The sequence below is a fragment of the Astatotilapia calliptera genome, chromosome 4 (assembly GCF_964374335.1).
Source record: "Astatotilapia calliptera chromosome 4, fAstCal68.1, whole genome shotgun sequence".
In the NCBI taxonomy this organism is placed as follows: Eukaryota; Metazoa; Chordata; class Actinopteri; order Cichliformes; family Cichlidae; genus Astatotilapia; species Astatotilapia calliptera.
Window position 1 is genome coordinate 25,674,856 of NC_137425.1, and position 71,385 is coordinate 25,746,240.

Consider the following 71,385-nt stretch of genomic DNA (forward strand, 5'->3'; position numbering starts at 1 on the left):
TTGGTACACCCGTTTACTCTTTGACTTTATTAAAACAGACGGTGTATTTGAGTCTGAATTTCAGTAATTGTATGTTGATATGGTAATTTAGTTTATGTTAGGTGAAGGAGATGTCCATCTCTGCGTCTTGCAGGATTGAAAGTGAGCACGTTGAAGGTTGTGATGTGAATGCTGTGAGTACTCGATTTGAATGATTCTGTGTGATTTGAACAAAATAATAAATAACTAATAATAATAACTCATAGGCGAGTGTGTGAACAGAGGAAGTCTGCAGAGTGTGTGTGCGTGAAATAAGGGTGTATTGTTTTTACATCAAGATTTAGTAGAACCAAAGTAGAACGTTACAAACAAACAAAAGAAGGTAAAATGAAGAGAGAAAATAACTGACAATTACATTAATGAATAGAAAACACACATACACAAAGTGTCATATGTGAAATTATTCGAGGAAAGAATCAGAAGTGAGATAGTTTAATATAAGATGCAATGAAGGAAGCAGCTTATACTCCTTTAATTTCCAGAGCCAGTGTGTTCCCTTCCCTGCCCACTTGGCCCCCGTATCAGGCGAGTATGGAAGGCTGGATAGCCCATGACGGGTAAGATCCCACCTCGAAACCCTGGGACAACCTAAGGCAGGCACAGTCACGATTACTCGGCCTCAGTAAGAAGATGGGACCTCAAGGGTAAAGCCGCTGGGCCAAGGCGGAGGGGGTAAGTGGCAAGTGGAGCCCTAACTTCTGGCTGAGGACAAGGAATGCTGTTATTTAAGGGGAAATCAAAATGAGGGTTAGTAAATTTGGGAAAGAAACTGACGGCTTAAGTGGAGAATTATGAAGGAGTCTGACACACTGCAAAAGCAACATATGCAAATTCACATACACAAACAGAAAATGCATTAACCTTATAAAGACAAGACAAGCCCATGATGATTCATGTATAGACACTGATTAAACCTGGCTTAGAACACAAAGATACGCAATGAAGATCAGCTTGCTACTTGTATGAGTGGTGGAATGGTGTGAATGGTTAATAAAATACATTTGAGTTTGTGATTGAGGAATAGAAGAAGCCATATGACAAAGGGAGTTATGAAAAAAGTGATTAAAGTAGTTTTAAAAGAGTGACTTAGGAGTGCTCTCTCGTACTGAGTGATCAAAACCAGTGATAACTGTAGAAAGAAATAAAATAATTTAAAAAGGTGGTAATGTTTATACATATGTTTCTGTTGTTACAGCAACTCATTGAGAGATGACTCAGTATGCAAATTAGCTGGAGTGAGTGGTGACGAAGGAACTTCCTGTGTGTGTGTGTGTGACTGAGGAAGTGGCTTTCAGAAGAGGAAGCATAGCAGAGAGAAGAGAAGTGCAGATTGGGGTAGGAAATTTATAGTTTAGTGATATGTTGTTGTAAGGGGGGTTGTGTTTTATGTTGAATCCAAGTATGTTGAAGTGCATAAAGGGGGTGATTTTTATGTGCAAATTGTGTGGTTTTAATGAGACTTTCGGTGTATTGAGGAGGTGAAATTATGTGGTGGCAAAACTTGTGTGCTTAAGGTTGTTGATGTTGTTGGGGTGATGGGTTGATTCTGTCAGTTAGGTTAGGGTTGTTGTTGTTTTTGTTTTTAATAGAGGGAGTTTTAGGAAACATGGACATGTCTAAGAATTGGCCCATTATTTGTAACAGTGCACTTAAAGAAAACCGGTCAAGTGATTTTGTTTTGTGTTTTGTGAGCTAATAATCAGCTCTATTTTTTCTCATTTCTGTTCTAAGCAGGCCTGCAACAGCGCTGAAAATTCTCGGGGAGAGCAAATGTAAGGGGGGCTTTCCAGATTACAACTGGCTGAGGAGAAAGCTACCTGTGGGGACTAATCAGGTCGTAAGTCCCTGTAAAAAGGATTGTAGCGATTCAATCCAGTCCAAAAGCATAAAGAAATATTTTCCTATGGAAAATAAAAAATGAGCTCATTTTGCTGAGGGTGGAGAATCTGATCTGAAGCTCCACTATTAGCAAATATATGGTGTGACTGAATGTGAATGTGTGTGACTGGATGAAGGTGGGGGAATGAATAAATGTGGACAAACAATTGGCTTCTACCAGAGAAAATTTCTGTTTTGTTGACTGGGGTTAGATTATGGGATTATAGTATATTGTTGGGAGAATGCCAAATGTTAAAGGGGAAACATTTTCGGTTATGACTCAGTTACCATTAATTGGAGGAACACATGACTGATAATTGTTCTGTTTTAAGTTTATTTTTATGACATAGATTGGATCATGAGTGGGGAAAACTGAGCATTTTAAGTTTTGTATAGTATTGTGGATGTATAGTATTTTTGACACATGAAATGTGTCAAAAAATAAAAGGGGGAATTTAGGGTTTAATAATTTAGGATTATTTCAGGAACTTTTGGGGTTTTTGGTCATTTGGGTATGGTAAAACTGAAACTGTTATTTTTATGTTAAGGTTAAAGGATTAAAGAACTGAATCCTGTTTAGAAGATACAATGCCGGTTTTTCAAAGCTGTGAATAAATCTTAGGGGAAAATTAGTGAGGGTTGAAGGAGGAGAACAGGTTTGATTTCTTTTTTGATCTTTAGAAGAAGTGGTTATAATGTAGGCTTACACATACAGATATTACATAGAAGGTATTGTTAAATTAAAAGGAGCAAATGAAATAAAAAGGCTATACCAAAAACGGGTTATAACATAGGAAATGTGAGGTTAAAATGAAGTTAACACATAGGAGTTGTTTTTAGGCAGCATTTAGCTATGATGAAATGTATACAGGAGTAATTGCTTATATGCTTAAACTTAATTGATTAAAGTGGTTGTTTTCTTTTGGATCTTTTAGTAGAATAGGCGCTTACGATGATTTTCTTGTTAAAAAGGTGACTTAAGATTAGAGTAGAGGAACTTGCAGCAGCGACAATTTGTGCACAGGATGTTGATGATCAGATAAGGGAAAAATAGAGCGAGCAACCGGACGTGAAACCAGCGCTTAAAGGGTTTCAAAGTGATGAGTAACGTTGAAGAATATATAAATACAAGTCAATAAGTTAAGAAGATAATTAGGATCAGGCTTTTGATTAAAGAGTCCCAGATAGGATAAGTTAGGGAGGTGCAGGAAAAGGTGTTTTGTTTCCTTTGCAGAAGATCTCGACGACCACAGGGAGGTCCGAGACCACCAGAGAGGGACCGAGAAAACCTAAGCTTACACATGGAGTGTTCTCGAATGGGAGCGGGTGTTTATTACTGGACCAATTAGATGACATGAGGTTGTCTGATTTGCTGAGCGAGGACACAATGTATTGCGACCTCTGGTGTTCCAGAGGTCGAGAGAGGGAGTGTGGAGCAGGGAAATTATTTTACTGCTATTGTTAAATAATCATCATTATTACCATTGCATTAATAATATAATCTGTAGTTTAGGCCAGACGAGGCCATTTGAATTACTAGGTTATTCAAATTGATCATTGCTTTAACAATGTAACAGATAGCTTTAAGATGGCCTTAAGATGTTTATGATAATGTTAACTTTGTATTCCAGGTGCAGTTCTAACTATTTTATACACAATGCATATCTGTGCTTATTTGAGTTGATGTTCAGGTTCATTAATGGTCTAAAGCTTCACTAGTGAGAGTGTCTAGATGATCCATGCTGAGGGAAAACTAGAACATAGAAGGAATTGCAATACATGCTTACACAACAGTTCATTTTAATATCTTTTATATGTTCATATTCTTGTATTAAGCTTTTAGTAGGGGTTCTTGATTAAAACATTTATTTAGTAGATGACATATCTAAAGTTTCAGTTCGGTTATTACATATCTGAGGGTGGCTTCTGTCTCTCTGTCTGGTTAGGGGTCAGGAGCTAGTCGGCGAGGTGAAACAGGGTGCAATTGTGGTTAGCACACAGACACACACACACTTAGTTAGAGAGAATCATTTATAGGTGAAAGTTTAATTATGTTTTGCTTGGGGTTGCAAAAAGAGCAGTTTGTAGCAGAACTGCTGCTGAGGTGTCAAGATGACAAGCGAGCATCCGGCAGTGACAGGAAGCACCTGTTATGAAGATAGAAGACAATTGTTCTTTTAAATTGTGTCAAAAGTCGTTGTGGTTTTGATATTGACGTATGTGTATATATCCTGTCTGTGACGCATGAAGGGGGCGTCAGTAAATCAAACCCTGACGGTATAAAATATCTGTTTATGCTTTGATTAAGTCGAAGACCAATTCCTGTTCTTCCCAGACGTGTGTAGTCATTAAAATCATTGTTTGACCAAGAGCTTCTGGACCATGGTGGTTTGTACTCTCCTTCCTCAATTTTTGAACCTTAACACTAGTTTCTTGATGACTTCATCTAAAAAACTACAGATCCATGTTAGAGGCACATGACCTCCATCACCATCCATCAGCTCCACTGGGTGTCCTGAAATCATCAGATCTGCAGCCAACTTTGGATATTTAGACCAGGAAGTCAGTTTATTCTGTGTTTGTACTGCTCTATGGGCTTCATAGATCTGTCCCATTTCTCTGAAGATGTGCTCCAGGCAAAAGGTTGCAGACTGCAGTGTTTTGGAGATTTGTTCAAGCTCTGTTTGTTTGCTTGCTAACAGATCAGATTTGTGGGGTTCCTTTTTCAGAGTCAAGACCTCAGTCCACTTTTCATCATAGCTTTGGAGAATTGAAGAGAGATCATCTGTGGACAAGGCTGGACTGGGACAAAAAATCGGCCCGGGCATTTTGACTAGAGACCGGCCCACCAGGATAAAGATTGAAAATGTGATGTCATTCAGGGGTAAAACCGCAAAGGATTCTGGGAACTTGTGGCAAGCGGTACTAGCGCACGCAGGCTTTCAATTGAACTCAGTTACACAGCGATAAAAAGAAACCCAAAAAATGGCAACAAGCTGTTGTATTATTAACTGCAATAGTCGGTCGCATGACAGCCACGGGAAGCCGACGGGTAAAGAGATCTTTTTTTTTTTATCGGATTACGTCGTTGAAGAGAAATTTTTTAAGCCATGTTTCCGAAGTAAGAGCCGACGGATGGTCTGGATATACCAAATATAACGTCTCAGAACACTCCAGCTCACATGTTAGTCTGCTCCAAGCATTCCCACAAAGGTCAGAGTTTTGTAGTAGTTAATACGTCATTTTTCTTAACATAATTGGTGATATAGGTTACAAGCAAGTCTGGCGCTGAACAGAAATTGTTGCGCTATGCTCCTTTGTTTATTGTGCATAAATAGTGAATTGTCCTGACACAATATTGTGTTTCGCTTCTGTTATTACCATGGTACATTTACAAAAACATATACTTTTATTCACAGGATAAAACAGTTGTTTTGTATCACTAATTGTCCAGTGTGATTACAACATACAATATTATTGTCACTGCTACATTTCTGTAATGCTACCAGAGATTATTTCCACTACTAATTAATTACCGTTGAGCTCAAAGGTCCTATTAATAAACGGTTAGCGAATGTGTATTTATGACGACGATTTGTGAGACTGGTAAACTTACCTTTGTTCGTACGATGGTCTTTCACGGTGCATTTCAAGGTCCTGTACCCATCATCGGTAAACTGTACCTGGGCTTGTTGCAGTGACCTGAAGTTACTAAACTTCATGAGTGTATGCACTCACTCCAAGAACCGTATAATTATAAATCTGAGCGTGGTGAAAGTTGGGCAGCACGCTAACGTCTTTTGTCCACTCTGTGTGCTCGTAAGGGTCTGACCCTTTCACTCCTTTGATTTTTCCTCGTATCTTTTCTTTGTCTTTTCGTCGAGTCTGTCTTTGTACGGACCGGCATTGTTCTCCTTTTGTTTTGTACATTCCTTTTTTGTGCGGCAAAGAAAAAACAAGAAGGTATTGGAACCGGAGAGTGAACGTTTTGCGGTGCTGCAAATGCTTGCATTTGATGCGCTACTTGGATTGTTTTGCCACGAGTTCCCGGCATGCAATGCGCGAAAATCACGAGATTGCTAAACAAGGGGGAGGGTGCATCCGGCCTGTAATTGGTCCAGCCCAGAGTCGATCATGACCAATTGGCCAATCCAACACCTTTCATTATATATACCCTTCCTAAAAAAAAAAAAAATCCATCGGCCCATAAAAACATACCAGGCATTTGCCCGGTATGCGCGATGGCCAGTCCAGCTATGTCTGTGGATAGGGCATCTATTAAGATCTGAGTCCATTTCAGGAAGTACTCCTTCTGTTTTGATGGCAAAGACAAGAGGCTTTCTGTGAATGACTTCATCAGTTCACTACATGAAGCTTTGCATTGATTTTGTCTTATTTTATTCAGTTGCTGTTGCTTATGACTTTTTTCCTTCTCAATGTTTCCTTTAAGGTGATACAGCTCTTTATTTATTTTACACCACTCATGCCACAGATCGCCTTGACAAGGTAGAAATGTATCTTTGTTCTTTGAAATTCCCATCCCTTGAAGCATTTTAACTGTTTTCAGTGCAGCAGACTTCCCTTTTTGACAGACTTCATCATCTTCATCCACTGTGACTCCAGGGACTTTGGCCATGAATTCAAGCTGGAAGGATGTATGAGGTTCATATAAAATCTTTCTGATAATTCCTTTCATGTCATGATCTGGCTGTGTGCCGGCAGGAATTGGAACCAAACGCAAACTCACTGGAGACAGGACTGAACTCAAAATGGCAGCTTTTATTGCTGAACACAAAAACTCTACAAAATCTAAACTGGGAAGACTCTAACAAAACACACAGGGAGCTACAGGTAGAAACACACAGCATGAGGGAGAACGCGACACAGAACTGAGGGAGACGCAGACATAAATACACAGAGGGTTAACGAGGGAAGTGGGAGCACACGGGGAACACAGGTGACACTAATAATCATAACAAGACACGGCAGGAGTGAACGCAACACTGACGGGAGACGGGCAAAGTAAAACAGGAAGTACAGAGGTTCAGACAGGAGGAGAGAGAGCACGGGGAGAACACAGACATAACGGGCTGGGGAAAACATGGAATAAAACACAAGGAGAGACGAGGGCTCACAGATACACAGAGGGGCACACAAGGGGTAAGAGTCACAAGGGGAAAACACTTAGGGAACAACGTAACAGGGCAGCCCAGGAAGCATGGCCTAAATAAGGAACAAAATACAAAAATACATGAAACTAAGAATACTGGGCCAACATGGCCCAGGATCATGACATAACCCCCCCCCCCCCCCCCCCCCTCAAGGGCTGGCTCCCGACAGCCCAAACCCAAGAACCAAAACACAAGAAAAGCATAAAACAACCCACCCAGGGCGGGAGGCGGGGGACCAGGACGGAGAGAACGAAACCAAACAAAAGACAAGGAGCATGAGACCAAAACTGAGTCCACAAATACACAAAAACAGGTCAAAACATGGAAGCAATGTTCAAAGAGGTCGGAAGGTTAACCTGGGGGCGACAGCACAAAAGTTCAGTCCAGCTGTTCCGGGGGCCGGCCACGCGAAAAGTGGCAGTGGCAGCAGAGCGGGTCCGGAGGCCGGCTGTGTGGAAGACGGCGGCGGCAGCAGAGAGTCGGGCGTACTGGTTGAGGCTTGGTGGGCACAGGACCAGACGGCGGCGTGGCAGCCACAGGCGACGGAGCTGGAACGGATGCGGGGGCCGGACCAGGCGAAGCCGAAGCGGGGGCCAGACCAGGCGAAGCTGAAGCCAAAGCGGTGGCCGGACCAGGCGAAGCTGAAGGCGAAGCTGAGGCCGAGGCCGACGCTGGACCAGGCGACGTTGAAGGCGACGTTGAAGGCAATGCAGAGGCCGGACCGGGCGTGGGTGCAGCTGATGCAGAGGCCGGACCGGGCGTGGGTGCAGCTGATGCAGAGGCTGGACCAGGCAACGGCTGAACGGGCCCCTCGGACCCTCCAGCGGAGACGAGGAGGTGCTGGCCGGGCTGACCAGAGCCGCCAGCGGAGACGAGGAGAGGCTGGCCGGGCTGACCAGAGCCGCCAGCGGAGACGAGGAGAGGCTGGAGAGGTTCCCCTGAACCCCCAGCGGAGACGAGGAGAGGCTGGAGAGGTTCCCCTGAACCCCCAGCGAGAACAGATGCAGAGCCAGCGGGTGCAGAGACTTCTGGCTGAGGGGATGCTAACTGTAGCTGCACAGGGCACGCAGTTGGCTTGGGATGCAACGGCTGGGGCTGTGCAGGGCAAACAGTCTGTCCAAAGTTTGTCAGCACCACGCAGTCCTCAGCTGGCGGAGAAAGCTCACAAAGGCTTCCAGCTGAGGTTGGCAGTGTCTGAACGGGTTGCTGAGCTATTAACTCGGCTGGTGACTGAGCTAACTGAACTAGAGACTGAGCTGGTGACCAAACAGGGAACTGGGCTGATAACTGAGCTAATGACTGTGCTATGGACAGAAATGCAAGTTGTAGTGGTGGTTGCAGTGATGGCGGGTCAGCAGGTAGTTGAACTTGTGATTGAGCAGGTGACTGACTCTTGGCTGCTCTCCTCCTGGGAACAGGAACAGGTGCTAGGCCTGGCCGAACACCAGCCATCCCCACCCGAGGAACAGATATGGGTGCAGGGACGAGCTGGGCTCTGGCTGCCTTTACCCTGGGGGCCGGTGTAGGTGCAGGAGCTAGCGGGACCTCTGCCGCTCCCACCCGAGGAACTGAGACGGGTGCAGGAGTCGGCAGGGTCACGGCTGACCTCACCCGGGGAACCGGAACAGGTGCAGGCAATGGCTGGGTGTCCATCAACCCCACCCGAGGAGCAGGTACGGGTGCCGGGATGAACGGAGCCTCTGCCAGGCTGGGGACAGAAGCAGGGACCAGCTGGACCTCAGCCACCCTCACCCGAGGAGCTGATACGGGTGCAAGGGAAAGCTGGGCCCGTGCTGCCCTGAGTAGAGGAACTGGAGGTGGAGAGCGAAGCACAGGAACAGTAACAGTCACTGGGTGAACTAAGTTATTGGTGCCAAACTCAGTTTTAGGAGACCTAGGCTTAAAGCAAGCAGGTCCTAGGAAATCCACTGCTATTAAACTCTCCAGGTTAGTGCTAGCGGTCCTGGAGGAGGTTAGCTCAGGGACAGTCACTGAAGCAGTTTCAAAACAGACATCAACAACAGTCTCTTGAGGAACGGTGTGCTGTCTAACACAGGTCAGAGAAGGAAGAACGCCAGAAACAGGTCTTTTCAGAATCGAGGCTGGAAGGACAATCACAGGTTGGGAAACAAAGTCAATTTTCATACAGTCCATAGGTGAACCGACTCGGCTGGCTGACTCAGATCTAACTGGATGGGGAGCCACACAGTCCAGGGACGAAGTAACACCCACAACAGTTTTCACAGCAACAGGTTCAGAGGAGTAGCGAACAGCTTTGGCTAGCTTAACAAAGGAAGCGACCATCTTGTTACCGCTCACTCGAGAAACTGAATGATTAATCACTGGTTGTGGAGCTGACTGGGCCCCACTGGACATGTCAAAAGACAGAACGGGTTGGCACATGAAACAGTCACTAGAAGGAGCATCAGTTACAGAACACTCAGTCTCAGATGGTTTGTGCCCTCAGCATGCACTGTTATATCTAGGGCTGATGATGGTGGTGGTGTGTGGCTGAGCTCAGACTGGAAAACCTCAGAGTGTACAAGCTGATTACAACAGTTCTGCGGGGCTGCAATTCTGGTAGCAGTATGTGGGTGAGTCTGGTGTAGGATAGCAGTCTTAGAAGGAGTGAGTTTAGGAGCAGTCACAGGTACTGGAGAACTCACACAAGCAGCGTCTGTATAACCTGGATGTGAAACAACACTACACACAGTCGTACAGGATGTAGCCCGAGACGTAGTACACACAGAGTCCATGAAACTTGGCCAAAAAGCATGGCGCACAGAGTTAAACTGACATGACCGGGGAACAGAAAAGTAAACCTGTGCAACCAGCTCTGCTGTGCTCAAACTAAAATCCTTTGCCAGTCTATGTATAGCAGATGAAACCTTGCAGCTCTTAACCTTAGCAGGCATTGAATACACAGTTTCAAGGAGTCTGTGGTGTTTCGACAGAAGAACGGAGACGGCTTGGTTTGTAATGGAACGTATATATTCAGCAGTAGTTCGCCATTTTACATCTCCCCATACACTTCACTTCTTCTCTCCTTCCATCATTCTTAGTCACAGAGCCCCCTACTGGTAACTGAGTATATGTTCATATTCAGTCCCCTCTTGTAAAGCAACCCTTCACCATCTTAGCAGTGTATGTAAACATAACATCTCTCCTCGTTCTCACAGAATTCTACTACCTCAGTATTACTATTTAGCATGGTAACATTACTATTTGCACAGAACATTATCAGTAGTAAACTTTGCAACCAGACAGCATTTTCAATACCTATTTCACTTATAACATTACTGGGTGTTTGAACTATACCTGTGATCTTAACATACCCATCTTGTTATGGTGCCTAAATCGTCCTTTATAATGAATACTTGTACAGTTAAGGTTACTGTAGTAACTTAACAACCTTAAGCCACAACACTTCACAAATAAATCACAGTAAACCACAGTAAATCAATCATCTATTATACTTGGACCTCAGAACTAGTAGTATGGAACCTAACATTAGCATCCAACAGCTCAAGCGTGTTATTTTCCCACTTTTTTCTAAACTCATTTCATTACATAATCCTTGGTTCAAGCTGGTAACTGTCTCGGTCTGTTAGGAACAGAAGGTCTTTTAGGAGTTTCTCTTGTGTTATTTTCAACCTCGTCACCAGCCTGCAACGGCTCAGCATTCTCTGCGCGGCAGAGTGAGAGACGGGCTGCATTCCATCTCTTTCCATCACTCAAGATGAAGGTGCTCAGTCCAGTCTGTTGCTGCACTGACAGTGGATCAGTGAACTGTCTCTCTCCCTTCCCCACTCGGAAAGGTTTACGTATCCGCACCCTGTCACCGACCACAAGCTGGGGAGGTTTTGCCCCCCTCTTAGCATCAGTGTAGCGTTTACTCTTACGTTGCTGGTGAGAGACTCTGGCCCTGCATTGGTCATACTGTCCTGTGTCTTTGGGAAACGGCAGGACATTTAGCTTTGTTCTCATGGGTCTCCCTCTGAGAAGCTGGAACGGAGCTGCTCCAGTTGTTGCATGAGCTGTAGCACGGTAATTCTGTAGCATCTCTGTCACGGCGGGCTTCCACAGCTTCTGGGACACCTGTGCAGCCTGAACACAGTCCTTCAGCACTCTGTTGAATCTTTCAACACACCCGTTCGCTTGAGGGTGATACACACTTGTTCTGATGTGCTTGACGCCCCTTTCCTTCAGGAAATCAGCAAAGGCAGATGAAGTGAATTGTGGTCCATTATCTGTGGTAAGCTCACAAGGGTTTCCCTCCCGTGCAAAAACTGAAGACAAGAACCTAATCACAGTGTCTGTAGTAACTGATGAAGTAAAGGCTACTTCTGGCCATTTGCTGAAGTAATCGACCAGTGTGATGGCAAACCTGCAGTCCTGCGACCCGCGGTCAAAAGGTCCAACAATGTCAACGGCCACATGCTGAAAGGGACCATCTGGAAACTGAACCGGCTGTAAGGGAGTAGGAGCAGTTTTGGCCGTTTTGTCACACAATTGACAGACTGAGCACGATGACAGAATCGCATGGACTTGAGTATCCATGCATGGCCACCAGTAAAGCTCTCTGAGTCGCTGCTTTGTGCGAACTATGCCCTGGTGACCTTCGTGTGCGAGGCATATCACCTTTTCCCGCAGGGACCTTGGGACCACCAGACGTGTCCCCCGGAAAACCAACGGTGATTTCACAGCAAGTTCATGTCGCACCAGGAAATACGGCTGTATCTCAGGTGGGAGAGACCTTTTCACCTTAGGCCAGCCTGAGCGGATAACCTGTCGCAGCAGAGAAAGGTCAGGGCAGTCCTCACATTCAGCTTTAAAATCCGTCAACGGTGTCGCTGTCAAGAGAGGAGAAACTTCAGCTATCTCCAAGAGAAGGTCTTTTTCAGCATCAATGTCAGTGCTGGAGTACGTCAGGGGAACCCGTGAGAGGCAGTCTGCGATGACATTCTGAACACCAGGACGGTACTGCACATCATACTGAAAACACATCAGCCTTGCAGACCATCGTGCGATTCTCATGCCCGCTCTGTTCATACCTTTGGTGCTGAGAAGGGTAGTAAGAGCTTGGTGGTCAGTACGAAGCGTGAATCTGCGGCCCCATACATATGTACACCATCTTTCCACCGCCCAGACACAGGCTAACGCCTCCTTTTCTGTGGTGGAGTACTTTCTTTCAGCAGGAGACAGTGTTCGGGAGGCGAACGCCACAACCCGCTCCACTTGATCTGGATGTAACTGTGTCAACACAGCGCGTAGCCCATAGTCTGATGCGTCTGTGGTGATAAAAGCAGGTAAGTCAGGGTCATAGACGGCAAGTGCGGGACTTTCCAGAAGGAGTTTTTTCAGGTTACTGAAGCTCTCATGCGCTGCCTCGTTCCACTGGAGTTCAACTTTCATGTCTGTTTTCAGCAACTGTCACAGTGGTTCCACCAGTGTAGCATAATCTGGAATAAATTTACTGAACCAGGATGACAAACCCAGGAACGAGCGCAATGCAGCCATATCCTTTGGAGCAGGAGCCTCGGCAATAGCAGTAAGGTGATGTTGGCTTGGACGTAGGCCTTCCTTTGAGATTACATGGCCCAGGAATGTGATGTGTGACTGGCAGAAGGAACTTTTCCCAGCATTAATCTGCAGGCCGACATCTCTGAGATGTTGGAGAACAGCTTGCAGGCGTGTATCATGCACCTCCTTTGATGTTCCGTAGACGATGATGTCATCCAAGTAGTTGCGAACACCAGGCAGATCTTTCAGGACTGTTTGCATCATTTTCTGGAACGCCGAAGGTGCTGATGCTAGGCCAAATGGGACACGTGTGAACTGGAACAGTCCCTCATGAGTGATGAAAGCAGTCAGCTTGCGGCTCTCCGGATGCAAAGGTAATTGGTGGTATGCTGAGCTGAGGTCAATCTGGCTGTAGTGAGTGGCACCCGCCAAGTCAGAAAACAGATCCTCCATATGAGGAAGAGGATGGCAGTCAGCAATAATGCTCTTATTGGGTTCACGAAGGTCAACACACAGTCTCAACTCCCTTTTGCGCTTCCGGGCCACGACCAGAGGACTCACCCACTCAGCTGCATCGATCCTTTCAATTATGCCAGCTTTGAGTAAGCGAGAGAGTTCTGCTGACACCTCTGTACGTACACTTAATGGCAGGCGTCTCAGCTTTTGGCGTACAGGCCGCACATTGTTGTTTACCTGTACTTTATGGATGAACCCTTTAACACATCCAAGTTGAGCTGGTGGAATAGGATCAACATTGTACACAGCAGACTTCTGGTTAGACGAATCCGGCTCATCTGCAGTTTCATCCTGAATGCGGTCCACTTTGCCTCCGATGATGCAGACGTTCAGTGCTCTAATGAGGTCGAGGCCTAATAGCGGGGAACCAGCTTTGACAATGTAGAAGGAAGCAGGAACTTTTTCATTCTGTGCATGCAGTGCAACTGATGCAGGCAGACAACCCATCACAGCCAACTCATCTTTAGCATAAGTAACTAGTTTGACTTTAGGTCGCACCAGTGAACAGTCTGCAAAATACTGTCTGTAGATAGTTTCTGGCAGAATAGACACAGAAGCTCCAGTGTCTACTATCAGCTCTACTGTCTTAGAGCCACCTTGTACAGTTTCAATGTCGACAGTGCAGGTAAGCTTATCTTGAATAGCTGCCATCATTTTAGCATCTTGCACGCACAGTACTGCCAATTCTGGAACCACTACTTCTCTCACTTCACTGACTGACGACTTACACACCTTGGCAAAATGTCCCTTTTTCCCGCAGTTGTTGCATTTTGAAGAAGCAGCCGGGCAGTTTTTATCATTAGCTAAGTGCCTGTGAGAACCACACCTGAAGCACTTCCGCTGCTGCTGCTTCGAACCTCCCCATTTGCGTTGGTCTGGAGTGCAGCCTTTAGCAGGGCGAGGTCCTCTCCTCTGGTGAGAGTGGGAATTTGCCGCGTCGACTGTCTGAACAGGCGCGGTCGGACACGAGCCGGGTGTGGAGAGTAGAGTAGCGTTTTTGACTGCTGCTTCTACCTGGCTCGCAATAGTTAGAGCCTTATCCAGTGTGAGTTCATCCTCCAGTAACAGTTTGTCTTTCACAGCGCTGAGATGAGCATTGGAAATCAACTGATCTCTTATCATTTCACTTTCCATTTGTCCAAAGTTACAAGATGAAGCTAATGCTCTCAGAGCCACCACATACTGAGAAACAGTCTCATCCGCTCGTTGCATACGCTGTCTGAATGTATGACGGCACGCCACGACATTCACTTTCGGCACAAAGTGCTTCTCCAGTGTGCTCATGGCGTCAGCATATGTATCACCTTGCTCCGGTAACGTGTAGAATAACCGCTGTCCCTCCGGGCCCAAGCAGTGTAGCAAAACAGCGCGTTTCCTAGCATCCGGCCATGCGTCTCCCGTGGCATTGATTACTAGCATGTAATTGTCGAATATTTTCCGCCATGTAGTAAATGGAATCGGCGGCTCACCCACATGTGGAAGGAAAAACGGTGGACTCGGAACTGATGCACTCATCCTCGTCGCCAATTTGTGGTGTTTCGACAGAAGAACGGAGACGGCTTGGTTTGTAATGGAACGTATATATTCAGCAGTAGTTTGCCATTTTACATCTCCCCATACACTTCACTTCTTCTCTCCTTCCATCATTCTTAGTCACAGAGCCCCCTACTGGTAACTGAGTATATGTTCATATTCAGTCCCCTCTTGTAAAGCAACCCTTCACCATCTTAGCAGTGTATGTAAACATAACAGAGTCCACGAGGAAAAACAGAAACAGTCTCCTGCTTAGCAGGCACGAGAGAAGGTGGCGCTCCGTTGCCATCTACATTTACCAGCTGAGGTGCAGCACCGTCCCAGGTTTGAGTGGCAGTCCCATAGGAAACAACACAAAAAGTCGTTTCGTGAGGTGCTTCCTGAACATTCTTTGCAGAGACTGAGCTAAATGCCTGGTGCACAGAGTTCAAATGGTCAGACCGTGGAACACAACACTTAACCGAGCCCATTTGGTTACTGTCATGGATTTCTGGTGACAGAGCAGGTGAGCAGGTAAGACAGTCACTCTGAGTAGCTACATGGCTAATTGTCTCTATATTACCAGGTTTAGGCAGAACAGAAGAATCACTTGCTCGCTCATTGACACTGGATTCACTCAGAGGAACAACAGGCACGGAAACAGATGCTACTGAGTTAACTGCCTCAAAACCCTGACACTTTAATTCTGCTGAGTCACAATCTACAGATTCAGGCTTAACAAAGTCCACGGAGGGAAGCACAGTCTTACTCAAAGAGGGTGCAATGTCCGGAAGCCTGGGAGCCGAATGCTTGAGCGGAATGTGAGAAACACGATCACTCTCACCAAAGGAAGAAAGCTGCTCCGCTGCTCGGGAACGCCGGCGGCGTGCACGCCGTTTTCGCCGAGAAGGGGGAGGAGACAAGCCAGGCCGCGAATCCTCCAGCGGACCGGGCTGAACATCCTCCGACTCTTCATACTGGAGCGGCTGCTCCGGGTGGATGCGTACGGTGGAGAAAAGGAAGTCCTGGATGTGGGGGTGTAGCGCGCAGAATAGCCATGGGAGTCCGGACACCATCCTCTGTAAACGGATGGCTATGGTTTCCCGATATTCTTCCCCTGGCAGCGCTGCCCACTCCTGACAGTGATACTCCACTGTGTAAATTAAATCCTCACGGAGCTCAGCAGAGGGGTTGTGAGTTGCTGGGTCCATGTCGAGGTCGCGTTCTTCTGTCATGATCTGGCTGTGTGCCGGCAGGAATTGGACCCAAACGCAAACTCACTGGAGACAGGACTGAACTCAAAATGGCAGCTTTTATTGCTGAATACAAAATCTAAACTGGGAAGACTCTAACAGAACACACAGGGAGCTACAGGTAGAAACACACAGCATGAGGGAGAACGCGACACAGAACTGAGGGAGACGCAGACATAAATACACAGAGGGTTAACGAGGGAAGTGGGAGCACACGGGGAACACAGGTGACACTGATAATCATAACAAGACACGGCAGGAGTGAACGCAACACTGACGGGAGACGGGCAAAGTAAAACAGGAAGTACAGAGGTTCAGACAGGAGGAGAGAGAGCACGGGGAGAACACAGACATAACGGGCTGGGGAAAACATGGAATAAAACACAAGGAGAGACGAGGGCTCACAGATACACAGAGGGGCACACAAGGGGTAAGAGTCACAAGGGGAAAACACTTAGGGAACAACGTAACAGGGCAGCCCAGGAAGCATGGCCTAAATAAGGAACAAAATACAAAAATACATGAAACTAAGAATACTGGGCCAACATGGCCCAGGATCATGACATTTCAGTTCTTCAGAAACATCTGACTGGCTTCTGTCTTTCAGACCCACTTTGTATTTTCCATCTTTGACTTGAACTGCACTACCATCAGTATCAGCAATGAGAATAATGAGAGGCTTTGGTGACCTGTAAAGGTCTGAGATGACTGTAGTACCTTTCTGGCCTTTTTCCAGAGTTCTCACAAGAACAACAGTGACTGAAGCTTTTTCAATCAGTATCTCACGCTGTTTTTCAAATGACAGAGCATCACCATGAAGATTACAAAAGGCAGTGCAGTCTGTGAAGGAGTCATTGGGTTTTCCAGCAGGGCAGTACCAGGCAATCTCTGCCACACCATCCATCAGCAGGCGACATTTGGTGCTACCTGGACAATTTCTATGGAAGAAGGTGCTGTGACGGTCATTGATCACAGTGTTCATGAGCTGAGATTTTGACACTGGAAGTGAACCCAGGCGGAAGAAAAACACCATGGGTGTCTCGGCTTTGCAGATGGGCATTGTCTTCATGGTGATGGCATTTGAATCACCCTTGATTTTAGTTTTCTTCCATGTTTTTGTTATCTGCCTGAATGTCCACAGAGGACATTCAACATCCATAGTGACTGAGTCAGGGACAAGCAAAGGTAAGGCGTACTGACACTGGGATAGCTTTGTAATTATGTTCTACTTCAGAAAACTGTCTGAGCAGTGAAATACTGCCATCTGAACATCCATTGGGATACGAACAGGACGGAGTCATGTGAGCTCTATCAATATTGCACCACTTATGTCTCAGACCTGCATTTATGTATTTATGCACTGAAATCGCGCTGTAATATCCAGTTAACTGTCCACATTTGTACTCTGTTTTTCCATTTATTATATTTTTTTCATTAATTTGTCTGAAAAAAGATCCACGTAGTAACCAAAGAGAGACTAAATCAATGGTCTCTAATAGCAGCCAAATTATAAGAGCTTTCATTAGTGATGGTGAGATGAAGCCTTGTGATGAACTGAAGCTTTCCATCCAACTGGTCGACTCATGGTTCGAAGCATTGTGACGATTCATTGGCTCTACTCCGCCATCAAGTGGACGATTAAAGTCAGACAGGCTCAATGATTATAATGATGTGATGTGTAAACCTCTAAACTTAATAAATAAATTGTTTTCATGGTTATTTATCCCGAATATTGTCTCAGTATGTCTGATACAAAAGAGAAAGTGGAAACTATCAGGACAGAGTTTTGGTATGATTGTGTAACTGTGTAATCATGCTTATGTACATCTGGACAATGACACAAACTAGTGTGTGGTGCTTCACTTTTTAATAAACTAAAAGACAGAAATCAGATTATAAGATCTGTGGTGTTGTTGATTTATATTATGGTACTTATCATTTGTGATATTTATTACTGTGTGCATACTTTATTAGGAGAGATGAGATTAAATGTTGTCAGACAAATATTCTCTTCCTTGCTGGTTCCATCGAAGGAGAAATGTTCAAGTAAGTATGTAACTGGGACGTAATTCAATTCCACAACACAATGTGACGGGGAATCAGCTGTGTTTTGCTGCCCAATTTATTTAGAATCTGGTGCAAACCGGCGAGCCAGTTCCTGAATCAGTCACGTGGTACGGACTGCCCGCGAGGCCTCGAACATCACTGCATACGTAATCAAAGCAAGCCTCGATACGCGCTTTACAAAACTACCACGAGATTACCCGACACACGCTTCAAAGCTTCGACACACAGGAGACATCACTACTGCACACAGCCTTCACACGACAACAGGTGCACCACACTGCTAAGTGTGTTTTGTGTTTAGAGTTTTGCTAAATGGGAGACTGAGCTTTGAATAGTGTTTAAGATTTTGGCAACAGTGGGACTGATTTGATGAAAGAGTTTTCATAGTTGACAGTTTAGTTTTTACAATGGGGTTTAGTGTTTTAGCAATTCAGAAAAACTCTAATACACCTGTGCTTTTCCCAGCAACTGAGGCTTTTACCCTGCACAGTTTAAGGTATGATAAAGCACTGACCTTATAAATGGCACAAAATACACATTTTAGCTGGGAGCTGGTCATTCACAGGGGAAAGGCTCCATTGTACAACAACAACAACAGTAGTAATAGTAATAATAAATTATTATTAGTCAGGCAAGTATATCATATACCAAACATGCTTCCAAACTAATGACATTTTTTGCATTCTTCACATCAGGTCAAAATGTACTTTTTTTTAAAAAGTGACTGGCACTGCGGAAATGGATCTACAGCACCACTTAAGAAATTTTAATGAACTTCTAACAACTTATTTACAGCTTGAAATACATGTATGACATTTATTACACACAGATTCAGTGAACCCAATCCAAAGAGGAAGTCTGGAAGTCCGCCATTTTGAATGTAAAATGACATTTTGGCACAGTTTTAGTGTTTTCCAGGCATCGCTGGTTTACACATTCGCCTGCAAAGTGAGAGGTCACTGGTTAAATTCCATTTGGTTACTTCAGGAACTTTTTGGGGTTACTTCAGAAAGGGACATCTTCGTCAAAGCCATGTTTATGGTGGAATTTTGATCATTTATCACTGGACATAAGATTTTCATCTCTAAAAATGTATTTTGTCCAGTCTGTCCCAAACTTCACACTTTTGATGACAGTCTGGCGACGACTACATGCCAATATCTGGTCACACATGGTGCCACAGTTCTCATATAACATTTTAATCAAGACTACCCCACTGTGATTGAAGTATTTCTTGCAAAACAATCATAACCAAACAAAACCTTTCCTGTTCTGTAAATGAACAGTAGGACAAAATGATTACTAGTCATTGCGGAAAGCACAATTATTGTTTTTGTTTACATCGTTGGAACGAGAAAAATTCCCCCACCACAAAAACAGAAATACTCATGAAAGCAACCTGTAGTGCAAACACGAGGGCTGAATTTATTACTTCCTGCACTAGAAAGCTGCCGATGTTGCTGATATGGATAGATCACCAGTCTTCCTTGTCTTTATCTTATTATCTCCTGTTGAGATGTTGCAGCAGAAAATGCAGCCTGGCCTGTTGAAACATTGTTTTTTTTTAGTGTTTCAACTGAAAAAATAGAATGCCTTTGATCCAAATGGAATGCATCTTGTGAAAAAAGGTGACATCTTGTGACATCACAAGATGATGACATAGATCCTTTGTTATGTCATCATCTTGCTGAGAGAAAAACCCTTAAGTAGGAGCTTTGCTCTGTTAAACTTTAATGCTCAACGGACCTTGACCTGACAGCAAGCAAACCCTTTTTGGAGAGTTTTGAGAGAATTTTACTTAGCAATTCACCGACCAAGCCGACACATTTCACCATGTCAGCTCACCCATCCTTCAGCTCAAATGAGCTTGGATTAGTTAAAGGGAGCATTTTGGGAAAGCACTACAAGGTAGAGGCTTTCCTCGGAGAAGGGGGCTTTGGTATTGTAGCCAAATGTCGTGATACCATGACCAACCGAGCTGTGGCTATTAAAGTGAACAAGAGCCGCCCTGATATTCTGCAACAGGCGAAATTGGAAATTTTCATCCTGGAGCAGCTGCGAAGGTTGGATTCAGATGCCGCCAACATTGTTCAATGGAACGGCTTTTTTCACGACGGAGAGCGGGTTTGCCTGAAATTTGAACTCCTTGATCAATGCCTGAGGGACTACATATGGGACCGGAAAAACCACTGTCTCCCCATAAGCGAAGTCAGGCCAATTTTAGGTCAACTGACAAATGCTCTGTCCCACCTGGGTTCTGTGGGAATGGTGCACGCTGACCTCAAACCTGGAAACATCATGGTTGTAAACCGCCACGAGTCTCCCATCAAAGTCAAACTTATAGACTTTGGCCTCGCATGTCCTGCGTCTGCAGTGATGCCTGGTGACCGTGTGGGGACGGTTGGTTATTGTGCACCTGAGGTTATGCTTGGCCTTCCTTACAATGAAGCAATTGACATGTGGTCTCTGGGGCTGGTAGCTGTGGAGCTTGCTACAGGGCTGCCACTCTACCCTGGAAATGAAGACTATGATGTTTTGAAATTCATCATAGAGACTCAGGGTCAGCCACCAGATCATGTTCTAGACTCTGGCGTCTACACTGAAGACTATTTCATTGAAGACAAAGACAAGCAACAGCGCTGGACATTTAAGACTGACCAACAATTTCAGTATGAGACAGGATATGAGTCCCTGGAGACAAGATGCATAAAACTGACGCGTCTGGATGACCTTGAACAAATAATAATGTTTAGACGAGGACCAGAAGCTGGCCAACGCTTATTTGTCAGCTTAATTAAACAGATGTTGGCCTTGGATGCACACCAGCGGATAACACCCTCGGAGGTTCTCCGGCATCCCTTTTTCAGCCCTAAGAGTTCCCTGTGCATTGACATGAGTGCTGAAATATCACAAAACCCTGTGGTCTTTCAGCACCCTTCAAACTTGGAAAGCAAGAGATCACAGAAAATCAACTGCAGTTTTCAAAACTCGGTTGAATTTTCTCAGCAAGTATTCGTCCACACATCAGCCAGTCCATCATTCAGCTCAGATGAGCTTGAATTAGTTAAAGGGAGCATTTTGGGAAAGCACTACAAGGTAGAGGCTTTCCTCGGAGAAGGGGGCTTTGGTATTGTAGCCAAATGTCGCGACACAACAACCAACCAAGCTGTTGCCATTAAAGTCAACAAGAGCGACCCTGATATTCTGCAACAGGCACATGTGGAAATTTTCATCCTGGAGCAGCTGCGAAGGTTGGATCCAGATGCCGCCAACATTGTTCAATGGAACGGCTTTTTCCACGACGGACAGCGGGTTTGCCTGAAATTTGAACTCCTTGATCAATGCCTGTGGGACTACATAGGGGACCGGAATAAACAGGGTCTCCCCATAAGCGAAGTCAGGCCAATTTTAGGTCAAATCACAAATGCTCTGTCCCACCTGAGTTCTGTGGGAATAGTGCACGCTGACCTCAAACCTGGAAACATCATGGTTGTAAACCGCCATGAGTCTCCCATCAAAGTCAAACTTATAGACTTTGGCCTCGCATGTCCTGCGTCTGCAGTGATACCTGGTGACTTTGTGGGGACGGTTGGTTACTGTGCACCTGAGGTTATGCTTGGCCTTCCTTACAATGAAGCAAGTGACATGTGGTCTCTGGGGCTGGTGGCTGTGGAGCTTGCTACAGGGGTGCCACTCTACCCTTCGGAGAATGACTATGATTATCTGAAATTCATCATAGAGACTCAGGGTCAGCCACCAGATCATGTGCTAGACTCTGGCGTGTACACTGAAAACTATTTCATTGGAGACAAATACAAGCAACAGCGCTGGACATTTAAGACGGAAGAACAATATAAAGGCTCTGTTCCAGGGACAGGACATGAATCCCTGGAGACAAGATACATAATACTTACACGTCTGGATGACCTCGAACAGCTAATGATGTTTAGACGAGGACCAGAAGCTGGCCAATGCTTATTTGTCAGCCTAATTAAAGAGATGTTGGCCTTGGATGCACACCAGCGGATAACACCCTCTCAGGTTCTCCGGCATCCCTTTTTCAGCCCTGGCCTCTCTAAAAGGTTCCCATGTATCAACATTGAAAGACCATACTGAATCAGTCTCCAGCATGGCATCTTCCACCCTGGACAAAAGTGATAAAAATACAAACTGGGGTTGGAAAATGACATTAACAGCAAATTACAATGCAAAAATTAATTAAGCTGCTCCAAAAATGATCACTTTGGCTTCTTTTTTTTAAATTTTCACTCCCCCCACCCCAACCAGTCGTGGCAGAGGGCTGTCCCTTCCTGAGCCTGGCTCTGTTGAAGGTTTCTTCCTTTTTAAAGGGAGTTTTTCCTTCCCACTGTCGCTAAATGCTTGCTCATAGGGAAATCTTCTGATTGTTGGAGTGGCCAAAACTCTAGGGGAAGTAGCAATTCTTGTGAAAATTTAAAAAAAAAAGCCTACCAATCTTCAAAGCGCAGCAGCGGACACCTTACCATCACATCAGTCCTTCAATCAGACCTAAAACACCACCTTTACAGAAATAAATTCCATACAAATTGGAAATAAATTGTGTAATAATTGTTGTTTTTGATTGTTTATAAATATATAGAGCTACCCTTCAGCCTCCTAGTAGACATACCTGTGTTATGAATGTGAAACTCCTCTGATTTTCAGAAAAGTTGACCTCTGACCTTGAAGTCAAGGTCATTGAGATTTAAGCTTCACAGAGATTTTAAGTAGATGCAACCATGGTATTGACTTGAAAATTCTACACTATCAAAGACTTAGGTGCCCACAGCACCTCGCCATATACAAAAGATTTTTCTATTCATTTATGTATTATTAGTTTATTTATTTCTTCATCCCGCTCTCTCTCTCTTTTTTTTAATTCACCTTTCTGTTGCGATGCTCTGGACATTTCTAAACCCCACAAGTTCAGCCTCAATTTTCAACCCAATTTTCCTATACTTTCACTTGAACACGTCCAGCCTTCACCTCTCACCGGTCCTCGTCCCCTCTTCTCACAGCTTCCTGTGTGGAATCCCAAATCAAACACAGGCCCAAATCAGCCGTTTCTTCTTCTCTGTTCATTCTCTCTTCATCTTTTCAGTCTTTTCTTGGCGGTTAACTCCCAGCATGGCAAATATGAACTCAGACAGTCCAATGCAGTGCTTTCACACAGTCATGTCACTGGTACACTTTCCAGCTTGTAATTCAGAGCACATGTTCCATTAACATACATGCTGCTGGACCCTTCAGTGTTTTAGGTCAGTTGTACTGTCTTCTGCCTTCTGTTAATTTTTCAAATCTACGGTGTTGTTCTGTCTGTCTTCTGTCTTCATCAGGAGATTGACTGTCCTTTAAGCTTCTTCTCAGGATAAGGACAGGATGAGAGGTGAAGCTGTAAAGTTTCAGCCAAAGCCTGGCCTGTTTGTCGTTCCAATTATGTTAATCTATCATTTTGCCGCTGTACTCATCTGAGGTTGAGCCAAGTCCATGGGCACCTGTATTAACACACTAAGACATTTATTTAATATCATTTTCATTACTATTTCTTAGCACTTTCATTCTCTAATTCCTCTGTTTTCCTTTTGAAAAGTCTCTCACAAGCTCACAAGCTATATTCAGACTTCCTGCTTCACTTCCTGCCAGACACACACACACACACACACACACACACACACACACACACACACACACACACACACACACACACACTCCTACTCACATCACTTTTACAGATTCTCATACGAGAATGCGTTCACCAAATCATACTGAATGCATCACATTTCACACTCTATTTGTATGTTTTATTGACTTATATACTAATATAAACATTGTTCGCCCCACAGAGAGACACTCACTGAAGTATTTCATCACGGCATCTTCTGGAAACCCAAACATCTCAGAGTTTATGGGTATTGGGATGGTTGATGGCGTCGAGGCGGGTTACTGTGACCTCAGAAACAGGATATTGGAAATAAAACAGGACTGGGCGAAGAAAATAGTAGACAAAGACCCTCGGCAGTTACAGTATTACACTCATGTGTGCTTTGAGAATCTGCCACCTTTCTTCACAGATACAATGTCCACTGTGAAGCAGGATTTCAACCAAACTGGAGGTGTGATATTTTATGTTATTCCTTACACCAGTCAGTACAAATTATACAAATACCTACACAAAAATGATTTAAGTAAATTAATTTTGTTTTTTTTTAATTTTTTAATTAAAGATCTTAAATCTTGAAAATTTACTTCTCCATTGAATCCAGGAATCATCAAACCTTGTAGATGTGAACATACTTAAAACTGTGATAAAACAATCACTTATAATAACTGTTGTTTGTCCTGCCCTTAACAATTGTATCTTAACAGTTGTTCTGATTCTTATAATTTGTCATCTAGATGTCTACTCCTGGGTTAAATTAGTTTCTGTCTCTTGTCCTTCATCTTTTATTTTTGAGGTATCACATCAAGTTAATTTGTACATGTTACAGCATTTCAGCTATCTTCCTTTAGTCATGCTAATAAAAAGTTGACAGATCAGCTCAGATCTGAGCATAGCTCAAACCTTGAAAAATAGCACTGATTCATGAAATGAATAATATTAACAGGTTCATTTTAGTGTGTGTTTTGTTTCTCTTTCTTCAGGTGTCCACTTTTTACAGAGGATAGATGGCTGTGAATGGGATGAAACCACTGGCAAGGTGACCGGATTGACACGTTTTGGGTATGATGGAGAGGACTTTATTGAGCTTGATCTAAAGACACTGACATGGATCGCACTGAAACCAGAGGCTGTCAATACCAAAATAAGATGGGATGCTGAGAGAGCTCAACTGAGAAACGATCAATACTTTCTCAATGTGGTTTGTCCAACTTGGCTGAAGACAGTTTGGAACACTGCAAGAAGTTCCCTGCAGAGAAAAGGTAAAATTACATGACCCAAAGCATTTTCATGGATGCAGTAGTCTGCAGTGTTTTTATATTATATGCAGTAGTTTATGTTAAAATATATGTATAAAAATAGTTATCTCTGAAAAAATGTATAGGTTGACTATTACATCCTCAGCCTAGACTTAACAGGATTGTAATTTTCCATTCTTTCAATCCCAAGATTCCTGAACAAAGTTTAAACAACAGTTCTCAAACCTATACTAACAACCAAAAAGCAGGAGAAAAAGGATTTCGTCCAAAGAGCTTGTCACCTTTAGTTGCTAGATTCTGATCATGCTGCCTACACAAACATTTTATTCAACTTTTACAATATTTACTGGCTCACTTTGCCTCCCAAAGAGATATGGAGAGGTAAAGGGGGATGTCATACAGATGCTACAGACAGATGAAAAATAAAAGTAGCAGTAACAAGTAAAGCACAAAGGACATGGAGAGCGCCAGAAGGTCACACAGAAGGTAAAACAGTGTGACACCTGTGAGGCTCAGGGAGAAGACTATATCCACACAGTGTGGAGTGAACGCAGGTGAAACCAGTGAGGGTGTGGCAGACAATCACACAGGAGGGAAACTAGACACAGGTGCAGACAATCAGCGAATCAGAGGTGGGAAGTAAAGCCACAGGAGACAGGCAACCCTACTTTTCACGTTTCCAGACTGCAACTGATTGACTCTACCGACTCTTCCCGTTGTGTCTTACTCCCAGTAGAGATCTCAGGGGAGCAGAAGCAGCAGGCATTTATCAATATAAAAAATCCTTCACTCAAAGTGGAGTCAGTGTGGGAGGGTTGGGCAGACTAACATGATAGGGAAGGAGGTGGAGAGCTATAACAGCAGTTATGGAGTTGAGCGATGAGGAGGTATATGGGAGTAATACAGAGGTAAATGAGCAGCAGGAGGTGGTGAGAGGAGGTGGATACTGGATGGCCAATGACAGGAAGAGAAACAAGGAGCAGGAGGCTAGGCTGGAAGGTAGAGACAGTAAGAGTTGGGAGGATGTGGTGAAGAAGCCACAGCTGGAATCCCTTCTTGTGTTGAGCTTCCAGGGTAATGGAGAAAAACAGGTGGAAAAGGCGACAAAGCTTGCGAGTGTAGGAAAAGTCAAAGTGTAAAGAAGTGTGAAAGTTGGAGTGCAGAGAGTAAGTGGGAGTAAGGAGATGATAACAGGAGTCCCCTTTAGTGTTAACACAGCAGAAATAGTCTAAGCTTGCGTAACTGTGGAGTACAAAAAGAATGATAAGAGGGTCAGAGAAACGTGTAGGTGGAACATAAAAACTGTATTTAGTGTTTATAAAGTATAAATGTGAGGGAATGTCTCAAGACCTATAAAGTGGTTGAGTTTCGGCACCTTGCCAAAGCACGTGGAGGCAAGAGAAGGTCTTCAGGATGTGGAGATCATGAATGGAAAATGTGGGGCTGGTGTCAAACCAAAATGCTTGAACTATGGAGGAGAAGGTAGTGCTGCCTACTGAGGATGTGAGACGATGAAGCAAGAGGCTGATTTCCAACATTGGACAACCTTAAACCCATTTCTTTTGTTTTGGTACCTCCCACCAGAGGTCCAAGTGGAGCTGTGGAGCAAGCAGGTGTTTAACAAAATAACACATTTCTGTTTCATAGCCTCAAGTTAAAGTAATGTCAGTTAAATATGACGTGTGGAAATACTGCAAATTGCGTTTTTTCCTTAACTGTTCGCATTTCCTTTCCTTATCTGTTTTTCTTTCTCAACTTTCAATACTACTTTCATCCACGTTCACTCACTCTACACAACTTCTATCTTCCTCCTGTCCAGTTCTTCCATCAGTGTCTCTCCTCCAGAAGACTCCCTCCTCTCCAATCAGCTGCCACGCTACAGGTTTCTATCCTGGCAGAGCTGTGATTTTCTGGAGGAAAGATGGGGAGGAGATTCATGAAGATGTTTATCTTGGAGAAATCCTCCCCAACAATGATGAGACCTTCCAGATGAGTGCTGACCTGAGCATATTATCAGTCACACCTGAAGACTGGGGAAGGTACGACTGTGTCTTTCAGCTCTCTAGTGGTGAGGACATCATCACAAATCTGAATGAAAGCATTATCAGGACCAACTGGAAAGGTGAGAAAAACATTTGAGTAATTTAGTTTGTTGATACTGTGGATTGTCTAAAATGTGAGGCTTGAATCTTTCTTCCTGGCTTCTTTTTTCATTATTATTATTACTTTGGGAATAACTGATGGAGATCCAAGCTGGGCTGGAAAATATGTACATTCTTCGAGGCTGTTAATGCTGTTAATATTCTTAAGATTAAGAAAAAAAACTTATTTTTTTAGTCTGTGAATTAAAAAAGTTCCACTAATGTTTCATACAAAAGCCATTCCACGATCAGTGGACTAACTGAAATTGTTTTATTTTTTTAACCCTCCAGCTCCTGTCAGTGTCACTGAACTCTCTGTGTGACTGAATCAACATCACGTAGACAAACACAGCACCCTACAACCGATGATACACCCCTCCAGTTAGACAAGTTTAGGGAACCGAAGATTCATGGTTATTTTATTAGTGATTTTTCTAAATAACAGTTTTTAAATTTCTAGTAATTTTCAATACCATCATATGATCATTCAGTTGTTACTGAAAGAGACAAGTCAGAATCTGTAATATCCATTTCAGTCAAATTAATCTATTTCATCCATATTAACAACTTTTAGTAGTTTTCAGTTTGAGTTTCAGAGCTCAGAAACATCGAACTGTCCCGTGTGTCTCCAACACTGCCTGTTCTCCTGTGTGGTTATTAAAAGGTCGCTCTACATTTATTATGTTCTTAAGTGTCAAACCAGAGCCTGACCCACTGCTTTCAGCTGGATCAGCTGGCCAAAGGTTTTTGGCAGTGTCATGCAACACTTTGCTTAAAGTTGTTTTATTTTCCAATAAAATGAATTTATGATTTTTTTTCCCCAATGTTATGAGTGTATATCTGTGTCACGAGTGTGTATCTCAATAATGATATGCAGATAAGATGCAATTATGCCCCTTCTGGCTGCCTTGATAATTATTTTATTCAACTTAATGTCAAATATGACAGCCTCGCAATCATTTTCAAAATTTAGTGATAATCATCAGCCAGAAAACTCAAAGCATAAAAATGTGACAGAAATCAGGGATTTTTGGGGGGATACTGTCCTGTGTTTTGTTGCTCACATAAAAATGGTTTTCAGTCATGTTTCATTCAAATACAAATAAATAAAAATGATAAATCTCTTAACTACTGTATTTGTTTTCTTTATTGACTTTTTTTTAAAAGCTCTATTAAAATGTTTTTAGAAGCATTAAGGGCTAAACTGCAAATACACAACCTTATTAATTTTTGTTCAATTTTCTAAAAAAGACAGAAAGATGTTTATCATCGTAGAGAAATGAACGCCCCTGATATATTTTTAAGAAAAAAAATTGTCTCAAGTAAAAACAATTTTGTAGAACAGGTTAAATGTTGTTGTTAGGCCTTAAATCCACATATCAGACACTGATCAACAAACGTGTTTTGTGTTGTGTGAACTTTAGATTTTTTTTTTTTTTAAAGAGCTTTTTTCTCTTTTAGAACAAAACAAATATTTGGACATTGTGTAGGTTTTTTATGCAGTAAGTGCATATGTGATAATTCCTTTATAAATGCACACAAAATGTCACATGCATGGTTAAATGTCCTCGGCACTGCTGTAGGTGAACGAGGCAGCCGATCATATGCATGTAATTTAGCTCTTTCCCAGAAGGCGTCACTGCTGAGCTTTCTAACAGCGGAGGCATTGATTAAAGCTCAACCGGAAAATTACACTTTGTACACACTGTATAAATGCTTACGGCAATTTTACAGCCTTTTCACTTTTCTGTTTACTGCGTGTAGTTTATAATGAGCCCATGAACGCTGTCTGGTCTGCTGATCCAAGACCTCTTTGAGGTACTTATCTCGAACATGCTTTTTGACCAGAGTCTTTCTGACTCAGACTGATGGCCAAACTTTTCACAGCTATCAGAGGAAACCAGCAGCTTTTTCAGTAAGGTAAGAGATGCTGTGTGTCTTATATTGAAACATCAGCTGTTTGGGAAAATATGACATGACAGTTCACTCTGCATGTTCTGAACTTCTCTGTTTCCCTGTCACAAAGTGACGTGGCGAGCATAAAAGTGGACTGACTGAGGCAGACTTCCTCAGAGTCTGCCTCAGTCCACGTAGTCTGTAGACTGCCCCCATCTGCCCCCATCTGGCAACACAGCTCATGGGGGTGATCGTGGCTCAAGAGTTGGGCGTTCGCCTTGTAATCGGAAGGTTGCCGGTTCGAGCCCCGGCTTGGACAGTCTCGGTCGTTGTGTCCTTGGGCAAGACACTTCACCCGTTACCTACTAGTGGTGGTCAGAGGGCCCGGTGGCGCCAGTGTCCGGCAGCCTTGCCTCTGTCAGTGCGCCCCAGGGTGGCTGCGGCTACAATGTAGCTTGCCATCACCAGTGTGTGAATGTGTGTGTGAATGGGTGGATGACTGGATATGTAAAGCGCTTTGGGGTCCTTAGGGACTAGTAAAGCGCTATACAAATGCAGGCCATTTACCATTTTTACCATATAGATGGACAGAGATTCACCAATCACTTAAAAACTGTTCTTATAAATTCTACAGAACAATTTCAAAATTCTGTTTCTCAAAATTGTGAAGGTTTTGAATATCTCATCAACTAAAGTTCAAGAAAAATAGATCACGTGGAAGCAGGCACGTGCAGGGGGGGGGGGCTAGAGGGGCTTGAGCACCCGCCCCTTTCCTGATGGGTGCCCAAAGTGCCCTTTTGTTGAGGCAACTTTTTAAAAAAAAAATTATTATTTTTTTTTTTTTTAATGTGTGTGTGCGTGCGGAGTCCTTTCGGTGCTCCTCAACAATAATATTTAACTATTAATCACAGTTTTGCTAAATAAAAGGATCTGGCTTGCATCAGTCACATGATCACTATTAACCAATGATCGCCCTTGACGGCAGAACGCGCTGGTTACGAGCCGGGAACGAGCTCACAAAGAGCACGCGCATTTGTTGCGGTCCGGAGCTGTAGGAGAAACACAAGTTAACTCAGAGACACAGACTGATGCGACAAAACCAGTAAGTAGGTGTACAGCGTACACTGTAGTGTGTAGCACCCAGGAGTATTAGCTTATTACGTACACGTTGGTAAGTTGTCTTGTTGCAACTGACGAACTGAAACAAACGAGCGTGCTGTGTGTGCAACAGCGCGACAAACATTACCTGTCCTTTTATTAACTGCACAAGTAGTGCTGGTCATAGCTGCTGGCTACCTGGCTGTCATGGGTCTGTAGCTCTGTCACCGTTTTAGGGAACATATTTAGTTTTAAAGTAAGTTTCCGGGCTTTTCCTGCCTTTCTGGAGGGATTATATTTCACTAAAAACGATCTAATATGCATGTCCACATAATTATGCATTATTATAATATTTTAAAAAACACACGCTGTATTTTAAAGAACATACATTAAGAAGCAGATTATATTAGATTTATATTTTAAATAAGACAAAATTTGGATTTTACAGCAGTAAAATGATTGTATCTCTACAGTTTAAAAATGTAATAAGCTTTGCCCCTGCACAGAGTGGATAGTGAAACAAATGGAATCATCATAAATACATTATTTCATATTTATTACTTCCCCCTCCTCATTGCTTTATTATTGTAGCTCTAGTAATAAATAATAATGTAAGGATTCTGGATCAGCACCGTGATGCCCATAGTATATACAGTATTCTGAAGAAGGTCTAAAATGTCACTGTGTGTGCGTGCATGTGTGTGTTTTATTTAGATGGATTTTTAAAAAAAATATTACTCATGATATAACATTTTCCAGACATGCCTGGTAAGGACATGAGGAGGAAACAGTAGGAGCTGTGTGAGGCTACTAAAAGCAGGGCTATAACATTTTTCTGTCATCATTTAGATTAAGTGCTGGAGTTGTTAGGTGTGGATAATTAAATTATAGTTCATTGCAATAGCAAGTTGTGCCTTGTTCTCAGATGGACACCTGAGCTGTAGCTCAGGTGGCAGAGCAGGTCAGCCACTAATCAAAAGGTCGGTGGTTCGATCCCAGGCTGCCTCCTGGCTGCATGCCAAATATCCTTGGGCAAGATACTAACCCCATGTTTGCCTACTGGTGGTGGTCAGAGGGCCCGGTGGCGCCAGTGTCCGGCAGCCTCGCCTCTGTCAGTGCGCCCCAGGGTGGCTGTGGCTACAATGTAGCTTGCTATCGCCTGTGTGTGAATGACTGAATGTAGTGTGAAGCGCTTAGGGGCTTTGCCTTGTTGCCCATATTAGATTCTTGATGAATGTGTGTTGTTGTTATTCAGCCTGGTTCAATGTGCCCCTTTTTAACTTTGAGCACCCGCCCCTTTAAACCTCTCTGCACGTCCCTGCGTGGAAGAACTGAACATTTTATTGTGATAGAAAAATGAATGTATTTAGCAAATAGACTGAGATGAACCATGATGGCAGAACAGAATTGCAGGGGTGAGAGGATTTAGGACAAGATGCCCCCCTGCAATCTAGGAGCTGTTGGTGGTAAAGATGAAAACTGAGGCTTAGATGGAGTTCAATGATTTGTAATGATATAATTCTTAATCCAAATAGGATTTACCACGTAGTCTGTAGACTGCCCCCATCTGGTAACACAGCTCACTGCAGGCAGACGGGCAGTCCCTGGATTGGAGCAGACTGCAAATGCGTCACGCTCTCTGAACCATAAATTCCACTGTAGATGAAGCAGCACTAAGCGATGGAGCAGTGAACTCTTGCCAATGAGCCAACAAACACAAATTGTACTTGTAGAGCAGTTTATTGTGTGGAGAAGAGGGTGTTTGAGATCAATGAGCTGAAGCTGGTATGGTCTAATCCACAGACTGGACAGCGTGCTCTGTTTCCGCATTACAGAGAAACTTGGTCATTAAATCAGAAGTCTCAAAAACTCAGAAAAACTGTGTTTGTGTAATATGAGACACTAGTTGTTGAGGGGTTAAAGAATAACTGACACTCCCCTAACCTGAGGGAGCTGAAGAGATCCTGAAAGAAGAATGGGAGAAAATACCCCAAAATAGGTGCGCCAAGCTTGTAACATCATGCTCAAAACACCTTAAGGACTCAACAAGACTTGAGACTTCAACTAGGTTTGCAAGAATTTTAAGCAAATGTTTCTCATTTTTACACTATGGGGTATTGTGTGCAGAACTTTAAGGTAAAAAGTCGATTTAATGCGTTTTTTAACAATGCTTTAATGTGACAAAATGTGAAACTGGGATGCACTGGAGGCAGGTAGAGGCAAGATGGGAAGTGCAGACAGATCAGAATATATTTAAATTTAAAAAAGACAGATGGCTTAATAAAAACAGCTTTTAAAATGGAAAAAAACAAGGTCTGAAATTTCCATGAAAGCCTTTTTATTTTGAAGCCTTTTTAAAGGCCAGACTAAGCTGGCTAATCAGCAGGAAGAAGACTGGCTGAGCTCTGCTCCTCTGCAGACAAATCCCTGTGGACTGCTGATAACCAGTGGCTATTATCAGGCTATTATCAATGTTACAATTATTCATAAATCAAAACATTATTTACCTATTTATTGGAACAGCAGGTCATGTACACTCTTTAAACATAAACTGAATCTTGAATTTATGAAAATAACTCAAATAAAATACATACATGCTAAACAAACCATAGACACATGAACAGCTGAAAGAACATAATTAGAAGAAAATCAGAATATCATAAAGAGACACTGTTTTTTAAGTATTTTGGGACCCTGCTCTCAGTGTGTTACAACAAATGTCACGGGAGTGGAACGGACTCAGGCGCAGACTGAGGTAGCACAGTTCAACGACACTTTATTAATCACACTGGTGCGCTGTATACACATGAAGGGGGGGGGGGGGGGGGACACCAGGGTCCCGGGGATCAATAGGCTGGGGAGACACACTTCTTCGCACTCGCTCTGCTCCTCGTCCAAACAGTCTCCACACAAGCAGCTCACTCTCCTACTCACGGGGTCCAGGGGTCACAAAAGGGCTGATCCTGGTAAACCTATTTACACAGACGAGGGTAAGTTGAAGGCAAACACGGGAACAGTAGAATCGCAAGGAAGCCAGGCAATACTAACGAGGGTTACTCAATATTCCAGCGACGAATAGCTCAGACCCCAGCCTTAAGAAGAGCCAGAGAACTGCAATTCGCTCGAGATCAGCTGCAGGTGCGTGGGCCAAGGGCAGGAGCCCAATCAGAGCTCTGCCCAGGCAGACAGGTAGGAGAGAGAGAGCGAGAGAAAAACCACAAACACTTGTGGCCACACTGGGCTGGCCGGGGAGGCACAGGGACCATGACAACAAAACTGATCCTTCCAGTTCTGTGTTCTAAAGAAGCAGTATATCCTCCTGACTACCAGCAATGCAAATTTGTCCTCTGTAGAGCACCTTTCTAAACCTGAATATCTCCCATGCACTGCATACTACAGAATTGCCTCCTTTTGGTATCTACAGAGGACATTTAGGGCTTTCCAATGATACCAAATGTGAAGGGGTGGAGCTTTGGGAACTTTAGTTTTTTCATGAAGGAACATGGCGGCCATCGCTGCAAGCACATTTTATGGGAAGAAGAAAAGTAAGTGCATAAAACTTCTTATTGAGCAATTTTTAGCAATGAATGTTGTTAGCATATTTTAAATAAGTCTCTTAATAACACATTAAAACATAGTATGCTTAATTCTAACTTCATTTTAGTATAGTATTGAAGTGTTTAAAAAATGTCCTCCATAGTGGACATTTGTAGTCATTTCCTCCATTTTGTTCTGTTTTTTTAAATGACCAGAAAAGGAGTCCTTTTTAGAAGCAGAAAGAAATTTATTGCAGTTTGATGAGGGAAACCCAGATCTTGAGTTGTCTGATGAAGAAGATCATAGGGAATAAGCCCTTGAAGAAGAAAGAAGGAGGAGCATCAGGGATGGTACTCAGACCTGAACTTGCTGTCATTAAGTGGTTGGACAGTTGTCATGGCATCCTCTGCCTATGGCAATCAACCTCAGGACAGACGCACAAGATGGTCTAAGAAAAACAAAAGGTTTGTCCATGTGCCAAGTCCACTGGCAATTGCTGAGTACACTACCAATATAGGTGACGTGGACCTTGTTGCCGAATGTTGAGTTTCTACAGGATGGTCCCTCACACTCAGAAATTGACAGTATGTGCAGTTTTCTACTTTTTGATCTGGCAATCACCAACTCGTGGCTTCAGTATAGCAGTGACTTGCAGTTTTGGGGGAAGAAACCACTACAGTTCCTTGAGTTCAAACTTCTCCTTGGTGAAGAGTTGAAGAAAATGTTTGCCATCAAAGTTCATTTTTACACGTTTGGCCTTCCAATGTCCTCTGCAGTGGACATGTGATATCTAAAAAATGTAAACTTATTTTTCCCAAAAAATTATTTCAGTCTTCTAATTACCTTAATACGGAGCCCCCCAGGGGACATGGGAGAAAAAAAAATTAGGGAGAAAAAAAAAAAATTAAGACGGACTTTTGCGAGATCTCGCAAAAGTATTGCGAGAGCTCGCAAAAGTATTGCGAGCGCTCGCAAAACTTTCTCGCGAAAGTTGAATTCCAACAATGGCGGCAGCTACTTAGTTGTAATATTACTCTTTCTGGGTCACAAAATACACTTTTAAGATATTTTGAGGCGTGAATGTAGTTGTGTAAACGTCAGATACCTGCTCGGTTTACAAGACATCACATATTTGCAAAAGTGCTCCGACGTTTTTGGAGATCTGACACCCACTAGCTCGAAGCTAACGGGAGGTCGAGACCTACTACAGCCGGGAGGAACACCGCTTTCCCGGCACATCGTGCCTCAACCTCCCGGTCGGCTTCGAGCTGGCGGCCACTAGCTCGAAGCGAACGGGAGGTCGAGACCTACTACAGCCGGGAGGAACACAGCTTTCCCGGCACATCGTGCCTCGACCTTCGGCTTCGAGCTGGCGGCCTCCGAAGAATGCGGCTAAAACTTTTGCGAGCTTTCGCAATACTTTTGCGAGAGCTCGCAAAAGTCCGTCTTAATTTTTTTTTTTCCTCCCTAATTTTTTTTTTTTCCTCCCTAATCTTTTTTTTTTCCTCCTTAATTTTTTTTTTCTCCCATGTCCCCTGCGGGGCTCCGTACCTTACAAACGTTGGGGGATTTAAATTTTTTTTGATTGGACAACATTTTTTTTCCTGGTAGTCAGGATTATATCAGACTATTACAGGTATAGGCATGTGGGAAAGTGGGCGAGTGCAGGCAGATTATTAGGAGCAGAAATCAGGAGTAGACGCTGCAATAGCTGCTTAAGTTAAACTAACCTCAAAGGTCTTTACATGTTAGAGGGAACAAGAGCAATAACAATGATAACATTATGGATAAAGAAAACATGAAGCTGTTTTTCTTGATTCTTCTGTGCTATGGCTCATTCGCAGGTAAGAAAAAAACGTTAAACCTTTGAGCTCTGACAGCAGAGTCATCTGACCTAAAGCTGAGTTTTTGCTTTGTTTCACTTTAAAGCTCTTTTAGCCCGAATGTTGTAAACTCAGTTTTTATATTTATTTTCTAGAATTTAAAAGATCATGTTTTATCAGGTATACTTTGACAACTGAATTTCATTGTCACCGCTGCTGTGGGTAGGAGTTGCTTTAAATCTCATTTTACATTCGTTTGGTAAAAGGTAACTAAACTATTCTATTCTATTCTATTCATGTCAGATGTGACCTATTAAATACGTTTTTTTTTTTTAAGATTTAAGTTGAATATTAATAGTTTTGGACATTCTTGATAATTTGCACATGCAAAGCGTATCAGCCACATTGGTCCTTTAGCCCCAAATCTTTGTCAAAATATAAATTAAAAGCTGCACAGTCCTGCTGTAGAGCCTTCTGTCTCTGTTAGTGCAGATTAAATGAGATTTTTTTGACTGAATAATCTAGTAGTCTATCTGATCTGTCACTGGGCAAGAGAAAGGGTGCAGCCTGGATAACTAAATGAATTATATTTCTGATACTTTTTGTGCATCTGAATTAATTGCTACCATTATAAACATTGTCCTACAGTGAAACACTCGCTGAACTATTTTATCATTGGATCCTCCGGAGTTCTGAACATCTCAGAATTCGCTGGTGTGCTGATGGTTGATGGCATTCAGATGGGTTACTGTGACGTGAGCAAGAAGATATTGGAACCAAGACAGGAGTGGGCGAAGAACATTTTAAAAAAACACCCTGAGCAACTGGACTGGTACAAGCACAAGTGTTTTGAGGATCAGCCAAACTTCTTCAGAGAGCTGATTTCTAGTTTGAAACAGCAGTTCAATCAAAGTGAAGGTGCAGTATTTCTGTTATACCTTACCCTAAATGATAATGAAACATTGCATATACAAAAACTTCTTACTTTAACCTCATAAGACCCGAACTCTTCAACGGCATGCATTTTTAATTTCTCTTTGATATTTGGGCATATTGGGGCCCGATGAATGTAAAAACAAAGAATTACCAGATTTTTTTTTTTTACCTTATTTTTGTTTTTAAGAAAAATGAGAGCCACATATGAGGATATTCATTTAAAATTTTGATAGAACAGTAGCAGTATAATGTCCTCGTAAGCGGATATCAGGCTCCTGTAGAGCAAAATTGAGTATTTTGGTCTAAATAACCCAAAATGTGATGTCCACATATGTGGACACCACATTTTCATCACATCACATCGCCAGGTCCTAGGAGGTTAAGAACAGATACGTTTAGATTTTGTCTTTAAAATGTTTTATTTTGCAACGGTTTTACAGTTTCTTAGAATTTATAGCCTAGTTGTCAGACAGCTCCAAAGGGGTAATATTACAAAGCAAAATAACGAATGAAGTGCAGCTGTCCAGTTATAGTAGTGCAAACTTTATGTTGCATAGTCACAGGAATGCATATGTACTCATTTGGTGGTGCAAAAAATATATATAAATGTTGTAATACTTCTGATTAGTCATTTATACTTCTGGAATTAAATCTACTATAACACAGACCACACATCAAAAATAGCTGTTCAATCAATGAAATGAATCAATTTTACCTTTCTGCTGAGAAACTAAAGAGATTCCACATCTCCTTTAGACTGTGAGTGTAATCCTTTATTTTTAAATGGACCCAGTTTAAATGCACAGCCGTCACCTCACAGATTCATAGCAGAACCTAGAGCACACTCAGCCATAACATAATTAACTTGAATTAAAGATTTAGTTTAAATCATTAAATTTACATTTTTCATTCATATTCTCATTTTCAGTAGTGTTTTATTCCTTTCTTATTCTTTTATTTTTTATCATTTATCATGCTTTTTAGTAAGAGTTGACAAAAGCACAGACACTCTGTACTTAAGTAGAAATACACTACTTTTAACAAATACTCCAGTAAAAGTTGAATTACTGATTCAACTTCTTTACTCAAGTAAAAGTAAAAAAGTACAGTCTTTGAAATGTGTTCAAACTGAGAAAGTAAAAAGTAGCTCTTTAGAGGACATTTCTATTTTTGTGCAAAGCTAACTGAACCTTGTGTTATATTAACATAATGATAAAGTAATATCAATAGATAAGAATACAAACTTCAGTCTAACTTTTTAAAATTCTAATTATACTCAGCTTGAATCAGAAGAAAAAGAAAGAAAATTAAAACGATTTCCTCTAAACAGGAAAATTTGTACAATCAGGGATTAAAGTGGATTCACAAGTTTGAGGATCCCTAAAACTGGTTGTAATGGTTCAGTGTGGGGAAAAGAATCATAACTCATAATAATTTCTATTGAGAGCTCTAGTAGATTTTCTTAGTGTACAGTCTGCTCTTTATGGATGTACACAACTAAATTTAATCAGATGTCAGCAGATGTTTCATGAGTGTTCCTGGCTGATTTCCATCCTCTACAATGACAGTACACTGTTTATGCTCTTTTCTATTTAGTATAAAGTTGGTATGAAGGTGGAATTTAGTCAGTTGATCTCAGCATCATCACCTGAAATTCATATGGACTCTCTGCTACACTCGATGTAACCTGACTCTGACCATGAAACCACTGCCACTGTGCACCAGTCACACAGTGTTCTTTAAGTTAAATCCATCACAGTACAGACAACTAGCCTGTTTAAAAATGCCAGAGTGTTTCTTTAAATAACACAGTTAGTCTACCTCAGTTTGTTTTGCAGCATGTTTTACAATATGAAAAAAACACATGGTGTTAATAATGAAATCAAATGTTAAAATGATATTAAGGTGTGCAATGTGAAATTTGAATCTAGTGACCTCAGGGTTGGCACTGGCAACATTGATCAGTCACACTGATTTGTCACAGTACTGTGTCTGAAACCCAGCATATATGCTTCAGACTCTGGAATTATGTTCTTTTATTATTATCACCCTTGTCTCCAGGAGTGGCTTTTGATATTGGCGACATGGGCGGTTGCCCAGGGCAGCATCGTGGTGGGGGCAGCATCATGGCTGAGTCCAAATAAAGAAGTTGCTCGCACCCATGGTGCCCCGACATCATGCCAGTGCATTTTGGGGATTGCATGGGCACCGATCTGTTTTCAATTGCCCATTTGCGAGGAGTAAACGTGCCTTTACAAAAACGAAATAAAAACAAACCAAAAGGGCCGTCAACGTTAACGCTGTCATCACGATTAACGCAATTAAAAATTTTAATGCAATTAATCCATCTGGAGTGCAGAAGTACTTAAAATCCCTGAAAAGTCTGTCAACGCATTTGTTGTTTGTCCATTCTGTGCTCCAAATGGGTTGATTGTGTTAAGAAATATTTAGTCGGGTTAATCATGATGACGGTAATAACGCGTTAACGTTGACAGCCTACAACAAACACAAAAACTGAAGACATTATGATATAGACATAATAATTTTGGACCGATGTGTTTTCTAAATTCTTTCACACACATATACGAGAAAAGTGAGCGCGAGGGCCCTTGGTGTGCCTGCTTGCTGCTGTGCTGAAGTCTTACAACACAACCTGTCGAAAGGAGAGGGGGCATGCTGTTTCTAAATAGTGCACATTTCATTCATAATGTTGTTAATCCAAGCCCATTATATATTCATTGTTTCTCCTCGGTTGTGTAAAATCCTAGAAAAAAAAATTAATATACAAGGTGTAGGTCTATTAGTCTGTTAGTTTATGTTGTGGGGTTGAGTGTTGATGCTGGAGTGCAAAATTACTGATGGAAGATGGACAAGAAAAGGTCAAAGCCATCAGGTTCTCAGTTTAGAAAAGAAGAGAAAAGTAGAGGAGAAACGGGCAAAAGATGCACGTAAGCAGATTTGGATGCCGGCAGGTGTCATGTCTCCTGAAACTAGGGTCAGGACTCTGCAGTCTATTTACACCTACAGGCCAGTGGACACTCTTTCAATGATGAGGATGTACACATCATCGACAGGGAGGAACACTGGTTTGAGCGCGGAGTCAAGGAGGCCATTTAGATGCAAAGGGAAAGACCATCTCTGAATTGAGTATCTTGTTTTGTTTTTCTTTTTGGTTAAGTTTCTTATTTCGAATTCCTTGTTTTTGATTTTGTTTCCTGTATAGATGTATTATTATGTCCAGCAAAAACGCTACCATTTTCTGTTAACTTCCTGTGTTTTAGACCTGCAATTTGGTCCTACATGCTGCCTGCCACACAGCATAGCCATGGCATGATTAGTGTGCTGGCAGCTGAGTGGTTGATTTTACACAGAAAGAGTACACTATATTACAAAAATATGAAGTGATTGCACAAAAAACACAACATGCAAGTAACACAGCTCCTGTGAATAATTCAGTAATGTGAAAAGAAAATCACCGTGCAGTACTTTTGCGTTAAAAGCACCATATGTATGAATGTTTTGGTCAATACTTGAACAGGGCTGTTGTAAGCTTCAGAGACACATATAAGACTGCAGTCTGGCTTCCTTGTCCCAACGCTGTACAGTCATATTTTTTGGGGGGCGGAGGGGTGTGTGTGTTAAAAGATTTCTAGAAATGAGAGCGTGTCCATCAAATGTTGGATGGATACCATTTCACCTAATCACAGGTTTTCAACAGAAAGTTGTGCAATTATTTACAAAGCCCACATAATTTTCTGGACACTCCTCAGACTGCTTGTTGTTTAAGGAAGACTAAGAAAAAACTGTGAAGAAGGGGGGAAAAAATAACCGAAGTACTAAAGTGCTCCATAGTATAGTGGTTTACATCTTCACCTAATAAGCAAAAGATCCCCTGTTCAGTTCTCAGAAGAGACACAAATCCTTTTGGGGTTGTGTCGGGAAGGGCATTTTGTATAAAACAAAACAAATTGACAGTTGCTCCCCATCTGTTTGGGTTTTCAACTGCAACACATCATACTACAACTTTTTTTAATACACTATACTGCCAAAAGTAGTCAATTGTCTTCCTTCATATGGATATGGACTTGAATGATATCCCATTCTTAATCTACAGGGTCTAGTATGATTTTGGCCCACCCTTTGCAGCTACAAGAGTTTGAGGTTTGTTTGTTGTTTTTTTGGCTCACAGTGTCCACTCTTAATAACCCCAACGGCGTTCTTTTAGGTTGAGGTCGGGACTCTGTGCAGGCCAGTCAAATTCTTCCACACAAAAATTGCTCATCCATGTTTTTAGAGAATTTGCTCTATGTACTTTGGGTGCTGCCATCTTTTAACAAGAATGGATATCCCTAAGCTGTTCCAACAAAGTTGGTAGCATAAAATTGTCTAAAATATCTTTGGCATTGTGCTTAGTAATGTAATGCTTGGATCCAGGTTCTCGGCAATAGAAAACCATTCCATAAAGCTCTGTTCTTGAGCTAATCCAAAGGAAGCATGAAGTTTGAAAGTCTGTATTGATTAACTCTCCAGAAAGTTGGTGACCACTATGTGCCTCTAGTGTCCCTGCTCTGTGATTTTATGTGGTCTACCTCTTCAAGGCTGAATTTGTCATTCCTAATCACTTACACTTTGTTATAATCCCACTAACAGCTGACTGGAATATTAGGTAGCAAGGAAATTTCAAATGGACTTGTTGAACATGGTACCACGATGGAATTCACTGAGCTTCTGAAAGTGACCCATTCTCTGAAAACTGTTTGTAGAAGCAGTCTGCATGCCTCGGGGTTTGATTTTATACACCTGTGGCTATAAAAGCGATTGAAACACCTGAATTCAGTGAACACTTTTAGTAATAGTATATTACAACTGATATGCAGTCACTTCCATGACCTAAGAGGAAAATAGTTAATAAAACAAGTATAAAATACAATTCTGAGTACTGCTATATTTGCACATGAGGCACAACTTTCTTACCTAAAAGTTGGGTTTGCAGTTGGCTGTAATTGTTGCTCAGTTTGTTGTATTTGTTCTGCAGCTGCTCTTTTTCCAAAGTGACTGAAATATCTGCTTAGAAATAAAACAAAGCAAAAACGAAAAAAACATCTAAATATTCAACTTTATAAATACAGCCATATTTTTATTGTAAAAATCAGCATCACACTTTTTTTCCAAACTAATTTTGTTATTCATTGTTAAGTGACTAAGAACATTGGTTAGCATATGACTAATAACAAACATGGACAGGTCTATTAACAGCAGATTAGAATATTTAACATAGAGGATTAAACTATAACTTTAGAAAATATGGACAGATTAAACAGCAGAAAAAAACAGCTGCCACAGACAGACCATCTGTATCTCAAAAGGAAAAGTATAGTGTGTGTAGTATTAAGAAGAGATGTATGAATGATAATGGTGAGTTAGAAGATATATCAGTTTCACAGATTTGATTTTCATGAATCACAGGATGAACTGACTATAACTACAATTGCATTTCCATTTAAATAACAGTCTGATGTTGTTTGATGTTGCTAGTTCTAGCCTTATTCCTTCAGCTGCAGCTCCAATCTGAGGCTAAATGCTGTGAGAGCAAGCAAAGAGCAAACATTTAGACTATATCTAAGACCTACAGATCCTCCCATTAACAGCACACCAGTGCTTGTAGATGTTGATCAGGCATGGTCACGCTATTTCCCAGTGAACTGATTGCTCAGTAAGCAGTTGCATAGTATATAATGATCTCAAACCCCTGTAAGATCTCAAGCTTAGGACTAAACTTGAAAATAATGCTTTATGGTACAGGTCTCAGGAGTCAAATAAGGAAGATGGTTAGCTTAGCATTCTTTAGTGGGCTTACAACATTAAAATGACTGTAAAACGATGTATATGATGATATATAAGGAGAAGATATGCCTACTCTGGTTACATTGTCAATTAAAGAAAAAGAAAAAACCTCAGCAGTGGTCATATTGCAGAAGCAGTGTAACACACATGGGGAAACACTGTAGGGCGGTTGCTTTAAATGGAAATATGAAGTCAGAAGAGGAAGGAAAGAATAGCAGACTTGCAGCATCAAATAATGTTGCTTAAAAATATCTAATGTGGAAATAATACTGCCGTCGTTATTGGAATAAAATTCCTCACAGCGTGTCGTGATTCCAGCGAGAATCAGAAGATACAGCACTCCCAGGCACACTTTAAAAGCTCTGAAACAGCTTCTTTTCTTCTGTGTTTGTCCATCTATAAAGAAACCATTAAGCTTTGCTTGTTCCATATTCAGTTTTTCAGAAAAAACTGAATACTCAAACGTGTTTGAGTCCATAAGAAAAGATTCATTCTTATATCTGGAGGAATAAATATATTTCAATAAATATTAACGTTAGCCCGCGACTTTGTTCTTGTTTTGAATTTTGGCCCACTGTGTATTTGAGTTTGACACCCCTGTTATAGAATCATCAAACCATTTGTTTCCACAGTATGATGCGTATCAGCAACATTCCTGTCCTAGCAGCTCTGTCTGAACATGCTGAGACCTGCTTCACTCAAACAGAAAAAAAATCTCACAGAACTTCCGAAGTCCATATGAGCCTGAGGAAAAAGAGAAATAGTGATGGACATGAAACAGAAGCTTAAATGCCTTCTAAGTTTTCTTTCTATTGAACAGCTGTAGATATTAAACATCTCATGAAAATGAAATGAAGTTGTAGTAAATATGTAAAAAAAAAAAAACCATCTCTATTTAATAAATGCAAGTTTACTATTTTTCTATTTACTCCCATGCCACGAACTCTTCCAGAGTCACATCTGTGGCAGCATTATTAATTCTTGTAATTTATTTGAAGGCATGCATATACGCACACATACACAAACACACAGGATCCGTTTCTGCACCATTTGTAAGAACTGAAATACGAGACCTTTAGCTCCACCTGCTGGTGTGTTCAGCTGCCTGTAACGTTAAAGTTCTGATGTAAAGAACAATATTTTCACCAAATGGAATAAAATGAAAGAACCAACTGAGAAGTAAACAAATAAAAAACAAAAAAACAAACGGGAAAGATGCGAGAATGAGAATATTGTCTGTAATGTGATGTTTGAATGTTTTTTCTGTTTTTTATTGTTTGTTTTTTTTGTTTTTTGTTTTTTATGTTGGCTGATATGTGAGAATAACTAGTGGAGATCCTAACAGAAAATTAGGAACTTGCCTTCTATCAGGCAAGTTGTTTCTGGGATCTCCTGCGAGCCACTCACCCAGTTTGGGGAGCACTACACCGAGTGCCCCAATTACCACTGGGAACACTGGTGCCTTTTCCCTCCAATTCAATTCAATTCAATTTTATTTATATAGCGCCAAATCACAACAAAAGTTGCCTCAAGGCGCTTCATAGATACAGAGAAAAACCCAACAATCATATGACCCCCTATGAGCAAGCACTTTGGCAACAGTCTTCTTGAGCTCTTCTCTAAGCCCTTGCTATTACTCCAGCTTCTCGTGTTCATTTTTTGTGATTTTGCTGTCACTCGGTATAGCAACATCTGTCACTATAGCCATCTTCCTCAGCTTGCCCTCCACTACTACTTCCACTTGGTTAGGCATCACCAGTTTTTCTGTCTGTATTTAAAAGTCCCTCATGATCTCACTTTGAATATTTGTCACACTTAAATGTTTCAGATCAAATAGATCACAAAAGTTAACACCAAATGTAGTTTCTGAATTAAGATGTTTATTAACAATTGAAAAAAAAAAGGAAGCCTACATATTCCTGTGCGAAAAAGGGATTGCTCCCCCAACAATTAACTGTGGTGTTTCTTTGTGAAGCTGAGTTCTCTTTCTTCATTACTGTCACAACTGTTCTCAAGAAATCACTCAAACAGGACCTGCTTGTCAAAGTGCAATACCAATCCTCAAAAGCCAGACGTGATGCCGTGATTAAAGGAAACTCAGAAACAAATGAGAAACAAATAAAAAAAACATAATAATGCTTTAAATTTACTTTTACTTGGTTACTTTTTGACACTTTACAGAAAACAGTTTGTACCACTTTCCACAAGTCTATGAGTTCAGCAAAGCATCTTCAGTAGAGAGTCATTATATGTAAACAACTTGGGAAGGCTTTTTCTGCTTTCATCAGTGTAGTACAGAATCTTGTTAATTCTGTGTTATTACAAGGAAAAAATAGCATCAGATGATGGAGCATGATTTATTTACACAGTTTAAAAAGATGTATCATTCATTTGTTTTAAACAGCTCTTTCTCAGCAGTTGTTCTTTCAGTGTCTCTTCTCCTAAAGTCTCCCTCCTCTCCAGTCAGCTGCCAGCTACAAGTTTCTACCCTGAGAGAGCCACGATCTTCAGGAGGAAAGATGGAAGGACATCCATGAATGTGTTTAAAGGAGAGATTTTCTATAACCATAATGTGACCTTCCAGACAGATTACAGTACCCCATGCTCCGTGTGAAAACAGAAAGGGGCTACTGTATAAAAATGGTTCTTAAAGAACCATTTTTAAAAAGGTTCTTTGAAAAACCATTAAAGGTGCCCCAAAGAACCATTTCTTGATGGTTCTTTGGGGCACCTTTAAAGGTTCTTCAATGAACCACTGAAAGAAATGGTTCTTCAAAGAACCATTGTTTGAAAGGTTCTTTGTGGCACCAAAAAAGGTTCTTCTATGGCATCAGTCTAAAGAACCACTTTTGGTTCCAGTTGGAACCTTTATTTTTCTGAGTGTAGTAAGAGAAAAAGTAACATGGCTTTCTTTTTCCAAGGTTACAACTCAGAATCTAACATGTGTCTGTTTTTACTTTCTCTTTGCAATTCTTCCCTCATTTTCTGTCCTCCAGGAGACTCCCTCCTCTCCAGTCAGCTGCCACGCAACAGGTTGCTATCCTCAAAGAGCCGTGATATTCTGGAGAAAGAATGGAAGGAGCTTCAGTGCTCTGCTGGGGTTATACAGTACTGTGAGATCTTTAAGCTAAGATGGGGCATGAATATGTAGGAGAACAATTCTTACATGTTAGAGAGACTCCAAGATTTTAAGGCGTAGTGCGAGTTCACATAAGCCAGATCACATTAATAAACAGGTCATCATTGAGTAAGAGAGAAATGTGGTATAGCTGGTGCCTCAGTTAGATTTGATATGGAAATACGCACTGGAAGAGACCAGAATACTTAAATCAGCCCTCACATTTTTCATTATTTCATTATTTTTTCCAGCCAAATGTTAAACATGAGGTAATTTTCTAATCAGATGTTATAGATGAGGTTTCCAGTGAATGTAAAGAGTAGAAATGCAAACCAGAATTTCACTGCTGCAATTGTCTGTAACTAACTGCATGCACTTCAGTAATTATTTAATTTATTTCTTTTTATATTCATACTAGAAAAAAAGCAATATCTGACTAATATTTCATATTATCTGTTCCATTGATATCGTACAGATAAAAATATTGGTAACAGCATTGTTTGTTTCTGTGGGTATGTTCTTGGTTAGCAGTTCTTGTCATTACCGCTTGATTATAGTACACCTGAACTATCCAGTGCTGGCTCTGCACTTAGGATGTATCATGATTTAATAGTTCGTTAGTTTTTATTTTCATGTGCTATGAAACAAGTGTGTGTTTCACTTTACATGTTTGAACCTTAGGGGTGACACAGCACTTTGTATTGCTAGAAAAACTTTTTAATTGTGGACCCTTTGCTGTCAACTATTTTAATGTTTGATATTGGCAGACCTTAAAGAGATCATAGTTTTGTTTTATGTATGGTAATGTTCAAAGTCTTTGGCCCCTCCACATATCTTTATATTTTGCTGGGATAATTTGGTTACCAGGAACAGTAATTTCTTGACAAATGTGCAATCATACAGGTGTGGTGAAAAGTTTAGATTCACTCCTTATGGGTATGAGTGTTATGGGAATTTGGGTTTTTAATGATTTAGCTGAACTGTTTTTTGTTTTGTTTTTTTTTACCTGAATGGTATGATTGTACAGTATTGTATCTTTAATGACTTTAAAAAGCAAGAATTGGGTGCACACGTTTTTAATTTATTGAGGAGAACAAACAGCTATATGGCAGCTGTGTCACTGACAACTGACAATCTAAATGTTCTTGCTTAACAATGACTGTAAAAAAATCAACACTGATCAGAAACTTTTATTCCTCATTTATGCAAACAGATTGAAAATTGGAATTATTTCAAATATACAGTTATGTTGTTTAAAAATGTTCAGTATAAATGAGTTTTTAGCTTCAGCCTAAACTGAAAATGTATACACAATCTGAAGACAAATAAAACAAAGCTCAAAATCAAGATCTTTTTTTAAATTTTTTGTTTTTTATTATTTGTTGGTAATAATTTCATGTGGTCTTTAGTGAACAGTTCCACAAGTTCTTGTTACTCTTCTGGGCTTTTAAATAAAGCGAGTAATCTTCTTTGTAACGCCAAGTAAACTTTAGCGTACACATGAAAACATCCTAGAGAAGATATTTGGTCTTCTCAATGGGGCCTTACTTTTGAAAATTCTGACAATCATTTTGTCAAGTCTTGGATTTCCATTATTCATAAACCCCAGGACATTGTCAGCACCTCTCCACTTTTCCCGGAGTTCATTGTATACTGTCACAGTGAGATCTTCCATGTTCTCCAAGGAGATTTCAAGATTTTGGGACACAATTTTAGCCCAGATCTTTTCGGTAAGCCTCTGTATAACTTCTTCAGCTGGACGCCATTTCTTCAACCCCTTTATGTTGCTCATTGCGTGCATAACCAGATCTCTGGCAAGGCGTTCCACAAGTTCTCTGTACTCGTCTCGGTTTTTAGATAAAGTGAGTATTCTTTTGGGTAATGCCAGCAGATGTCTGGTGAATGTTGGGACAGTAATATCATCCTCAAGCTCTTCCTTCAGACTTGAAATCAAATCTTTTTCCTTGCACTTATGCGCTCTACAAAGATTGGTGAAAATGGCTTTCGCCATACTGGGCAGCCTCTTTGGACATAGATCCAAATGTTTTCCCTCAATTTCAGGCCAGATTTTCTCAAGCAGACGATAACAGTTGGGAATCCTTGTGGAGTCTTTGTGTTTAGGGGAGACTTTGTTTAAGGCCCGTGAAACTACCAACTGAATAAGTGCATAAACAAACATTTTTTCTGCAGACACATCATCAGATGCCAGACTGATGACAGAAGAAGAATCAACTTCTGACTCATGTACAGCTGGAATCACAGGCTTTTCCACGGGACAAGCTTCTATTTTGTCCCAGTGTTTTGTATCAGCTGTGGGCTTTTTCTCCATACAGCTTTTCTTTGGTTCTGCTGTGGCTTGGGATTGTGTGTCCACATGCTGAAGACTTGCACTGGCCCCTGTCTCCAGTTCCGGAGTTTCGGTTTTCTTATCATCACCACAGTTGTCTACAGATATTTCTGTAACCATGTCTTCCTTTGCTGGTGTTACCCCTGTTTTCTCATGGGAATCAGCGTCCACTGACTCAAGACACTCCTCTGTCAGTGTGGACACCGGAGCTCCCTTCTCCATGGTTGTCTCTGTTGCATCCACTAACATGGAGCAAAGTGATGTTGTGGCAGGTATGTCTGCTCCGGTGTCCACATGCTGAAGACTTGCACTGGCCCCTGTCTCCAGTTCCGGAGTTTCGGTTTTCTTATCATCACCACAGTTGTCTACAGATATTTCTGTAACCATGTCTTCCTTTGCTGGTGTTACCCCTGTTTTCTCATGGGAATCAGCGTCCACTGACTCAAGACACTCCTCTGTCTGTGTGGACACCGGAGCTCCCTTCTCCATGGTTGTCTCTGTTGCATCCACTAACATGGAGCAAAGTGATGTTGTGGCAGGTATGTCTGCTCTTTGTGAACTAAATGTGTTTAAATGTTGCTCGCTGTTCTGATGCATGAATGCGCTCTGAACTAAATCGCAGGTGTTTATGGAGTTCTGGAGTTCTATTTATAGGGTCGTGTCCTGTAGGCCCCGCCCACTGCCCTTTGATAATTGCCAAGCCCCGCCCACATCGAATGACTGTTGCCTAGCAATCGCTAGATGATAGTAGCACGGATGGGCACAGCCACTGTGACGTCATCCAGTGTTCTTTGATCAAAGAGAAGTAAGTGTTGGCTTTCTTGCTGCTCAGCAATTGATAACAAAGAACCTTGAAATGTGTTTTTAGCTAAACTTTGACACAGCTGCAGGACATATATATATACAAAGCGGGTGATCGTGGCTCAAGAGTTGGGAGTTCGCCTTGTAATCGGAAGGTTGCCAGTTCGAGCCCCGGCTTGGACAGTCTCGGTCGTTGTGTCCTTGGGCAAGATACTTCACCCGTTGCCTACTGGTGGTGGTCAGAGGGCCTGGTGGCGCCAGTGTCCGGCAGCCTCGCCTCTGTCAGTGCGCCCCAGGGTGGCTGTGGCTACAATGTAGCTTGCCATCACCAGTGTGTGAATGGGTGGATGACTGGATATGTAAAGCGCTTTGGGGTCCTTAGGGACTAGTAAAGCGCTATATAAATACAGGCCATTTACCATTTACATATACATATAGTAGCTTCTCATTAATATTAAGTAGCTTCTCATTGTTATTAATGTCCTGCAATAAATAGATAAATACAAAAAGGGTTTTAAAAAGTGTGTAAGAGCCAAAGTGAATGTTTCTGTTTTGTTTATTTATTGTGGTGGCACAGGTGTTTAGATTTTCCTGCACCTCAGGTGATCGTGTGTTATTTACGTGACACAGGCGTTCTCATCAGGGAGGAGGTGGCTCGGGTGTTCACCCACTATTTTCACAACAGTGATGTGTATATATGTGTGTTGTGGGTGCACAAGTATGCATATATGTCTGTAAATTGTATATCTTTTGACGTATTACTGGGGTTAAATAAATAAAAATTACATGCATTATGTAATGTAATTGTAATGAATTTCTGAGTGAAGAAAAAGTGTTGACTATTAATTACTAAATAGTGGAAAGGGGGTGGGATTAAATAAGCTTATGCTTCTTCCTCGTCCTTTTGAACATGTAAGTTACTTATAAATATTGTTGCTTTGTTTTCCTTTTGTTTGTTTGTCTCTTTTTTCCCCTGTTGTTTTTATTTAAACATGTTTAAAATAAAGATTCAATACAAATACAAATGCTCACAAATGATGTAAGTTAATACATGCGCTATTTGTTTTGATTGAAAGCAAACGTTTATTGTTTAAGTTTTAAATAAATACGTGAAACACAAGTGGGACTTAGTATGGCTTATTGGAGACGCGTCACAGTACAGAAACAAACTCAGCCGGCAGCGGCTTTATTTGTGGATAGAAGTCGCAACAATGGGTTAAGATATTTTCAAGATTTAAATTTAATTGCAGGTCGGCGTCCATGCGTCTGTGATGTCTGAGCGGGCGATGCTTGGACCGACGCGGGACAGCAGCTCCTCAAACTGGGCGAGGGACAGACGGTGGTACCGCTGAAAGTGGCCGTCAGCCAGACGCATCTCCTGGAGCAAGTGGTGAAACTCACCAAACTGCTCACACTCGTGGAGGACCTGATGGACCCAGGTACGGTCAGGATGTCCTTTACGCCGCTGCTCTGCTCTCCACAGTAAATAGAGAAGGGAGACTCTCTCTTCAAACGCTAGATCGACAGCTGCCATCTTGCAAACATACCGTCTGGCACTACTTCCTCCCACATTTCTGGTTCACGCACGTGAAAATTGCATATTTTAACACTAGGAGTCCCAGGCTTCTACCTTTCTACCTTTAAAACCCGGAGAGCAGCCAAATGGCTGGTAGGCTTTTAGCTAAGCTTTAGCTTCAGCCAAGTGGAAGCTAAATTGGCTAGTCATTCATATGTAAATTAGGTTGTTACCTGGGAATTCTGGAGGGAGGGGAGTGGGGGTGTGTGATTGAGGGGGTGGGGGAGCTGCAAAAAGCTGTGAACTTCCTTTTGTGTTTCATCTTGATGCATTCTCAATCATCCAGGGAAATAAATCTCCAAAAGTCACCAACTGAGTGTTTCAGTTTGCCATCTTAGGGAGAAATCAACACACCTTATATATATATGTGTGTATATATATATATATATATATATATATATATATATATATATATATATATATATATATATATATATATATATATATATATATATATATAAGTAGCTTCTCATTATTATTAATGTCCTGCAGCTGTGTCAAAGTTTAGCTAAAAACACATTTCAAGGTTCTTTGTTATCAATTGCTGAGCAGCAAGAAAGCCAACACTTACTTCTCTTTGATCAAGAACACTGGATGACGTCACAGTGGCTGTGCCCATCCGTGCTACTATCATCTAGCGATTGCTAGGCAACAGTCATTCGATGTGGGTGGGGCTTGGCAATTATCAAAGGGCAGTGGGCGGGGCCTACAGGACACGACCCAATAAATAGAACTCCAGAACTCCATAAACACCTGCGATTTAGTTCAGAGCGCATTCATGCATCAGAACAGCGAGCAACATTTAAACACATTTAGTTCACAAAGAGCAGACATACCTGCCACAACATCACTTTGCTCCATGTTAGTGGATGCAACAGAGACAACCATGGAGAAGGGAGCTCCGGTGTCCACACTGACAGAGGAGTGTCTTGAGTCAGTGGACGCTGATTCCCATGAGAAAACAGGGGTAACACCAGCAAAGGAAGACATGGTTACAGAAATATCTGTAGACAACTGTGGTGATGATAAGAAAACCGAAACTCCGGAACTGGAGACAGAGGCCAGTGCAAGTCTTCAGCATGTGGACACACAATCCCAAGCCACAGCAGAACCAAAGAAAAGCTGTATGGAGAAAAAGCCCACAGCTGATACAAAACACTGGGACAAAATAGAAGCTTGTCCCGTGGAAAAGCCTGTGATTCCAGCTGTACATGAGTCAGAAGTTGATTCTTCTTCTGTCATCAGTCTGGCATCTGATGATGTGTCTGCAGAAAAAATGTTTGTTTATGCACTTACTCAGTTGGTAGTTTCACGGGCCTTAGAGAAAGTCTCCTCTAAACACAAAGACTCCACAAGGATTCCCAACTGTTATCGTCTGCTTGAGAAAATCTGGCCTGAAATTGAGGGAAAACATTTGGATCTATGTCCAAAGAGGCTGCCCAGTATGGCGAAAGCCATTTTCACCAATCTTTGTAAAGTGCATAAGTGCAAGGAAAAAGATTTGATTTCAAGTCTGAAGGAAGAGCTTGAGGATGATATTACTGTCCCAACATTCACCAGACATCTGCTGGCATTACCCAAAAGAATACTCACTTTATCTAAAAACCGAGACGAGTACAGAGAACTTGTGGAACGCCTTGCCAGAGATCTGGTTATGCACGCAATGAGCAATACAAATGAAGCAGGGAAATTGCCTCTAGGGGCTGATGAAGCCATTAAACAGAGGCTTGCCCAAAAAGTCTGGGCTAAAATTGTGTCCAAAAAGCTCAAAATCTCCTTGGAGGACATTGAAGAGGTCAGCGTGGCAGTATACAATGAACTCCAGGATAAGTGGAAATATCCAAACACTGTCATGCAGTTAATGAAAATTGGCCACCGAAATGTTGACAAAGAGATTGTCAAAAGTTTCATAAGAAATGCACCATTTAAGAGACCAAATATCTTCTCTAGGATGTTTTCATGTGTATGCTAAAGTTTACCTGACACATGGTGGCGTTACAAAGAAGATTACTCGCTTTATTTAAAAGCCCAGAAGAGTAACAAGAACTTGTGGAACTGTTCACTAAAGACCACATGAAATTATTACCAACAAATAATAAAAAACAAAAAATTAAAAAAAAGATCTTGATTTTGAGCTTTGTTTTATTTGTCTTCAGATTGTGTATACATTTTCAGTTTAGGCTGAAGCTAAAAACTCATTTATAGTGAACAGTTTTAAACAACATAACTGTATATTTGAAATAATTCCAATTTTCAATCTGTTTGCATAAATGAGGAATAAAAGTTTCTGATCAATGTTGATTTTTTTACAGTCATTGTTAAGCAAGAACATTTAGATTGTCAGTTGTCAGTGACACAGCTGCCATATAGCTGTTTGTTCTCCTCAGTAAATTAAAAACGTGTGCACCCAATTCTTGCTTTTTAAAGTCATTAAAGATACAATACTGTACAATCATACCATTCAGGTAAAAAAAAAAAAAAACAGTTCAGCTAAATCATTAAAAACCCAAATTCCCATAACACTCATACCCATAAGGAGTGAATCTAAACTTTTCACCACACCTGTATGATTGCACATTTGTCAAGAAATTACTGTTCCCGGTAACCAAATTTGCCCAGCAAAATATAAAGATATGTGTCAGGATGAGGGAAACGCCTGCAGCAGCCGCTGTTTTGGGCCCATCCTTTAAGGAACTGCTATCTTTTCCTGTCTACAGTTTTATTTTGTGAGACGGTTTATAATTGTTGTGCCCAAGTAGTCGGGCTTTCGTGATCCCCTGCCCGTGCGTTTTGATGGTTGTTTACAGCGATGTTTGACTTGTTTCAGTCGCCACAGAACTATTCTACATTCCTTTTTGGAGTGCGCTGGGATCAAATATCACAACAACTACATTTGGCTCAGGCAGCAGTTCACCTGTGGGGGTGCAAATTACTAGGATTGTATACTTTTTTCTGTTTAATACTTTTTTGTGTATTTTGTTTGACTGTGTGTGGTGTTAAGTGCCCTTGTAGGTTTTTGTGACTTTTAATGTTTTTTTTTATTTGTTTGTTTGTTTGTTTTGGTTTTTAATAGTAGCCCGGATAGATTTGAAAGGCGTTTTCGTGTGTGAAAACGCTCCGCGTCCACAGTAGCGTTTTCAGTCATTTTCACAGAGTTGTGCGTCCACATTGAAACAGCCGAAAACGCTGACGTTCCAATACTGCTCATATGTGAAACCCAAGATGATTTGACCTGCCTCATTTCTGTCTGCCGCTTATTTACTTTCCGGCTTTTTGAAACGTCGCAGCAAAATGTTGAGGAAAAGCACCAAGTTTTTTAAATGGAATAACAATGAGGTACAGTTGTTGCTGCAAGTAACACAAAAGTACAAAGTTGCAAAAGCGAGTGAAAGTTAAAGAATTTGAAGAAAAGCTATTTGGAGCATGTACAGACTGATATTAATCTTTAATAGGCTGTCAAAATTGAGAGCAAACAAAACCACTGCTGTATAATGCCCTCCGCTATCTTAGGCTACGTTCACACCGCAGGTCTTAATGCTCAATTCCGATTTTTTGATCAAATCCAATTTTTTTTGTCTGCTTGTTCACACTACAAATAAAATGCGACAGCAAACGTGCTCTAGTGTGAACGCTCGATGCGGCCCGCATGCGCAAAAGAAGATGTCATACACAACGCGCTCTGTTTAGACCCAAAGCAAACAATATTGTTTGACTGATGGCCCTTAATAGAAAGACTTCAGACTTTACGTTTCCCAAATTTTGCTTTAAGTTATTTTGTTATTTACATAATAATGTAGATAACCTAATAATGATCCTTATTGCTGTTTTAGAGAGGAGCGGTGCTTCAAAGGATAGTTGCAGATTTCTGTCAGAATCTGCAGATTATGCAGTACAAATAAAATGTTCACGTTGTCTTTCCAACAGTTTCACTAACATCTACACGGGATGGCCAGGAAGCGTTCGCGATGTCTTCTCGGGCGCTTCCCCGGCGCTGATAATTGGCGTCTGTCTTGTGTCAGTGACGTAAAAGACGGATTTAATGCGACATGACCGTTCAAACAGCAGTCGCTTTCTAAAACATCGGATATGTATCGGATTCAGTACCACATACGAAAGTGACCCAAATCGGATTTGAAAATATCGGATTTGTGCCGTTCACACTGTCATACCATGATCGGATATGGGTGGCATAGGGTCAAAAAAAATCGGATTTGATGCGCTTTGCCTGCAGTGTGAACGTAGCCTTAGTTTAATTGATCACATGACTGCATCATGCGTCATCGTTTTAGAAAGTCTCCATTTTCGCTGTCCACACTGCCACGGAAAGCACCCTTTTGAAATGTATGTGTTTTCAAAACGCTGCGTTTTCCATCTGTGAAAACGCCATCTCAGTGTGGATGGGAGGCCAAAACGGAGAGAAAAGGATGCGTTTTCAAACGAAAAGCCTTAGGCTTTGTCCACACATCCACATGTACCCAGGTATTTTTGAAAACCCATATTTTTGCACCTTTAGTCCACACGTAAATGGCGTTTTTGGTCACTGAAAACTGAGATTTTTGAAACCACCTGCCAGGGTGGAGATTTTCGAAAACTCCGTTCCTCCAGACAAGCGCAGCGTCAAATGTGTGTGCCTTTTTTGACGTCACACTGTGCGCTATGTTATTGTTTCGGTGAAATGGGATGCCAATGTTCACATTTTGGACAGAGAGGACAGATGGTTTGAAAGAGGAGTGAAAGAAGCCATTTACGTTCACTGTGAGCGAACGTCTTTGAACAGAGGGTGGTTTACGACACCAACTGTCTGCCATCTATAATCCAGTTTTGAGTTCCCTCCCCCAGACGCCTTAACGCCCACTCACTTCCTGGGCCATCTGACCTCAGGAAATTGCATGATAAGGTGGTGCCAGGTTTCACAATGAGCTCACCTGAAACCCTGGCTGATTGGGACCCACACCCATTTTCACACCATGATTAGAGGATCATCGGGGGGTCCTTTTGTCCCTCTTTGGGGGGATACTCCCACTGGGTTTAAATCTGGGACTTTCCGCCATTTGACCTTAGAACTGAAGAAGCTTCTAGGATGAGAGGTGAAATGTCTTCAAGCAGCTTAAAGAAGTCCAGACGCTTTTCTTTGCAAGCTCCTTTGACTACGATGACCTGGATGACTGAGAACCTTCACAGACAAATATGGCATATACATTTTTTTTATACAAGTCCCACAATCATATACATCATCTGCATCAATGTGGAAATCTTTTTAACCCTTTGGGTTATTTTTTGGTTCTGGGATCCTCATGTTAGGACTAGAGATGGCACAATACCACTTTTTTATGTCCGATACTGATATTATAAATTTGGATATCGGCAGATACCGATATGAATCCAATATAGTGTGTTTTATAATCAATAAAACTGTTTTTTTAATATCTTGCTGCATTTTGTATGGGTCCAAACTCAAGTTTAAAAAAAACACTAATGCTATTTTGTTATACCTGTATGCAAAAAATACACTGCACCGAAAATATTTCATAGTTCAGCAAAACTGATGAATCTAATAAACTTAAACCTACTCCATCCTCCCTATTCTGGTATTTAAAAGAGTAAGCAACCTAACTAATAGGGTTGCAAACTCCCAGCAAAAAATAAATAAAAAAAGGGAACCACCCCCCACCTCATGATGCTTAATCGACGTAATCAACTTTAATTTGATGCAGTGTGAAAAAAATGCACAGAAATCAATTATTTTTCTACAATATTTAAATAGATTCAACATCTTTCTTCAACAGAATTGCAGAATGCACAGGTGGTACCTTCCCAAAGGAAAAAGTACTATAGCTTACAAGGGTATATTAGACTTAATAGTTACTATATACAGTAATGGTCTTCTATACTTTTTACATCAAATTAAAATTTTGGGTGTAAGATTCAGATAATTATTTATTAAAAGCCAGACATTTTAAAAGAGAATAAGAAAGAAAAGTATATATTTGTGCCCCCCTTTTCCCTGTTCATGCCCTATCGGCCCCCCTGGCTAAACTTTGCTAGATCCGCCCCTGCACAGTTACCAGCCGTCAGCTACATAGAAAAAGATCCTGGTTTAGAAAGTAATGTTAAATAAATTCTAACAACAGATTATCAAGCTTAAACATGCTGCTGTTGTTCAGCCGCTTGTTTCCTCTTTCTGGCACGAACAAACAAGAGAGACGGACTCGCTACAGAAAAGCCGATCAGCTGATCATTAATCAGTTTCATGATTTAAGTAGCAGCAGGAGAGGGAGGGGGAGAGAAGAGGCAGTCGCTCCATATATCGGTTGATAAGCTTAACGCTGGAATGCTTTACAAACATTCAGAGATGAACTTACACACTTGCTTTACTTCTCTCTGGGATCACTTTCTTGGAGATGAAATGCCGGTTTGGTGGCGAGGCTCCAAATGCTCAACCAGACCGTGACAGGTCCCGCACGCCACAGCCGCTCTATCACTTGATGCATAATGCTCCGACGTGCTACGGTTATGAGCCGAGTTACGCCAGGTCGCAAGTTTTGTGAGGTGCTTTTTTGATATTTAATGGATCGGATTACATTTTTTATTTCTCTCCGATATTCGATCCAGTAATTTAGGTCAGTATCGGACCGTCCATCTCTAGTTAGGACCTATGAAACACATCGTGCAGACTCTTGGATGTTAGAAGACAACTGATGCTGCTCATGAATAAGACTAAAGGTAGGAAGGTGTCCTTTATAACTAAACCTTAAGTTTTATATCATAGTTTATAATATAGCACGTGTATTTCAGTAATAGCTTCTTTATTTCAGTATAGTGGTGTGCGACTCTTACCAGTTTGTCCTTGAAAAATCCACACGAGTCCAGATTTCCGAGGACATGGCACGTGGAGTCTGATACTCCTATAAGTTATCCAAGTCATCCAATTCTTTTGTAATGGAAAAACAAACATTCATGTCTCCGGTAAGTTATCTCAGGGACAACTGTTTAATTCATAGCAGCTTCTGCAGTAACCATGGTAACCACGGACACTGAGCGGATGGTCCGATGCAGGTCAGACTTTGGGAAGTTATCCTTCAAGTTTCTGAAAAAAAGGCTCCTCAGCTGTGCGGCTGTTTGTCAGAATATGTTTTATATGAGCAGCGTGTGATGCTCACTTCACTGAATGAAGAGCAAACAGTTAGTTGCATTGTTACGAGAACATGCGCGTATTAATTTCATGATTTATTAAATGTATAAATGTTAATATAGCTACATGCAAAGAAATCAAACGGTGTCCATAAATTATGTTTAATTTTTACATTTTTTGAGTTAATCTGAAATCATACAGTTAATCTGTATGATTTCAGATTAACTCAAATAGATTTTTACAATTTTGTTAGATTTCAGTTATACACTCAGACAGATTGCAGTCAGTGGAATTTAAAAGAGTTAAAATGATATTTTGTATCTGCAAAACAATACATTTATTTGATTTATTTTTAGTCTAGCACTGAAATTTAGAATTCAGCAATACACAGAGCTCAGCTTTATTTGGAAGGTTATTACATTTGCAGTGGATTTAAGAATTTGGGATCCCAGGTGGTTGATATTGTACAACAACAAAAACACGTGTAAATCACGCAAAAGGAAAGCAACACTGCCCTCTCCTGGTTAAATTAAAGTTATACACAATGACTGTTTTTGGGTCAGAGAGAGAGGGCGCGATTGTGACGTGTACGCCACAACGTTTGATTTCTTTTTTTTTATTATGTTTTTATTTTTGTTATATGCTATGTTTGTATTTCCAAGAAGTCTAGATCCCTAAATTCACTAAATTACATTTTCTGCCATCTGATTGGCTGATTACATATTTGTGTTAATAAGCAGTTGAACAGGTGTACCTATTAAACTGGCCAGAGAGTATAGGCCTTGAATTTGGTTATGAATCTTTCAGTCCATTTTTTTCTTTCTTTCTGCTATTCCTCTGCTGAGAGAAGCTGTAGAAGTGGAGGGTTTTATTATCATTCAAATGTCTCAGTGAATACAGAAGAAAAAAATGACCACGAAGCAAGAAAGCAAGAGACAAGGCTAATCAAAAAGGTATTGGGTGAAGCACGTGCTTATTATGCCAACCCTTTTAACAAAAGATAATTTAGCAAGCAGCTCATTTACATATACATATTTTTTTCTTAATAAATAAATAAATTTAGGTATGTATTGATATGTGCTGGCTGCACAATGATAACCTCCAATTATTAAATCAATAGTATTAATACCAACATTGGTATTGGTCAGTAATAGCGTGGTTAAATCAATTCTCAGTCAATTTTCTCTTTTACGTTCAGAAGACTGTTTCAGTTTCATCAAAGATGTGTCTGATATGTCTGTGAAAGCAGCTTAACCATAACTGCTTTGCTGTGTTTTGTTGTTGTGTCATCACGTGACTCAGCCATGCTGCACAAACACAGGGGAGGCTCAAAACACTGAATGTAATGGGAGAGAGAAAGCGGAGCATACTGTGGGTTTTTGCAGTGACCTGTGGGGGCTTTACAGAAAGGCAAGCAGAGCTGCTCCCCTCCCCCAGTGGCTATTATCAATATATATCATATATTCAGTACATTATGCATTCAGTACATAGATTTGCCTATGTAATTTATATATCTGTGTATCTGTGTCAGCACTTGATGAGACTGGCCCTGTATTTCTCAGATCAGTGTGTTGTTCATTCAAAGATGTTCTTCTGCTTGGTTGTAATGGGTGATTGTTTGAGTTATTGTTGCCTTCCTGTTAGCTCAAAGTAGTTTGGCTATCAAGAAGATTCTGTAAGTTACCGAGTGATGAATGCATCAATTAACGATAACATATATGTAAGTTGCAAGAAGTAGATTTTTTCAGAGCTTTAACATAATTACAAATGTTTAGCCTAAGTAATATTTTCCGCTTTTTTTAAAATCTAAATTAAGCCACACATTTATTTCAATAATGTGACAAAGATTAGTAACGTTTTATAAAACATTAATAAAAAACAATAATGGAGGTAACTGTGACAGCAATGGAAGGGGACCAGAACTCAAAACAGAGTGGATTAAAAACCTTATGAAGAACGATCCTCGGCACCTGGAGTGGATATCAGTTGTAAGATGTGCTGAGATCTCATCTGTCTCTCTTTTTCAGGTGTTCATATTTTGCAAAGAATGAATAGCTGTGAATGGGGTGTTCAGACTGGAGAGATAAATGGCTTCAATCTGTATGGGCATGATGTAGAAAGTCTTCTATCATTTGACCTGCAAACAGTGACGTGGATTGCCACATCACCACAGGCTGTCACCACCAAACTGCGATGGGAAGCTGAAAAAGCTCAGTTCGAATATGTCTATGTGTTTCACTTTTCCGGTGCAAATGAGAACATCATCATCAAATTGGACAAAACACTAAACTGCAGTGGTTGTAACACTACAGTTTAGTGTTTTGAAGACAATAACTATGCACTCTAGCTTTTAGAGCAAATCCTGTCACTTTGCTTTTTAATCAATGTATTAATCAATGTACAGTAACTTTGTTATATTAGCATGGGTTAAAACTGGGATTAAGTGATTGCGTGAGCTATGAGCACTCCTCTTTCAACCCAAAATATTAGCACAAAAGAGTAAACCCTCTCTCAATACTGATTACTTAAGCACACCGGCTCACTCCTTGGCGGCCGCTTATCGGGGCCTGGATCCTGGGGCTCGCTCGGGCCACTTCGGAGGTGGGGTGCCCCCGGCCTCTCGGCCTGGGGCTCGGTCACTCAGGCACGGCTGGCTGCCGGCGGAGCTCACGGGCGCGTCACTGCAACCCCCCCTGGCTTCTGCTCCGCGGCTGCTGAATGAGCCCTCTTCTGGGACTCTCCTCAGCTCTTTCCGGGACAGTGGCGCGGCTGCCCCTCTGTTGGTCTTCCTGGTCTCTTGTGTTCTGGGGGCCTCTGGATGTCTGGAGTTTTGATCTCCTCCATACCTGCTTCATGCCCTGGAGGATGGGGCTGTGGCCCCCCCACACCCTCTAGCAGATCATTACATGAAGGAACCTTTTAAAAAAAAACAAGCGCGTCCATGCACACAGGTACACACGGGTGATCACACCCACAAACTACACCCTTTTTGGCTCCTACCTCAAAGCACACTGTGTTCTGTTGATCTTACGTGCTGCACAATAATGTTTAATATTTAGTATTTACTGTCATATTCCCATATATCATTGTGATGTTGTTTATTCTATTACTCTCGTTTTCTTCTGCTTGTTTTCTTTTTTCTTTCTCAACAGGTGATCCAGGTGATCGATATATGCATTTTTTTTCTTTTTCTGCCCGTTCTGTTGGTTTTTGTTTTTTGCCCTTCTCCCCTGTCCCTCTTCTCAGCTCTTTCTCTTTCTTTCTCCCGTTCTTTCCCCCAGTCAAGTCTGTCCCGTATTCAGTAAGTGAAAATAAAATAAACAATAAAAGGTGAATCAAATGGACCATTACGGCAAGGCTGGGATGGTCAATTTGGTAAAGTAAATCCGTTGGGCATCTTTCTTCGCCTTTAGACAATAATTCTGATGGCAAAAGAGCCAAACGGGACAGGCAAAAAAAAAAAAAAAAAAAGTAAACCCTCTCTCAATACTGATTACTTACTGTAAGCATTATGTGTTCTTGCACCCTCAAGTATGGCACACCATACATACTTAAGAAGTAGTTTCTCATTGTTGTAATTACTGAAACTTACTTAGCAGTTGCTATTGTTTTATTCTGTGTTTGTTGCCAATGTGTATCTGCTCTTGTGGCATATGACGACCAAGCACTTTTTGATATCAAGTCGTCCCACAAAACTTGAATAAAGCATAATGTGGGTGATCAAACCTCAACCCCTCTACGATCACTGGTGTTTAAACCGGCACACTTGTTTACTTGCCTGCTGTCATCTAATCTTTCAGATGAAGAGGGAGATGTGTAGGTCTTCTGCTGAGAGCTAAATCTTACCTGAGATGTGGCTGTTGGTTTAATTCTTTCTGCTATTCAGGTGGATTTTTTTTCCCAACTCAACGATCACTGGGGCTTCAGTGGATCCATCTTGCCTTTCCTGCTCATCCGGGTTTACCTAACTTGCTGGTGGTTAAAACATGTTTAAAACCAGAGATTAGAAAAATGTATAAATCAAGAATTAGAAGAGCAATAATAATAATAAGACTAAAACTCTTGGTTGTTTTGCGTGGATTATCGTCATGAAATTTAATTTAAAGTACTTACTCATCTAAGATGGACTTTTTTTGTTTTGTTTTTATGTTTGTTTGTTTTGTTTTACTCTTTTGCTTCAAGGCCTGTAAATGAGCTGCTTCCTAAATTATCTTTTGTTAAAAGGGTTGGCATAACACACATTTGCTTCAGCCAATACCTTTTTGATTAGCTTTATCTCGCGCTTTCTTGCTTTGTGCTAGATCTATATTCTGTATTCATTAAGATATTGGAATGCTTATCAAATGTATAAATAAAAAAAAGTAAATAGAACAGACCAGGTGTTGCAATGTGAGTTATGGGAACATTTGCCCATGCTTCATTAATTCTTCAATAAGCCAGGGCCAAGCCAGCTCCGATCAGCAAGAACCCTGTTATCATGGTTCCGAATAGGTAGATATCTTCAGCAGTCAGGCTCACCCGAGCCCAGACGTCTCGTTGAGAAGGGCTGTCAATTGCATTCAGGTGATCAAATCCATAATTCCTCTTTTAGGTTTTAGAGAACAGACTGTGAGAGAGTGTTCCAGGGAAAAGTAAGTAAAAACACAAGACAAGGACATAAGAAGCTAAGCAGGGAAGATAAGGGCAGGAGAGGAGAAAAGTGCGACCGCCTTCGCTGAGAGCCAAAAGAGTTCTGCCCAACTGTTAAGCTCAACTGTGTGGACTTGATTGGTCGGGTTGCTGTTGCTGTTCAAAATGCAGCAACTTGCCTTTTGTTGGGCAAGAAAGAGTGTTAAACCTACACTGGCCTCCAGTCCATTTCAGGATCTGACCTGCAGTTTGTGCATTGTGCTAGCGCTTCCTTTTCCTTTGAAGTGTTCTCACCCAAGGATCGATGGATTATAGGGTTTCTTTAATGGTGTAAGAGTTTTACATGAAAAAAAAAATTCTGAGGTCATGTGTGATATGGTGACCATTGTCAAATTTACCGAGGCAAATCTAATCATATAATTGAAGTGATCATTCTCAGCACAGGAAATGACATTGGTTTTCTAGCTTATTTTTTTTAATCTAAACTGCCTAATGTGGTTGCAGACACTGAAAATCTGAAGCAACAGTATGAAACTATAAGACAATAGTCTGGCTCCTTTGGATGTGGATGAGTAGCAGCTCTACTCTGAGCCCCTTCCCGATGGCCGAACACATCACCCTATCTCTAAGGGTGAGGACAGCCACCCTTCGCCAATTGTTTTCGGGGTCTCATTCTTTCATGAGGGTAGGTGAGGGTAGGGACATAGATCAACTGGTAAATTGAGAGCTTTGCTTTTATGCTCAGCTCTCTCTTCATCACAACTGACTGGTACACTGTCCACATCGCTACAGTCTGTTTGTTGATGTCCCGCTCCCCTGTCCCAAGATACCTAACCATTTAAGTAGATCAATGCTTATATTGTAGTTTTTAGACTTAAAAAATATGCCCCACTTAAAAACGAAGTGCTGACTGAAGTGAGGGGGGGGACATAAATCATGTCATTAAACATGATTTATTGCAGAAAACTACTGAAGTAAAAATGAACACAGGGAAGCGCTTATCTTCAGAGTCTTCCGGCCAAAACAACAAACAAAACACCCCCTTTAACTAAAAATCAAACCAAGAACTCTCTAGCCGAAAACAAAACACAGTGGCTGAGCTCCCTGTCGAGCCAAAAACAGGAGAACCCCTACCTGCTTCCACTGTGATGAACTAATTACCACTGTAAAGGCACACCTTTGCTCACAATAAAAGAAAGAAAGCCAAAGTTACACAGAGTTTAAATTCACACACACTAAAGTTTGCTGCCCAAAGCACTGTAGCTCACAGCTCTGGCAAAATGGGGGAAGTGGCAGGGGCGTGGCAGTTTAGGATGGCAGACTATATGCCGTGGCTGACAAGCTGCAACACACCTCAGCTGTGGCTCATGAGGCAGACCTGTAACACAGGAAAGGAGAAAAAAAACTCTCTCACAGAGGGAGAGCCACTAAAGGTCAGCGACCGTAACAACATAACAGAAATGCCTTTTTAATTTAAAAAAATGTAATGATTAATAATTAATAATAATTGCTCTAATATGCTGAAGTTAAACACACCTCATATACCGAGAATGTAAACTAGACTTGCACCAGGAAACAAACCTTAACAATGGATTTAGCCCAACTTTGCTGTCACATTGCTTCTGCAGGTAAGATCATGATCCACAATCATTTTACTGGAGCAAATTATTTTTTAGTAAAGTATGCTAACTTTGACATGTATATAGGGATTTGATTCTGACTTTTAGAGCTCTTCATGGACACGCACCAGCTTACGCCACTGAACTTCTACAGCACTATGTCCCTAGCAGGTCCTCGAGGTCATGTGATCAGGGCCTACTTGTCATACAGCATACAAGGCTGGGAACTAAGGGACACAGATCTTTTGCCACTGTGGCTCCCAGACTGTGGAACTCTCTCTCACTGAGGTTAAGATCTGTGGGCTCAGTAGTCTCTTTCAAGAAACAACTAAAAACACATCTTTTTAGAATTACATTTCGTTAACTTTTTGTCTTTTTTTGTTTTATATCTTGTTATCTCTTTTTGAAGCACTTTGTGATCTTTTGTCTAGAAAGATGTATATAAAAAATATGTTACTTATGTTATCCCCATGAAACAATGGCAGTCTTAAATGGCATAAGCTGTAAGGAACTTGACAGATGTATTAATATTATTAGGAGAAAATCTTGGATCATTTTCTGATGGATGCATGCATCAGAAGATGCATCTTTATTTTCCAGGAAACAGGCAGGAACAGGTAACATATAGATAAATGCTTATATTGTTTTTTGGGACACAAAAGAAATGCCTTTTCAATAATAATAATAATAATAATAATAATAATAATAATATCAATTAAACCCTTGTTCAAGTATGCTGAGTGTCAGCTGAGGTTAAGCACACCTCATATACTGATAGTGTGAACTAAACTTGCACCGGGAAACAAACCTTAAGAAACCTGTAAAACCACACAACTCTTCTCTCAGGTCTTCACTTCAACTCCATCTTTCTAAATATGACGATGAAGCTAATGCTGCTGCTCCTTAGCTGTCACATTGCTTCTGCAGGTAAGATCATGAACCAAAATCCTTTTACTGGAGCAAATTATTTTTTAGTAAAGTGTGCTAACTTTGACATGTATATAGGGATTTAGCACAACTTTAAAAAAAACAAACAAAAAAACTCACTTGCACTCCGACATCAGAGCTAGTCAAACAGTTGTATAAATGATATTTATTCTGCACTCCTTGAAGGTAAAAATCACAATATCTACTGATGTAGCAAACATCCCAGCTACAATACATACATGCTGGGACTCACTCTGAACTTGTTACATTCGAGTTTGCGTGTCAGGTTCTTTGTGTTACAGTCAGAGAATTTGGCACATTGTATTGGACATAGGCAGGTATTGGCAAGCAGGCAAGTGAAGCACTTCATGCTTCAGTGGGTGAAAGCAGGAACAGATGCAACAATAGATAAGCGTTTAAACTAAGTACTGCCAGCCCTGAAGATTTTTTCAAATGTTAGAACAACAATAGTTAACATTAAAGATAAAGAAAAGATACCTTATTTTTATTGCGTCTTTTCTGCCATGGCGTCTTTTCTTAGTGCAACTAAGAAATGCATTCAAACATTCAAGCTCTAACAGAAATATAATCTGACCTCGAGCAGTGGTTTTACTTTATTTTATTGGGAGAGCCAAAACATTTTAGCTCTGATTTTCTGAAATAATTAGGATTAAAAAATTGGATAACACAAATGCACGTTTTATCAGCCAGTGATTAACAATTGAATTTGATTTGCACTACAACTCTTCTGCACTGTCCATTAGTGATGTAGTAGAAAAGGGTTGGTATGTAGTATAAAAAACATATATTTTAAACATGGTTTATTTACACTGCTAGACTCCTACACTCCCACAAGATTTAGGCAGAATGCTTTTAATACACGTGAAATAGTTTCCTGATACATATTTCTGTTAAACAGATGATTCTTCATCATTTGCAGTTTAGCAAATCCAAAGACTCTGTCTCAAAAGTGTTTAGCAGAAGCTTTAGTGAAAATGTTAAAGAATATAGCAACATAGTTTTTTAAATGATGTAAAGTGCACTGTAAAAGCTAAGTAGTTCTCAGAACTAAAAAGAAATATGCAAACCTGTTGCTTCTAAAAAACTAAGTAAAGCTTACTTAAGTAGTAAAGGTTGTGTTCGTTAATAGTCTGAATAGCCCAGAGGAAGAAGCTGTTTGTGAGTCTGGGGGTGTGGGACAGGTGGTGGGCAGGGTGCAAGGGGGTCACCTGTGATGGTCCTGGTTTTAATGAGACAGGAGAATCGGGCGATGGTCACCAGGGGTGGCTCTTTAAGTTAGGAAAAAGGAAGCAAAGATGAACCTGGAATTTCCCCTAAACAGCCCTGGCATCTGGTTATCATGTCCATCAGCATTAAAGGGAAAAGCAAGAAAAAATACAAAGTAACTCTTGGCTATGATAATTCCTAATCTCTGCAGCTGCCACAGAACACCAAAGTACAAATATGCACACAAATATGTAATTCATGCTAACAGGAGGATGAAAAAATATTATCATGCTGTTACATTATTAATTTTTATAAAATTGATATTAAAAGAATAGAAATAAAGAAAAAGAAATAAAGAAAAAGAAATATGCAAACTCATTGCCTCTAAAAAAACTCATTATGAGTATATAAATCTGGAACTATTGGAACTAAGGAACTATTTTTAGTAGAACTTTATTTTTAATAGAATATTTATTCTACGTTTGTCATGTTCCTGGGTATGTTGACCCAGCGTTTTAGGTTTAGTTTACAGTATTTGGATGCTGTTTATGTTTAAGTTCATTAGATTAGCGAAGTTCATTTGGTTATTAGACTCCTTGTGTTTTCTTCCCCTGTATTTAAGTTTCCCCTCACCCTTTGTGTTTTATGCTGCGTGTCTTATGTTATCAAGTTTGTTTTGTCATGTCTGCGTCTCATGTTTCCTGTTTTATTTTGAAGGAGTCGTGTGTTCTTTGCTCATTGTATTTAGTTTCACTTCCCCTGTCCTGTCATTACCCTCATGTCAGTCAGCTGTTCCCCCATGTGTTCCCACGTCCCCTAATCACCTCCTGTGTAGTCCTCTGTTTTCAGTGTGTCATTGTCAGATCGTCTGCTTGGTTTCTAGGCCAAGAGTTCATGTCAAGTTTTCTTATGTCAGGTCCATGTTCCTGTTGTCGCTTTTTATTTAATTTAGCTCACCCAGTTTAGTTTATTGTTAGCACTGCCTTTTGCCTTTTGTGTGCAGTTAATTTGCCAGCCTCAATAAACGGCTCGTGTTTAGTTATTCAAGTCACGTTTTGTTTCATCTGCATTTGGGTCCACCTTTGACTCTACACACAGTCAGCCCCACTGATTGTGACAAAGTTGAATTATTTATTTATTTATTTATTTATTTATTTATGCGTGTGTTTCTGTCTGTCAGGATTTTTTTTTCTGAAATTATTAATTACACTGCCACCATGTGGATCAGATAAAACACCCACAGTTAGGGGGAAAAAATGTGAATAGGACCAGGATTATGGACAGCTGGTGAAATTGCATTTCATCTTTTGATCTTAAATATTTATTAGGATCTCAAAAAATTCTATCTAACAATGTTTATAACCAACGTTCTGCAGCATATAACGCATGCAGCTTACATTTAAAAAAGTTCAAGCTGAATCACAATGAATGACTCATATTTCTAATAATGTCTATATTGTTTTTCTTATTTAATGTATCACGTTATCAATGTTTGTTTCCCACAGTGAAACACTCACTGGTGTATTTTATTACTGAATCCTCTGAAGTCCGAAACATCCCAGAGTTTATGGCAGTTGCAGAGGTTAAACGCACTGAGTTTGGTTACTGTGACAGCAGCAAAAAGATATTGGAAACAAGACAAGACTGGGTCCAAAAAACATTATATAATGACAAGGCTCAGTTGGATTCGTACAATGAACTTTGCTTTGCGATACTGCCATACGTCTTCAGAAAGTGGATTTCAAAGTGGCAGCAGCTGGCCAGCCAAAGTGAAGGTGTAGTATTTTCTCTTATACTTTATGTCGCATCATGTTGTTAGTCTCTAGATTTTAAATTGTAATTTTGTGCATCTTGATTGTGACCAGAAATTTTACTAATGTGAACATGCTTCAAACTGCATGACAAAAGAATATCTTGTTGCATTCACAATCATCCAGGTAAGTAAATCTCCAAAAGTTGATTCTGTTCATCTGGACCATTTATAAGAAAAGGGAAACCTGCAGCTGAGACTGAAGAAGTCACTTGGATGAGTGACGAAACGTTTCTCCCACTGAAAATGCTACGTTCAGATGAACAGAATCAACTTTTGGAGACAAAAGAATACATGTACACATTGTTCTAAATAGTTGCCTTACATTAATTGCATTAATTATTAGTGCCTTCAAACTGCCTGTAATTATTTTTCTGGTTCTTACGGATGCCCTAGATGGTTGAATTGTTTTTTTTCCTCTTGTCCTTCATCTTTTTCTTTTAATCATGAATTGCGCCTGTTTTCCAATATAATGTTGTCAGATCAGTTAAATCACAGGAAGAACACAACAAAGATAGAATAGCAGTGCCTCACAGTATTAATATTATTCATTTTAATTAATTTCTAATTCACTTTTCAGTTGTCAACACTTTACAGATGATGGAAGGCTGTGAATGGGATGAAAACACTGGAGAGGTGAATGGTGTGATACAGTATGGTTATAATGCAGAGAACCTTCTTGAATTTGATCTTAAAACAATGAAATGGATTGCACTGAAACCAGAAGCTGACATTATCGAACAGGACTGGAATGCTAATGGAAACTCAGCAGAAACAATCTTCCTCACTCAGACTTGTCCTGATTGGCTGAAGAAATATTTGAAAAATGGGAACAGCACCCTGCTGAGAAAAGGTAGAATCACATGAGTGTGTAAACTACATCCTTTATCTTTCTATTAATGATCTTTAAAAAAAAAAAAACGGCAACGTGTGTTAACGTGTTGTTTTATGCAGATCAAAATGAAAATTAGTGGTGAAAACTGGGAAGTAAATGACACACAAGGAAAATAAATTATCAAAATAAATCCGCCGATTCATTTTCTGCCTCTTATTCTGGTCCAGATTATGGGGGCAGCAGTCTAAACCAGGGAGTAGCAGGTCTACTCTGACCCCATACTTACTAAACTCCTCCCCCCTTAGGTACAATTTTCCACCATTTGTAGCCACTATAACACTCTTTCAGTCACTACCTTGAGTTCATGTATACCCTTAATATACACACATACCTTCATTTACATGTATGCATGTACACACATATGTGTGCAAACAAATAAAACAAAATCTAAATAACATGAAATAGTCCCTCAGTCATCAGTGTCAAGGCTAATGGACCCAGACACAGACTTGGAAAATTTCACTTTAGTGTGTTTATTTACAGTGGTCCAAACTAAATACAAAAAGTATTATTGGAATTGAGGGGATCAAGGGAGGAAGGGTTTCCAGGCATCCAATATGTACAGATCTCACACTCACAGTTAGGCAGGTACCTGTGCACAGAAAACAGAGGGACAAAAAGTGAAACTTTTGCTCAAATTGCTTGTTCCATTTTAAATTATTACTTTTTTATTACTATTACAGTCTTTCTTGATTAACATTTTTCATCAAACAAGTGTACTACATTTACTTCTTCTTTGATGTATACTGCTTTGCTTCTTTCGCCGATTCTCACACCTTCTCTTTCCCACATTCCCTCTCTCCAGTTCTTCCTTCTATTTTTCTCCTCTGGAAGACTCCCTCCTCTCCAGTCAGCTGCCACGCTACAGGTTTCTACCCTCAAAGGGCCTTGATGTTCTGGAGGAAAGATGGAGTGGAGATCCATGAAGGTGTGGATCCTGGAGAGATCCTGCCCAACAATGATGGGACCTTCCAGATGAGTGTTGGCCTGAATGTTTCATCAGTCACACCTGAGGAGTGGAAAAGATATGAGTGTGTGTTTCAGTTTTCTAACGCTGAGGACAGCATCATTACCAACCTGAATAAAACCGTCAACTGGCGAAAAAACAAAATTAGACATGATCAAAGTAAGACAAACAGATTTGAGTTATTTTGTTTGCTGTTATTGTGGATCATGTTTAATGTTACGCTTAAATGTTTTATCGGATCCCAAGAAGAGTTGCTGTTACTATGGGAATTACTGATGGAGATCCTAAAAAAAAAAAAATTTCCAGCACTTCAACAAAACTGAAATTAATATTCTCAAGAAAACCATCAAGCTGAAATTAGTTTAGTACTTCTATGTTTCAAATTCAGCATCTGCAGTCTATGAAAGCCTTGGTTGTTTATTTGTGGCCCATTTAGGAGCATTTTGTTTGGTGAAAAACAGCTCATGTAAATGGGTTAAAAATTCAGTGACATGAATTATGGTGTGTCTGTTAAGCACTGTATATTGCTGCATTTGTGGTTACATCAGTCGAGTTGACATAGATATCATATCATATTTAAATCCAATATGTGACATATGTTATCAAAAAAGTATTCACACTAAAGAATGCATGGGATCATCATCATCATCATGAGTGGGATTTTAAATATAGAGATTATGGGAGAAAGCTGGCTGATATAACAGAGAGAATGTAGGTACTTTGTGTAAAGTGAACAGGTGGGAGGGAAGCAGTGCCAGGTTTATTCAAACTGTTCTATCATGGTGCATTTGGGAAGAGAAACTGAGTAATCTAGAAAGAAGAGCATGTGAAGAGTGTTCTGGAGCTGAACAGTATCAGACAGGATCATGAGTTTGAAGCTGGAACTCAAAGAGGTAATGCTCAATGTTGTCAGTGTGTACGGCCCACAGATTTGGATATTAGTTAGAAGAAAAAAAAGGAATTCTAGAGAAAGTTGGTTCAAGACGGTGCAGACAGTGAAGCTGTGATGCAAGGAGCAGATGTAGTAAAACACTTGGGGTCAATGATTTCAAAGCAAAGGCCAGTGCAGCAGTGAGACCTGCTACAATGTTTGGTTTGGAGACGATAGCAGAGGAGGATGTTAGGTACAGGCTGAGAAGGAGGCAGATGATCCGCTGTGGTGACCTCGAAAGGGAACAATTTAAATTAGATTTCTTTCATCAGGTTGAGTGTGTGGCTTCATGATCAAACAAATTGTCAAAAAAAATATTTTCAATAATTGGATGCAGTTTTATTCCATCTTATTTATCAGTACATTTTATCTTGTTTGTTGTCACTGAGCAGAAATCCTCATCATTGCTGCAGCGGTTGTTCTTGTTGTCATCATTGTTGCTGTCACTGTAATTGCCATTCACAAAATGAAAGAAGGTAAGAGATTTAAAGTTTATTTACCAGTCAGTAGAGACATAAATGCTTAATTTCATTATCTCTGCAATATAATAGTCTACATGTTAAACATTGTTACTTCTGATTTTTGTAAGAGAAGGTTTGATTGTTAGGCATTTAAAACTGTCCAAAATGAATTTTATTGATTTATTTAATTTATTTTAGGCAGATGCCCTTCCTCTTGTAAGTACACTATCCCCCTCTAATCTGGTATTCTCACCCTGGATTTAAATTATTTGATTAATATTGTGCTAATTTTATTTATTGTTAACTTTATTGTTATTATTATTTGGACTTTTGGATGTAACAGCTCCTCACAACACGATAGAACTCTCCGAAAGACCACACAGACAGACAGAGGAGTCTACACAGTGTTGACACCTGCAGTTAACACTGAACAAACAAGAACTGAGAAGATTGTCTATTTCAGTTTTGTTTTATGTAAACATGACTTTTTACACAAAATCTTTTTTTCCTTTGTTATTGTTTTAAATTCAAGTTAACTTGTAATAACTCAGGTAAAATGCATTTTAATATTTTATCATATCATATTTCCTATAGCACTGCTATAGCTATTAATGATATAATGTATATATAATTTGTATGGTGTATTTATCCTGATGATCAGGTGGTGGGGGATAATGCTGGACAGACGTGTTCCTTGGTGGGGGTGTCGTTGATTGAGAAAAAACGAGTAGACACACGTTTGTTCACACCGTTTTTTAAGAATCTTTTTTTATTT

The 71,385-nt window shown here is 40.9% G+C and overlaps 3 protein-coding genes and 3 long non-coding RNA genes across 11 annotated transcripts in view; 4 read left to right on the forward strand and 2 right to left on the reverse strand.

Moving 5' to 3' along the window:
- Nucleotides 1-23,298: 23,298 nt before the first annotated feature.
- Nucleotides 23,299-28,164, forward strand: LOC113018457 (major histocompatibility complex class I-related protein 1-like). The gene is made up of 4 exons (XM_080300441.1): nt 23,299-24,090; nt 24,620-24,898; nt 26,715-27,017; nt 27,328-28,164. Exons 1-4 carry the CDS (start codon nt 23,724-23,726, stop codon nt 27,357-27,359), a joined length of 981 nt encoding a protein of 326 aa, XP_080156567.1. The 5' UTR covers nt 23,299-23,723; the 3' UTR covers nt 27,360-28,164.
- Nucleotides 28,165-29,674: 1,510 nt separating this feature from the next.
- LOC113017541 (uncharacterized) lies at nt 29,675-46,635 on the forward strand. 5 transcript variants are annotated; one of them, XM_080300442.1, is made up of 3 exons: nt 33,437-33,575; nt 36,039-36,308; nt 45,167-46,635. In XM_080300442.1, exons 1-3 carry the CDS (start codon nt 33,533-33,535, stop codon nt 45,319-45,321), a joined length of 468 nt encoding a protein of 155 aa, XP_080156568.1. In that variant the 5' UTR covers nt 33,437-33,532; the 3' UTR covers nt 45,322-46,635. The 5 variants fall into 5 exon arrangements, 1 of the variants encoding a protein (XP_080156568.1); XR_013908618.1 differs by lacking the exon at nt 45,167-46,635 and adding an exon at nt 33,783-34,031 and having other exon boundaries at nt 33,451-33,575; nt 36,039-36,679; XR_013908617.1 differs by lacking the exon at nt 33,437-33,575 and adding an exon at nt 35,048-35,411.
- Nucleotides 41,299-57,183, reverse strand: LOC113021170 (uncharacterized). The gene is made up of 3 exons (XR_013908624.1): nt 56,850-57,183; nt 45,128-45,231; nt 41,299-41,390 (listed from the first exon to the last, which is right to left on the reverse strand). It is a non-coding gene; the product is annotated as an uncharacterized LOC113021170 (long non-coding RNA).
- LOC145428337 (uncharacterized) lies at nt 55,601-60,620 on the forward strand. Its single transcript, XR_013908626.1, has 2 exons — nt 55,601-56,735; nt 59,172-60,620. It is a non-coding gene; the product is annotated as an uncharacterized LOC145428337 (long non-coding RNA).
- Nucleotides 60,621-64,131: 3,511 nt separating this feature from the next.
- The window catches only part of LOC113018458 (major histocompatibility complex class I-related protein 1-like), a 9,288-nt gene continuing 2,034 nt past the window's right edge, over nt 64,132-71,385 (forward strand). The window contains exons 1-7 of one of the 2 annotated variants that reach the window (XM_080300438.1): nt 64,132-64,319; nt 67,052-67,321; nt 67,937-68,209; nt 69,057-69,377; nt 70,542-70,625; nt 70,809-70,826; nt 70,954-71,385. The exon at nt 70,954-71,385 is cut by the window's right edge and continues 2,034 nt beyond it. In XM_080300438.1, coding sequence (XP_080156564.1) covers nt 64,268-64,319; nt 67,052-67,321; nt 67,937-68,209; nt 69,057-69,377; nt 70,542-70,625; nt 70,809-70,826; nt 70,954-71,021 — 1,086 coding nt within the window. In that variant the 5' untranslated portion in view covers nt 64,132-64,267 and the 3' untranslated portion in view covers nt 71,022-71,385. Of the gene's footprint in view, nt 64,320-64,960; nt 67,322-67,936; nt 68,210-69,056; nt 69,378-70,541; nt 70,626-70,808; nt 70,827-70,953 lie in introns of those variants that run through there. The other variant, XM_026160691.2, reaches the window with a different exon arrangement.
- On the reverse strand, nt 67,742-69,160 carry LOC145428336 (uncharacterized). The gene is made up of 2 exons (XR_013908625.1): nt 69,028-69,160; nt 67,742-68,843 (listed from the first exon to the last, which is right to left on the reverse strand). It is a non-coding gene; the product is annotated as an uncharacterized LOC145428336 (long non-coding RNA).

Excerpts from the sequence above, each read along its gene's own strand:
- LOC113018457 (XM_080300441.1), top strand. The coding sequence starts at position 23,724 with ATGCGTTCACCAAATCATACTGAATGCATCACATTTCACACTCTATTT. Across the intron at positions 24,091-24,619 it reads GGATTTCAACCAAACTGGAG|GTGTCCACTTTTTACAGAGG; the intron begins GTGTGATATTTT and ends CTCTTTCTTCAG. Across the intron at positions 24,899-26,714 it reads AAGTTCCCTGCAGAGAAAAG|TTCTTCCATCAGTGTCTCTC; the intron begins GTAAAATTACAT and ends CCTCCTGTCCAG.
- LOC113017541 (XM_080300442.1), top strand. The coding sequence starts at position 33,533 with ATGGCGGCCATCGCTGCAAGCACATTTTATGGGAAGAAGAAAA. Across the intron at positions 33,576-36,038 it reads ATTTTATGGGAAGAAGAAAA|TGAAACACTCGCTGAACTAT; the intron begins GTAAGTGCATAA and ends ATTGTCCTACAG. Across the intron at positions 36,309-45,166 it reads GCAGTTCAATCAAAGTGAAG|GAGACTCCCTCCTCTCCAGT; the intron begins GTGCAGTATTTC and ends TCTGTCCTCCAG.